The following is a 60,948-nucleotide window of genomic DNA, read 5'->3' on the forward strand; positions in this document are numbered from 1 at the left end:
TACACACAGGAGTAGGGTATTACGCTCAGTGCGGCCCGAACCTGTCTAAAACCCCCAGTGCATTTACTACATTCTGCATCCGATCCTTCCATTCCACCTGCCATCGCATTTACGCCCATTTATTTCTCCCGCAAAACAGATTCAGAATTATCCCCCCGACCGAATCTCAAAGGGGGTCCCTCCGGATCCCTGCTTTAGGAGTTCACCCTCCGACAGTCGCCGTGCGCAGAGGTGGTGGCAGAGGAGTGGCGACCTGTGGTGTGAACCGGTGACTGTGGTGGCGGTACGGGGCGGCGTCGGAACGGTTGGTGGGTAGCGGTTGGGAGGATGGCGGAGTCCGGCGGTGGGTTCGGTGGGCGGTGACTCGTGCACGCACGATCGCGAGAGGAAGAAGAAGGAGGAGGCGGGGGCTGGGCTGGGGAAGGTGAGCTAGGCCGCCAAAGGAAGAAAGAGTGAGGGGGGGGGGGGGAAGAGGTGGGTCAGGCTCGGAAGAGGAAAAGAGAAAGAGGGTTTCCTTGTAACATCTACATGATAAATGTATTTATACTCATGAAAAAGTTCCATATTTTCTATGAGAAAATATATTTTCTAAACCTAGTTAAATGGATAGTTAATTCTTTGCTAATCCAAAAATCATGAAACCAATTTTGTTAGTCTTCTTACATGATCCTATGTATTTTAAAAATATATTAACTCATAAAATAGTTATGATGTTGAAACTAGATTAATTCATAACTAACCGATTCACACCTCCACAATTAGTAAAACTACTTTTATTAGTTTACTTATATTATTCTTTATGTAGGAAAAAATAATTGTAGACATGTAAAAGTTAATTACAGTGTTGTTTGTTAACATATTCGCTTTATGCTTGTGAACTTTGCAATAATTATAGAGAAATTAAATAAACTCTAAATGAAGTGAAACAAATTTTAAAGATCCACTTAAGATGCACCCTACATAATAAAATATATCTTTGCATGTTAAGTTTTTTCTTAACATGATGGGCCAAATCATCCTGTTCATACGGCCCATTTCAGTATTTTTCTTTTTTTCAAACTTTCTCCATATAAAATATGATGCAAATGGTATTAATTTTCAAAATAATTCACCGAAGGTATTAGAATTGTCTTTAGCATTTTTAGAATTTTTTATTTTATTTTTTTTGAATTTTTGAATTCAAATTTCAAAATTCGATCGGTTTATGAATGCGATGCAGCTCGCATAGGTCAATATTCGTGAATTTTAGTGGATATTCATCGAATTTGTGCCCTGGGGATTAGTCAAGTTCCATTTGTCAGGAGTCTAAACAAAGTGGTCTTCCACGGCTACATCGCTCTCCATGGACACATTCCATTTACCAATCTCCCATTTCCTTTTCTTTCTTTTTTTTGAAACAAACAGCATCAGACAATACTTGTTTCTATTGATATAGAAGGAAAAAAAAATACAAGAGTATAGTCCTGGCGGACTATAATCAGGAAAAAGAAAGGAAAAACAACAACAGTCGCAACAGCTAATCCACAACAAGAAATCGTAACTACTATCTACTCGACCAGATGGACAAAAAATCCGCAACACGCACGACAACTAAAGAGAACCACCATGCCACCACCCACCACACTACCGAGCACAGACGCCTTGCACCGAAGTCGACTGCCGCTCTACGTGACCGCCCGCCGCCGAGCCCGACTAGCTCCAAAGCATAAAAACCAACTGCACCGTTGGCCTCCCCGCCACCACCACCGCCAACACATGAGCGGGAGTTGTGCTGCACCGCACATACCGCCACCATGCAGAGTAAGCCCCCGCAGCCCAGTTCCCACCACAGTGTGTTTCCGCACGTCGCCGACCTGGTACTTGCCGCCCCGGACTGGTCGTTGCTACGCAAGACTAGCTGCCGTCGCCGCCCAGGCCCTACGCCGATCCGGACGCCTCGACGAGACACTACACTAGCCGCTGCTGTCAGGACCCCGAACTCGGGTTCCCCTGTGCCTCATGTATCAGTCCCTGGATCAAGTAGCTGATACGCACAGAATTCAACAGAATAATATCAAATACATACTTCGAATACAAATAAGTAAAATAAATACCTGAAAAGAGAAAAGATGGTCTGGTGGACAAGAATCCACAGTAGACCAGTTAGGCAGAAGAGCTTATAGCACAACGGAGTGAAACGACGATGCAACCCATTGCCACAGGCATCATGGGTGCGGACGCGACCTTAGACTTCTTCTCTTTGACTTCATCTGGGTTGAGATTGATCTCCAACTCAACAATCTGAAAGCAACAACACTGAGTACGGAAGGTACTCAACAAGTCCTATACTACTTCAAGGGGTTGATAGATGCATAATGGATATTTCAAGGATAAGGCTTTACGGCATAGTTTTAAGCGTAAAGCAGGTTTTATGCAGGTATCCAGTTATATTCTCCATTGTTAACCTTTTGAAATAAATGTAACAAAACTTTTGAAAACAACTGCAGGCATCTTCTGTTGGTACTGAGTATCACCTCAAGTCCCCAACGTATTAGAAGGTGACCTGGTAACAAAGCTTTAGAAACGGTTTTAAAAGTAACAATTGCAGGCATCTTCTGTTGGTACCGAGTATCACCTCAAGTCCCCAACGTATGAGAAGGTGACCTGGTAACAAAGTTGTCAAAACAGTTTTAAAACCAAAACACGGGTAACAAGTTGTATCTGGGGGTTTTCGGTCCTGGGAGGGGCTATACCTCACTCCGCAGTCCCTTTTATCACATCTGGTGTACCTCTAGTACCACACAGCTTCTGGCGGATTGAGCCAGGAACCTTATCACACGGACATCTAGTCTACACACTCACTCATCAAGACACACGCACCCGGAGTTTATTCAAGCGTGACCATGCCTTCGCATGTCCATGATCGTGGACACGGCAATTTGAATAGATTTACACTTTGCAGAGGTTGTACAACTTTACCCACACGATATGCTTAGTCTCCAACCGTAGCTAGCGGAGGAGCGAATCATATCGAGACTCTCCAAACTTTCCTGCCGGGCTTTTTCACGAGACATGCCAAGTCCCATAGCTGCATGTTTCGAAGGCCAGCATCCCTTTTTACGCCTAAGCTGGTCCCTGAAACCTCCAAACAGCAGGACAGATGGACTCTTGGCTGCTCGTTGCTCTCAGCCTCCTGTTATGATGCCCAACTCAGTCCAGTGAAAGAAAAGTCAAGTCCTGCCCATACAGGACGCATGGTTGCACAGGGGTGGCTAAGCATGACGGCGCAAGACTCGGTCCTTAAGCGGCCGGGCTAGGCATCTTCATGGGCAATGAATACCATCATGTAACTCAAGCCCCCAAGAGCACCCTCCCCGGAGGACCACTCTACCTGCCCGCGCCAAAACAGTTTTCGCCCATTTTTACACATCACCTTCCATATCCCACATGACATCAAGGATTTCACAACCATCACAGAATTCACAACCATCAATGATTCATGGTATATGAGTTGTCATTGATAACAATAAATCTTATCTCCTTGGAGAAGTGTTTTAAAAGCGACATCTTTGAGGAGACGTATTCAATCCTAAGCATGCTAGATATCATGGCGTCGTCCGACGTTAATATAGATAACGACAGGTAATCCTAGGGTGATATGTATTCTGGATGATAATATTCAAGACACGGCATGTGTTTGATAGGATTAACTATTACAAGTAGTTTTGTAAAAGCGTAATACATAGAATATGTGATAATAAGTTCGGTTTTAGTTGATCATGTATATTATTTGAAAACATAGGTTCAATATGATCAAGGAAATATGACTTGCCTTCATGAAGGGTCAATTCACGATTGGTCTTGTCGTTCAAATCTCCTGAGGTTTTCTTCATCCTCGGGCCTCGCCTTCAGTTCCTTCCTCGTGTTTTCGCTTAGAACCTTGACTTCGAGTCTACGCATATTAATGACAAAAAGCGCACAATGACTAAGAAAATGAATACCAGAATAAAACCAAGAAATACCATAGCGGAAGAAGAACGAATGAGGGAAAACGACGAAAGCTAAACCTAGCGGAAGACGATCGGCAACTCTAAGCAATGCGAAGCTAATACATAGTGAATAACGGGATCATCTAGCGAAGCTAGATTAAGCTATTAACCTAGTTGTTTTATCAACTTAAGAGAAAGCCTAAACAAATCACGATTAACTAGGTGAACATTTATTAGATTAACTGCCGGAAGGCGACAGCTAGAGATTCTACGTGTAGGTGAGTGCACGTGTACTAACATAAACTCATGTGCGATACTTACATTTATATGTATGTGAGTATGTATACATATATACATAAGTATAACTCTAGGCAATTATACATGCTTAAGTATGGAGATTAATTATTCTAATCTATAGCACTAAATACAGTTACTTAGTGATTAATCTTAATTACTTAGTGTTGTTTAACTTCCAAACCTATTTAGCTGTATACTATAGCTATGCTAAAAGCATGCATGTAGTTAATTAATCAGGTTAATCTATTCTTTGAATCTAATTAATTAATTATCAAAAGGTTATTCAATTAATTAATTATTAACGTTTAAATTATTCTATCATATTCTAATGACTAGTACTTATTTATTTAACCGCTACATTGGTTAATCTTATTACCTTAATTAAACTAAGATTAATTTATAACCCATCGCATGAAATAACAATATATTGCAACCTTTAATTAAAAGATTAATCTAAAACTATCCTTTAATTCACATGACCATTAATCTAAGATTAAGTTAGGTTATCACATGCGACTATACTATGATTATAACCTGAACATAATTATCGAATTATCTAACTCGACTTTATTTACTAAAGACAACATCTAATTCTAAGTTAAACACGATGACACAAATAATTATTAAACGAGAAAATTAAATAAGCTCAAAAAATTACAATATTTGGCATGGAGATAGATTATGATTTTAGAGGAATATTGGCGAAAGAATCACCGAAATCGGAGTTGAAACGGAGGAGATATGATGCTCGGAAGATATGCCGGAATGGAATTTCAGGAAATTGGAAATGCCTACTATTTCGCGGACTTGGTCTAAGGAATTTGTGGATCCGGGAAATTTGTGAGGGCGGTTCACCGTGGACCGGATTTAGTGGGCCGGTGGGGTGACTGTGCTGTGGATCCGGTGTGTAGGCCGGTAGACCGAAGGGGGAGCTCGGTGTATGGTCCACCATGGACCACGGCCGGTGGACCGGCCCGGGGACCACCTGGCGGAGAGAGGGGGGGCAGATGGATAAGGGAAGGAGGCTAGTGATATTTTCACCGGTGGCTCACGGAGGGAGAGAGGGAGAGGCGACCGAGAGAGAGGAGGGAGCAGGAGAGGGAGGCGCGCCCGGAGGTGGGAGAGATTAGCCGGTGTGGCGGCGAGGGGCGCATGGCGGTAGTTTCGGGCGACGCGAGCCGATGGTGCAGAGCCAGCAGTGCGGGCTAGCGACGGCGCACAGGGACGGCTTGGCGTGCGTGGGAGGCGGGGGAACGGCAACGGTGCAGCAAGAGGTGGCACGGCGAGCATGGGCCATGTAGGGAGATGGCCGGAGGGAGGAGGCTGGCCAGGGCGAGTCGTAGCCAGGCACAACTCAATGGTGGAGGCAGGCGGCACACGCGCTGCACGCCCATGACTGGGTGCGGTCGAGCGGTGATACGGCGTGAGTGGAGAAGGGTGCGGCACGTCGGTGCGGCGTGACATGGCGCGCGGCCAAGAGGCTAGCGGCACAACCCGGCTGCGGTAGCGTGGATGGCTGTGGCCGGACGACGGTGCAGGTCGAGCAAGGGGAGGCCGACTCGGCGTGCTGGCCGGAACGGTGTGCGTGGAAACGGCGCCGTGGACCGGGATGACACACGTGCGGGTGAGACAGCGGCCTCGGTCAAGCATGGCAGTGCGGAGGAGCGCGCCAGTGGGGAGGACGGGCGCAACTACGCGTAGTGGGGGAGAGGGACAAGGAGTGGCAGGGGGAGATGGGCTCACTTAGGATGATCGATGCTCACGGCAGCGGTTAAGCTCTAGTGGATGACACTTCGGCAACGGTGCGGTGCGACGGTAGCACGCACATCGACGCAGTGGGGACGATGGCACAACGGTAGTATGCACGGAGGCAGCGCGAATGTCAGAGAATGCTCGGTGTCGTGGTCGTCTCTACGCACGGCGCGGCGCGGCTGAGCGACGACGGCGGTGCGACACGGCGAGGTGTGCGGGCACGACAACAACAGAGGAGCGCGCGGGCTCGGGACGGCGATAGCAGCACGACGCGGAGGAGCTGAGCGCGGCGGCGAGCGGTGATGTTGCTGTTGCTGTGCCATTGTTGCGATGCCTGTGTGTGCGCTCTGGTGTGTATGTATGCATGTATGTGTGTGGAGGAGGGTGCTTGTTTTGTGTGGAAGAGAGGAGCAGAGAGGGGAGCCGTTGTGTTGTGCTTTGTGTGCTCCGTATGCATGTATGGGGGAAGCTTACAGGTGAAGGAAGAGAGGAGAAGAAGATGGAGTTTTCCATCCAGTGGAAAGACCAAAGGCAGGGCATGGGTTGCGGTGGCCGGTTCTGCTGACCAGAGAGAGAGCAGGGCAAATTGGTCTTTGCCACTCTAGTGAAAGATCAGAGAGGGAGGTGATGGCCAGTATGAACGCGGGAGGAGAGTGGCCTCGGTGATTTTGGCCGGCGTAGTGCATGCTTGTGTTTGTGCGCAGGGGCGGCATGGCTGGTGGTGTGAACGCTGCTGGCAAGCTGCGGCAGATCAGAGTTGTGAGAGGACTTTTGGGCTGCCCATATGGAAAGACCAGAGAGATGAGTGAGAGAGAGATCTGAGAAGAGATGTGTGAGAGAGAAAGCATTTAAATGCTAAATTCAACTGAATGTAATTGAATTTGAAATGAATTTGTAATAATTCAAATTGAATAATTTGAATTGGATCGGATTTGGATGATTCAATTGTGATTGAACTGAAATGGACATTGTGTTGGTATAATGATTTGAATACGAGATTCAAACTTAGAACTTGATTCGAATCGAATTGAGTTGAAATTGCGAATGATTGAACTTGGAATGAATTGGATTTGGATAAATCAATGAATGAATTGAGAACTTGAAGTGGACTATAACTCGAATGATTCGAATTGCATGTGAATACGAATTCGATGATGATTTGAATGAGACTAGTTTTGAGATATTTGGGATTAAATTCAAATAGAAGTATTTAAATTTAAGATTTGGATTTGAGATTGATTCAAAAAGAATATTTGAGTTGGATTGGAAGATCGATTTCCTCGGATTGATTTGGATTAGGAAATTGCCGAAAGTAACTAGAACAGATTCAAATTGAGAAGCATTCAATTCGAATCGCCACACAAAGAACCATAAAAGCAAACAAATCAAAAATGTATATGCTCAATTCAATGCAACGATTTATTTAGAAATTAATTTAGTGATCTTTGGAATACTTAGCCAAAATAATATATTTGAATACACACATACAAGTATATACACATTCAAATATATATTTCCTTGATTTTATACTGTTTTAATAATTACAAAAAGTTTTAATTTAGAGGACCGAACCAACCCCTTCCCCTCCTCTTTTCCCCTGTATGGATGCCATTTGTGAGCCTTAATCGATCCCCCAGTCCGGCCAAAGCCCTCGCTACGCGGCCACGACCGTCACCGTCGAAGACAGCCGCGCGACCGCCGAATGGCATCTGCGTTCCCCGGCCGATCAGAGGTCGGATCGCCATGCCATTTGACCAACACGTGCCCCTGGATGTCCCACACACCCTCACCAACCCGTTTGGCCATTAGAGCCCCGACACCGCTGGGATCATGATCGCCATGCCCGCTGCCTAGTCTGAAGTTCTGCGCATGCAGCGCGAGTTCAGATCGTGTTCCCTAGCGAACTAGCACTCCAATTCATGAGTCCTTTGGCCGAGACGTTCCCCTGCTAGTCCTCTACATCCTCCAAAAATTGGTTTATCCAAAGCTGCAACAGAGCCCTGTTCTCGATGTCGTAATCCCTGCTGCCCAGTCCTGTACCTAGAATGCCAGCCGTGTTCCTCGGTGAACCGGAGCTCCAATCATTGATCCCTTTGATAGAGACGTGCCCTTGGTTATCCTCAACAATTCCTAAAAGTAGTTCGGCCAGAAGAGCACCGACGCCGACGATTTTGTGGTTGCTACGCCGTTGCCCCCATGTCTCTGAGTGTTCTGCGCGTGCACCCGGAATGCATCCGCGTTCCCCATCAATCCAGGAGCCGTTTGGATTCACCGACCGCGTCACAGTGTGTCCCATCACATCTTCTGTGCAGCCACATGAAGGTTCCCTCGCATCTACAGCGACGCCACCAGGAACACGATCCTAACATCCAACGTCGTTGCACAATCTCGCCAAAGTTCCAACCAATCGAACTCCTTCTCAGGTGAAGCCCTATCCAAACCATCACCACATAATCATGTTCCAGAAAATATGAATATTTCTTTTCAAACCGTTTCTTGAATATCACAGCCAATCTCCGAGAACGTGCACGTCTTCTTCGCTGTGTCTGTGCGCGGTCACCTCCGAACCTGGGATCGTTCGTCTCTCTTTTGCCGCTACCTTGGATCTTCTCTAACAAGACCAACCATAAAACCGAGCTTGTCTTCTCGCATTCTACGCCCGTGCTCTCCTTGATTTGTTGAAACACCATTGTTGCCCAATGTCAACAACAGTGATCGCCGTTGCTATCGCCATTTAATCGTGCACTTCGCGCCTTCAGCTCGCAGGTGTGCGTGTCCTTCTGTACCTCAGGTCAAACTGAGCCCTTCATGAGTTCATGGCTGCGATGCGACCCCGTTTGCACCATCTCCGTCAACCCCAGGCCTTTTCCCTCACTGGCAACGCCGAGAGCCCACTGTCGGCCGACTCCTCCATGCCAAACTCCCCTACTCTGCTCTCTGATCTCGCTCTCTTTGTGAGAATCCCAAATAACCCTTCTGGAGATCCTTTATTTTTATCTTTACTTTCCTTTTTAGGATGTTTTAGCCCCTGCCTTCTATAGTTAATTCTGTTTCAGCCCTTATTATTCAAATAAAATCATCTATTCAAATCTTGTTCAGCAAATTTCATTCAAATCCAAGCAACACTCTATGAATTCGCCTAAATCTCGTATCCTATCCAACCACAGAGTTTTTTTATGATGTGATGCCTCTGTTTGATGTACTGTTCTTAGTTATTTGTGTTTTCTCTTTTGTCGGTTGTTCCTACGAATAGACGACTACGTTCCAAAGCAATACGAGGATCTCCAAGAGCAACAGTTCGGAAATTGATGATCCGCAAAGTCAAGACTTCGAGATATGCCAGAACTGAGTTTATGAATATCACTGAGCAGCAGCCAGGCAAGTGTCCTTGAACATCTTACACCTATTTTAGGAGTTTTATATTAATTGTTTATCCTTCTTGCATGCTTGTCTAATTTGGAATCCCATGATTAGGGTTTACTAGATTTTGTATGATTATCCTTGTCGCTATTGATGAGTTATGGAAAATGAAGGGTAGATATGCTAGTTGCTGTCATGGTTGGGGTAAATGTTAATCTTGACTAATGTTTATGCAACAAGAATTGGGTATGGTAATCTTGTAGTAACATGGTATATGGATCCTAATTAGATGGTTGGTTGAGGTGATGTTGCACAGCAGGTTTGTGATTGTTCCTATGTGGGATCTTAATGACCGGTTCTTGGAGCATGTAACCAAGCTAAACCGCAATCATCCACGGGGCCTATATGCGTACGGCCTGGCCAATTAATTTCTCACCCCTCCGGTTCTGCGAGCATCATTGGACGGTTGAGTGGCACAAGAGGGGGCTTCTGCAACGATGAAATCACGACATGTGGAAAAAGATGGGCAAACTCTGCAGAGTATAAAACTGATCCATCAGCCGTGCTCACGGTCAAAAGCGGCTTGGACTTCTTCTTGACTAGTTGGGATCAGGGTTCTGGTATGGATGGTCGGGTAGCCAGGTAATGGGATTACCTGGTGAGTTATGGTAGTCGGATATGGAATATCTGGTAAGTTTGGTAGTCGGGTGGAATCCGATGAGCTGTTCGTCTTGTTTAAGTTGTGTCTTCACACTTAGTAAATAAGATGCCTGATTCTGGGAGTTATAGGTTAAGGTTGCTTAGTGCAGTAAACCGGTGTCTAACCCTTTCTTGACTTAAGCCTCATGTCATACTTTCCTACACTTGCGGAGTACGATATATACTCACACTTGCTATTTTCAATAATAAAATGTTGCTCAGTTAAAGAAGATCTCATCAAGATCAAGGAAACTGAAGGCAATATGAAGACGGAGCATTCCGGGTTGAGTTGCCCCCAGTCGATTGCCTGTGGTGTGCCCAGAAGATCTTTAGGAGTCCTCTTGTGTTCTTCCACTGTTGTCTTTTAAACTCTTGTATTTATTTCAATAAAGTTGTTTTTGTTCGATATAGAACTGTATATCACTGGTGATATCACCGCATGTATGATAAAACTGATCATGACATACATGTGAAATACACTTAGTTATTCTTTTGAAAAAACGGGTGTGACACAGACGAAAAGGCATTAGCGACATTGAAAATACTTGCTTGGGAATGTACACGACCCTAAGGCCTCTTCAAATACTTTAACATAGCTAATTTCTTACACATTAATTAGGTGTTCACATAAGTAAAAATCTGACATAGCAAGCTATTTAAAAAGAGAAATGTAGATTGTTTGTTATAGAAGAAACTAACATTTTGAACAATACTAGAAAACTGTAAGATAATAAATTGGTTTGAGGGATCTTAGAAATAAGCAAAACACGTATATACATTAGAAACTTATTTTATAGCACCAATTTTTTATTCTCTTCTCTAAGATTTCATCAAGAAATAAATATTGAGTGTCGTGAGACTAGCAAAGACGAGGTACGCGAGGCTGAACAAAGAAGAATAAACAACTGCACACAGCAAAACGCGCGCACGTACTGGAACATCTTAAGGAGCAAGAATACTAGCAATTAGTTTTCCAGCGCCAGTTTCAGATCCTAAAATGGACGGCAAAAATTCAAAAATAGAAAACATATTTGATTGTATTTACCGAAATAGATAACATGTTATCGTATTTATAAATTTAACATACGTATTCGGTACCTTATTTACCAAAAATAGTGAATAGTGACATATTCGACACATCAAAAATCAAATATGATACTATTCATCATTTTTAGCACCGAGATATCAAATATCAACTGTATTCAACATCTCAGTACCGAATATGATAAACAATATCATATTCTACACCTGACATTCACCTGACCTTACTAATACAAGCAGCCCGTCAACTCCTATGAACAGTACCGCTTCTCGTCGACTTGATGGTTGGGACTCGGGCTTCCTGTGCCGCAACCGGCTAGGGCAACTCCGGCTTTGGCAACGGCCGATGTGCCCTCAAAGTTTGCCTAGGATCTGTGTCTCGAGCGTTGAATCTTGCATCTTTTCCAAGGTCTGGGGTTGCTTCACGGTTTCGGTACGAGGATTGTCTCCGGCTTCGGCGTTCTATATATGCTGTTTCGTTCAACCGTGCTGGCGTGACGAGCGGTGCAGACTACCGAAGGCGAAGAAGATAGAAGGACCAGGATGTGCTTTCTTTGTAACTCCTTTGCTTTCTAGGGTTCTGTTTGTAAAATAGGGAAGTAATGTGCTCCAATTTTAATATAATCCCTCTCTTCGAGAAAAAAAAAAAAAGTCATCACGACGTGTTAGTAAGCTTGCACCAATTAGTTGAACTAGTCGCCAACTCGTGCAATGCTAGTTTACAATATATTATTTTATTTTAACCGTACTTCTTTTCTCTGGGCTCAGTTACGTTTGGACATAAGATCATCTCCAACAGCTACCTCAAATTTTCATCCTCAAAATACTATTACAGCATCCCCTATCACTATTACAGTCTCTCCTATCCATAATACTGTAGCAGTGCTGTATCACTGGATACAGATCCCGATGGAGACGAATTTCTAGTGCTACAGTACCCCGTAAAGTACTGTAGCACTAGAATCCTCAAATTTGCAGATTCTGTTGGAGAGGGCCTAAGAATTGGTAAATGTAGGGACAAAATCAAATTAAGGGTTCTCCCTTGAGAATTTGCTCAGTGCCTAACATCGTCAGCACATTTGCAACATTGTAAGCACATAGGCCAAAAAGGAAAGGTCTTACTGATTAGCAATCTTATCAATATGGCTGTAAATCAAATTAGGCACCAAAAAACGAAGTTTTTTTTCACGTAATGTGCAAAAATATAATGTACACTTTACAAATGTAAAATCCTCAAGAAAATCCATTCCAGACAGTTGGTCTTCAGGTTGCAAACAGCACTGGCGACAGAAGTCATCCTCAAGAATGTTCTTGTAGGCGACTAGCCGAGGCTTGCTCCAGTGTTCAACCGATCATTGAAGAAAATCCATTCCAGACGAACACCTTGATCTTGTTGGGTACGTACTTGGGTTCCCCAAATGAAGCCGGAGTTGGGGTCAATAACTCAATATGGTCTGTGGCAGAGAGCAACCTGTAGGCTTCTCCGGTAGATTAACTCTTTGAGGTACCTGTGATCAGTCGGACGTCAGAAAGAAATTTACTTGTACCTTTTTCATGTCGCCAAGAAAGAAATTAACAGCCAAAGTTTGTGCAGGATGACTCAGAAAATTTTCCAACATTAAAAGTACTACTGAACTTTGTATGTGGAGGTATATCTACTATAATAAATTCTAGCAAAAAAATGCTCATACTTCTGCATCTCTTCATCTGTCATGTACTCATGTGGCCTCCGCTGCAATCTCACAGCACCACCATCTTTTGATTCGATGTACACCGTCCCGCGGCAATCCTAATCATCAATCTCCACGTGCCATCGCAGTGTGGCCGTTCTTGACCACATCTCCTTAGCTCGTTGTCTCTATGTGAGATTGATATTATTTTTGAAAATAAATTTCACAAAAGGTCTTACATAAATGAGTTATACGTTTTTTTCAAACTTACTCTCTATGAAATATGATGCAAAGGATATTATTTTTGAAAATAAATTTCACAAAAGGTCTCAGAATTGTCTCTAGTATTTTTTAGATTTTTTTGTGATTTTTTTTATTTTTTTTTTTGAATTTTTGAGGTGTTTTTGCAACAAAACCAAACCTTTGGGGTTTTTTTTGCAACAAAACAATTTTTGAGGGGGAAATCAAAATCTAAGTGACTTTTGGGGGTTGCATTTTTCCCTTAAAATAAGCATTCGAAGACCTGTAAAATTTACCGTACCTGTAACACCCTCTATTTTGACATGTGCCAAAATTCACTAAAAATTTAAAGTTTTTAATTTACAACAAACCATGACAAAACAAAGCAAATAAGGGCAAAGCATCACAATTTTTTTTCCCAAATTTAGATTTTGAATTTTGAAATATGCACAACCCAAATCATAATTTATTTTGGAGTTTTCTGGATTTTAAGTTGCTTGTTGGCGTTGGGCTACATTTATTTCTGTTGTTGCGTCTCTTTTCAACAAGGCACATCAGCCATGATTTATATTTGAATACTTGTTGTAGGACGTATGAAGATTCTATTTATGGTATTGCAATAAACCAATATATGATTGTGATGTGAGTTGTTAGAAATGTGTATATCGGCTACTGATCTAAAGACTGATACAAGATGCATAATAAAACTCAAAATTAAAGTCTAACAGTACCGATTCAAGGAACCACCGTCCACTTGGACTCTAGAGTTGGAGAAACAAATATGTTAGTAATGTCACTCAAAACAAAATAATCAGCTAGCGCTCGATCAAGCTATGAACACCATCTCTTGCCATGGTAACTCTAGCGAGACTGGTCGTCGAGCTGTTGATTCGGTGTAGCACTGTGTATGACACTGACACTACATAGCTAGGTATATATATGGATTCTAATACCGCATTATCAATGGCAACTCTGCCGATTGCGACCTTATATCTGTTGACCACAACTCTTCTTTACGTAGATAATTGGGAGGTAATTGTGTTTGTTACTTGGACTCTTATGTTTTGGCTCTCCAAATTGGACATTACATGGGCTAATTTGATCGGTGGGAGTATGGTTCCCAAACAATTGAGATTGATGACGTGGAGTAAACAATTGTCAACAACGTGGACAATAAAACAAGCCGTATAACTCGGTCCTACAGTAGATAGATGGTTAGATATTTTTTCTTGGATTAATGTGAGATTTTTCTCGGAATCCATGATTTCTTTTTAGATAAAGAGAGTAAAACTTCTAGCTACTATACCAACAGGATGCCAAGGATATTTTTTAGATAATGGAAAGTTATTCCGGCCTCTATATCCTCAGGATGCACATAGCCCTGTCCTTATTACAATAAATCAGCATAAAGCTGAATTTAATGTAGCATTTTTATAAATATGAGCACATATATCCATTATGGGACTCTAACCTGGTGGGCAGGTTCCACCTAAGGACCATTCACTCGGAGTCCATTATTAGTATAAATATAGATAGACAACCATCAGAGTTGGTGTAACAGCCTAATTTCCACTCTCTTTCTCCCTTCCCCTCTCTCTCTCCAAGTGGCTGCCGAGCCAGGCCCACTAGTCAGAATCGTCCCTCACCTCTCGATCCTTTTCCGAAGTTAGCCAGTGACCGATTCAATTCTCGTCAAAACCGTCACCATTTAAGGCAATTAACCGGCCAATTGAATGCGCATAAGGAAATCGATAGGCACCAATTGAAGGAGGAGAACAATTGTGCGACGAATGTGGTACCAAGACATGGAAACCGACGCGAAATCAAAGGAGCCACTACTTGAACCCAGATCCGCCCTCCCTCGCCCTATTTAGACCCCAAGAACCCTTCCTCAAGAGCCTCTTACCTCCCCCCGTCCGTGCTCTAACTCCTCATCGCAAAATCGCTGTAGGAGAGCCTTCTCTTCAAGCTCCCATCGCCACCGAACTCCGCTGATGTCGCCGAGCCTCCTCGAGATGTCCCAAAGTCCGTAACACCCCTGCTTTGTCTTCCGCCGCTTGTCGTCGACGTCCAAGCCGCGCGGCTGCATCTCCGCTCTGTCTAGCTCGTTACCGTCATCCCTCTCATCAGGGTCCATGTCAGTAAGTGACCAGCTGTCCGATCCTCCCTTCACGGCTAGGATTAGATGTGACATGTACCCCTTCACATAGTTGATCCGAGCCGTTAGATCCAAAATAGATGCTTTAGAATTAAATAACCTTCGCCGTGTCAGCGCCACCACCTCCGCATAGCACGTCAGCAGCCACATGTGCTATTCCTCTGACGCGGTTGCCTAGTCAGCGCAACTGAGCCCAGTCAGCATAGTGACATCACCGTGCGCAATAATTAGTGTTTTTCCTTTAGAAAATAATATGCAAAATTCTGAAAATTGTAAATAGGATTTTCTTGTTAGAAAATTTTGGTAACATTCCTAAATAAATTGTAAAATATGTTTTAATGTGTTTTTATTTTCGTTTTAGGTTTTTATTTCGGTATAATAATGTTTAATATTCTTTTTAGTGTTAAAAATGTAAATAGATTTAAATAAATGTTTAAAATTTAGGAAATCTAGAATAATTATGTTAATGCTCGAAATAGGTTTTCTTTAGTAAAATAAATGTTTATAATATGTTTTAATGCAAATAAAATTTGTTTTAATTCCTAAAAATGTAAATAAATTCTATAAAAATTTAGTTAATTTTTTAATTAGTTTTATGTTATAAAATAATTCTATAAAATTAGAAATAAATGTTTTGACCTTTTATAAATTTTAATAAATTAGATTCAATTCCAGAAAAATAGTATTTATCTTCCCTTTTAAAATTCAATTCTTCTAAAAACAGTTTTTGTGTTTTAACTCTGATTTGGACGATTCGTGCGTCCAAATCAAGGCTAACACAAAACTAATTTAAAAAACAAAAAACGCTACGAAAGGCTAGGACACAATTTTAGAAGAATTTGGATGCAAGAATCGTCTGCGTGTAGACAATCCTGTCTCGAAGCCGTTCGAGAATATTCAAGACCAGGACTTCGAGGATTTCGACCAACTTAATGGGGAGGGCAAGTGTCCTCGAACATTTTGCACCCATTTTTATATATTTTTTTGTTTTTTAAATTACATGCTAGTCAAATATGTGTAGTTGACCTAATTGTTAGGGTTTACTAGTATTTCCTTAATATTTCTTGTAGCCTTAGTGCTTGTTTCATGTTTTGGTAGAAAATGCTTAGTAGTGCTTACTCATGGGTGGTATAGGCAATGATAAACTTGATTAACGATATATGGAATATAAAGATAACTTTGGTAAAAGTGCTTAGACACATAAAAAGTAGGGTCTGAGTAAGTGTTGGTATGATTGTTGGCATGTGGATGTGTTTCAGGCAAATTGTGGGCTGTTGATGAATTTTGGTGATTACCCTGTTGTTGGATGGTGACGGTGGTCTTACCCAAACTATGTTGAGGACCGGTTCGTGGAGCGGTCACTCATGAAAATAGTACAACTAAAATTCTACATATGGGATGGGTGTAGCAGAGTAATTCACTATCCTCTCCTCATGGTGTAGATCATTTGGTGGTACGGGGATGAAAGTGTGTATTTTCTAGATCCATAAGGTTGAAGAGGGGGCTTCTGAAGTGGAGGGTGTACTCACACAGTGGTGAAATCTCAGCGGGTAGACACGTGCTGAGAGAGACGTTGTAAAGGCTAGTGGTTTCCTGGTCACACACCTCGGAATTGTTTAAGTGTGTAGCTAACAAAGGCAGAATGTAAATCATGACTTGTGGGTAAAGTGTACAACCTCTACTGAGTAAAAACTGATATATCAGCTGTGCTCATCGTCATAAGTGGTATGAATCCTCACATGATTAGTCAGATGGTTTCGGGTTGGTTTTTGGTTGGTTCTGGTGGATAACAGCGGTATGAGCTGTGATCGTTTTGTTTGGTTAAGAGGTGGATGAATCCTCAGATGTGGAGCAAGATGGTTAGAACCTTGTTCAAGTTTTGGATAATCTTTCACATAGTAAATATATTGCTTTTATAACTGTTTTACTATTAAAATAGTATTTATACAAATAAACTCTAGAGTTCAGCTATTCTTGATACTAGTCCGTATGTCATACTTTTCACACTTACTATACCAAAAAATGTTACTTAGTCAGAAAAGATTTTGAGGACTTCGCAAAGGATGGCGCATTCTAAGTGTGTTCTCCGTCGATTGTTAGTGGAGTCGTCCAGTTAAAGATGAAGGCTACACTTAATTCCGTTGTAGTGTGTCTTTCTTTTAAACCATTGGATCTTTTGAGGTAATAAAGTTAAATGCTGTAATAAAAAATATTATTCTATTATTTCACTTATGACGTTACTATATGTATGTAATTTAATTTTATCATATATATATATATATATATATATATATATATATAGAAAGTTATATTTGATTTAGTCTTAAAACCGGTGTGACAGTTGGCAAAGATCAACATTCGTCAGTACCTTCTAGACAAGCAAATCATTCATCGGTGGCGGTGCGCAAAGCAAGCACGCTTAGACAACGATGTCCAATCTTTGGCATGACATCAACATTCGTCAGCTCCTGGACAAGCAAGGCATGATATCCATCAGACATGGCCACTAGTGTAGCACAAACACATCATGAGAAAATATTTGACGCCTTATAGCATAATAGATGAGTAACCAATTTTTCTAATCTTAACTCTTGTTACGATACTTAGAAATCGAGAAGATAACACGTAGGTCTGCTTTAGATCGCAATACTGGCACTACGAAAATACAAATAAAGACGTGCATAGCAAATCAGCTGGGTACTCACAATTCTAGGCTCTAGCATCCTGAAATGAACAAGTAATATTGTCAAGAATATTTTGCCCGAAAGCATGCAGTTGACCCCACACACAGTCGAATGTCACGCCTGCTTATACTCCTGCATCCAAGCAGACATCAATATAATTCGGTTGTTGCAAGAGCAAACAAGACGAACGTATTCTGAACAAGGAAGAAACCACCAGATGTGATATCCATGCATCAATTCATTACATTCAGTCATCCGCCAAGTAATGTTGCAAAAACAATGCACAAGCATTAAGCTAATCGACGAAATAAATAAACTAGAATTTGAGCTCTTATTACAAATACACTGAAATAAATAAACTCATATAAATTTACTGCACACCCTGCTACAGAAAGGGTTATCTGTGCCTCTTCTTTACTACCGGTTCGGAAGTTTAGGCGCACATAAAGAACCATGGCAGCAAAAACTAGGAGTGATAGTGATTAACACTGTCGGTTAGTAACACGAACCGACAATAATATTAGTTTATCAAAAGACGTGTCTTTAATAACCGACGGTGATATGGTTATCACTGCTGGTTGTGTTTACGAACCAGCGGTAATATAAAAAAACCCGACCTTCACACGCGAGCCTACTCGGCTTCACGCATCTGACTGCTCCTAGTAACTTTAAATGTTGCTCCTAGTAACTTTAAATGTTGCTCCTCTCACACTCGACCAACTCACTCTCACTCGCTAGCTCTCTCGCTCTCACCCACCGCCGCCTTCCACCGGCATTTTATGAAGAGTAATCAACACTAAATAAGAAAGATGAAAAATTCAAGGATTAGTTACCAGCTAATATTAAAAGGGTTATTACCTGGAACAGTAGTGTAGTACATACCAGTAGATTAGTGAGGAGATCTAATCCTTGCAGGGGCGGGCGAAATCGGGTACCATTCTAAATCGTGTTGATGCTTTACTAAGCACGGCGGACAGATTCCTGTTGATGTTTAATTTCAGCGTGGGCTTGTTGGGATTCATGTCCACGGCTTCCCGAATTGCATCCTCGGCAGCCTCGAACTCCTTGGGCGTAGCACGGTCCTGATTCATATTAACAGAGACACGCTCAAGCGACAAGAGGTGTTCCAGACCCAAGTTCACATCACCAAACTGATGCATTGTCAGTTGCACCCCAAATCTTAAAAGAAGGTTTTTGAGATTTTGCATAGCTCCTGGTGCAAACATCACCTCCATGGAGACAAGACACCAGATTCTTAACCGTGTTAGACACTGGAATAGATAATTGTTGCCAATGACCAACCTTTCATCTCTCTCCTGTGTGGGTTTCATCACCGTTATTTGGAGATCAGTAAGAGATGGTATGCTCCCAAGGACTTGAAGGTCCTGCTCTCCCAGAGTTAATAATCTGATTGCTAGGAACGAGAGGGAGCAGAGTGAAGACATCCATCTTGGTACTGCAGGAATACCTGTACGGTATATATAAACGGAACAGAGTTGTTGAGGCCCAGGAGATAAATTGTCACATCCGGAATCCAGGCTGCCTATGTGGCCTTCTGTTCTTAGGGATTTGAGACTGACCATGTTAGATAGACATTCTATGAAAGGTTTTTCATAGCTCTCATTCCATTCACAAAATTTGATGCCCAAGGCCCTCAGCTCGGTCAATCTGCCCAGATCATGCAGCATGCTTGGAGACTCCACAGTGATGAACCCTTCAACTTCTTGTAGAGACTTTAGATTTCCAAATCCATCTGGCAGTCTTATGTACGCAACACGAAGGTGCAGCAGCTGTGTCAAGTGAATAAAGGTTGAAGGCATCTTTTCTGAGGAAGTCCCACTTATGTCTAGTACTTGCAAAAACTGTAGATTCTGTATCTCTTTGGGGACCTCAGTGATAGATGTTTGACGGAGACTCAAATATCTCAGGTGGAATAAATTGCAAAAGTCCTTGAAATGATGATTCTTCACTTGCTCACAACCACTTAAATCCAAAACACGCAAGACTGTAAAGGTTGAAAGGGCAGGCACCAAATTGAAAGATTCCTTGAACACACCAAGTGACCTCACATGGGACAAGCTCATGGTTGTCAGCTGCCTGAGATCCTCTTCCTTGCTGGATTGGAGGGATAATCGGCGGATCTTATTTGGCAGAGACACGGTCTGTTGACCACCTATTGTTGTTAGAAAATTCTCCTCATTTGACAAGAAATTGATGAGATCAAGCACCACATCATGTACACGAAAAGAAACTGTCTTACTATCATGACCAATAGTTTCTGGTTGTATCATACTTCTGTTAATTAACTCATCGACATAACCCTCACCTACTTCATACAAGCTCTTCCCTTGTTCTTTGCTGACAAAGCCTTCGCCAATCCATTTCCTTATCAAATGTTTTGTCTCAATCTCATGGTCCTCTGGAAACAAACTTAGATATAACAAGCAACTCTTCAGATGTGGATGTAGGTCGTAGTAACTAACTGCTAATATCCTTCTCATGTTCTTCACATTAGGACTGTCTTCAAGACCAGAACCCATAGATTGATACACCTTGGACCAATAGTTATATGCATTTTCCTTTCCATTTTTATTGGCTAATAGACTAGCTATAGTAATGATAGCTAATGGTACACCACCGCATTTTTTTAAAATCTTTTCAGATACTTCAGCCAAGTGATGATGACATTTGTCTTCAGTGCCAAATATTCTTTGGTAGAATAACTTTCTTGAGTCAATATCAGAAAGAGGTTCTACTCGATAAATACCACCAACTTGATTGGCAACATCAAAACTGCGAGTTGTTGCGATTATTCTACTTCCACATTCATTGTCAGTCAAAGCATACTGGATTGTTTCCCACTCTGAAGTATTCCATATGTCATCAATAACAATGAAGTACCTATAAAAAGATCTCAAATGACCATATATTAGTAAAGATCTACCCAAGAGTTTGTTGCTTTGGCTGCTCAAGTTAGAAAGTAACTATACGAAGTTTAAAATTGGCTCTTGGACATCACATGTTTGGATGGCATTTGTTAGAACACGCTGCAAAAATCTTGATTCGGTGATAGAAATGGCAAATTTGTGGACATTTCACCGGACACACTGCACTTAATACAGTAATAGGATTAAGAAAATCTAAGAAAAATAGCAAAATCCTAGAAATTCTCAAAAAAGCAAAATATCTAACCATCGAAAAGAATGCATCACCCCTGTGTGACCGGCGGCAGGGCATGCACCTACAGACATTTGCTTCAGGGATGTCCACTGCTGTGCAGCCATGGCATAGCAGCAGGCCGATCTTACACTTTATAATCTTCTTAGACTGTATACAATAAATTAAGTAGCTATATTTTGTATTATAGTTGGTCTCTTTACCGTATTTGTATTAATTTAAATCTAGTTAGGTCAACCAGATAACTAGCTTTAAATTAATCAAGTTCAAACAGGGACATGCTGAACTTAGATAAGGTTTTACAACTTAAATAGCACAAATATTGACACAAAATTCAAGGATGTCTACCACTGCAATTCACTCATTAAAATTCCATATACATATGTAAAATAGACTTGATGCTAATGTACTCCTAGGGTGTATTTATACCCACACTATGTTAACTGAACCGAATTACTGAAATTTTCATGCATGCAGGAAAAAGCAATTTGTGAAACAGCGGAGGGAACCCGCGGCACCTCTCCCATGAGGCGGCTCGGGGAAACCAACACCCACCACCAAGAAACCCACCACAGAGCTTCGGCGGTGGCCCACAGCGGCAGCAGCCAGCAACGGTGCGGCCAAATGGTGTCCATCTGTGCCTCCTTCCCCGCCCTCCCCCCTCCTCCTCCCCCGCATGCGTTGTATGGTGGCGAACCTCGGCTGTCCTACTGCTGGGATGGCTAGATCCATGCAGTTCCTCGCGCAGATCTGTGGCCTTATCGTTGGCTCCACACTCCTGGCCAGTTGCCCAGCCCGGATCTGGTGGGGATGGGTCGTTGCAGGCCGCCCTCTCCCCGGTGGTGGTTCGGCGTGGCTGGCCGTGTCTCCCTTGCCCCAGCATTGCCCCCGGCGATGGTCTGGCATGGCTGGTGGATGCGCCTCCTCTCCCCACCGGTCGTTAGGTGTGGCAGGTGGCCACTCACCCCTCCCGTGCTGCTCTCCGTCTGGGCTCGCCTCGGCCTCACCCCCTGTTCCCGACGGTCGGTTCCGGTCGGGTTGGGCTCTCAGGTGGGCCTTCCACCCGGGGATGGGCTATGGCCGTGATCCTTGCGGCCCTCGGCGTTCAGCAGTGCAGCATGACAGCACGTGGTGACTCGGTTTCACGATGGTGCGGTGACTCAGTTTCGCGGTGGCACGGCGGCTCTCTTCACTGCCGGTGTTGGAGCACTGCCGCCCTTCCGCCTGTGCTCGCTGTCGTTGTTTCCCTGAGATCTGTGTGACGCTCGAGCAATGACGTTAGTGCTTCAAGACGCACGATGCGATGGGCATGGCACGGTTGCCCTCAGTCCCCTTGTGCCATGGCAGTTCCTCCCGTTATCGGATTTGTCTTCATTCTCTCTGATCAGGCCCGTGGGGAGCCTCGTGGCGTGGGGCGGCTCTGGGTGACGCGTGCTTGTGCTGGCTGTGCCTCGGGCAAAAGCTTTGCCCGGCGTTTGGCTTGGGCCAACAATGGCGACGCCCTCGAGCAAAGCTTTCTCCTTGGAGGCATTTGTCGAAGGTGCCCCCTTTGTCGCTGTGGGATCTTTCGAGTGAAAACCATGTCCGTGCCTAGATGGGCGACAGTGGCGCTTGGGGCGTCATTTCCTCCCTCGAGGCATTGCTTTAGAGGATCCCACGGCGTGTTCCGGTTGCCGCTGTCTTTGTCGTGGCGGGTCCCTTCTTCGTCAATGGTTGTGAACACTCCAGGCCTCGAATGGGGCATGTTGTCAGCAAGGCCTCTGCTCTTTTGGTGCTGCGTCGTTTTGTCTATGAGTGGGTTATGGTGTAGTCGAAGCTGCTGCGTTAGAGCGTCCGACGAGCTTGGCAATGATGACACATGGTGGCTATGGATGGGGACGAGAGGACATCTAGACAGATGCTAAGGTCTGTTTCGGGACGTCGGAGCTGCTTTGTCGCAGCGTGTGATGAGCTTGGCAACTATGATCCGTTGGTGGACTTTGCGTGTGTAGTTTCCGAAGTGTTGTGTTGCTTGCCTTTTGTTTTTTGGGACACTCAGGTTGTCGGGTCATTTTCCGGTTGGCCTTGATTCAACCGGCCAGTTGTTGAGATTTTTAGGCCCCGATTCCTTCATAAACAGGACAACTCTATTCTTTTATAATAACATCGTCCTTTTGAAAAAAATTACTAAAATTTGACGAAAAATTACTGACAACATTTTCCAAGAACGTGATTCAGTTATATTGACCTTTCCGTTCAGTAAAATCACAACGTTTTACTGAATGTTGTTTAGTAAAACAGCTTGTGGTGTAGAAGACTATTCTACCCCGGGGTGTAGATTAGAGCTAGCATACGTATGTAAAGTGATGGACACATACCTCTTGTACCGAAGGAAATTTCTCAGTTCGTTGATTAGTTGTGCTTCACCCCATGTAGCTTCATTGATTTTTCTGTACTTGTCGCCGTCGAGTTGATGGAGCATATTGTTGAAAATGTTGACCATGTTAGGATTAAGAGACACAGAAACAAGGGCCCCGCAATCAAATTGTTCTTTAAGCTTCTCATACACCACATTAGCAAGAGTGGTTTTGCCTAATCCCCCGGAACCAACAAGTGAGACTATTTTTAATTGTTTCTTTGATGCCTCATCCCCTTCCATTAGCCTTTTTATTATACCATTACTCTTCTCTTCGATGCCAACGAGCTCGGTAGCCTTCTTGTACAGAGCCGACAGGCGAAGGCTATCAACAGTTGGGCCAGTAGGCTTGGCAGGAACATCCAATTTGTACCTGTGACGCCTCTCACTCACCTCCGAGATACGGGCCTTGATGCGTCTGATATCAGCGCCGATGTTGTGGCGGATCTTGGCCGTCGTCAGCAGGTTGAGGCATCTATCAATGAAACCCATGAAGCTCTGTGTCTTCCCTGGCACACGTGACTCGATACGGACCATGAAAGCGTCGATCCTGTCCTCGACGTCGTAGGACAGTTCCCTGACCTCCCTCGCCCAAAGCTTCACTTGGATGTCGGGTGGCTGGTCGATGGGTGCCTCGGATACCTTGAGAAGGGCAGCCTCCATGCTCTCGAGCTCGGCCTTGAGGAACATGATCTCGCCCCTGACGCTCTTCTGCAGCTTGTACTCGTCCTTGATCAGGTCGGCCAGCTTGGGCAGGAGGGTGCTCATGGCCCCTGTGGCGATCTCCATGCTCGCTAGCTCGCGTTGTCCCCTCTGTGCAAGCCGAGCCGGGAACCTGCCAAACCCAGAGTCCCAGACCCCAACCAACATCAAAACACATGCATGGGAGAGCAAAAACACACAAAATGAAGAGGCAATCCAAGGCGCCGAACCTTAGCCGTGCAACACGGGCAGCAAGTGAAACGATCTACAACGAGCAGAACGGCCGGCTCCTAGACAGTTGTCGAACCAGCCAAGAGCAGACGTGCAGCAAGAGGAAGAAGGCAACCAGCTGTTTCGTCAGCAAAAGCGGGTGCTGCACGGTGCAGATGAAGACGGCGGGCGGAGCACCCAAACCACGATGCAGTAGCGGCACGGCAGAAAGACACCTGCCAAGCGCGAGGACGCCTGCAAAATCCAAGATCCAGCATGAGTCCACGGGAGAACAGTGCACGGACACGGTGAGCACCGCACAGGAGTCCAATCCGAGGCAGGTAACGAACCTCTGCCGCACGAGACAGAGTCCTCGGCGAGAGCGAGACACGAGCAGCGCGAAGGAAAGCCGAGTGGGTACTGGGTAGCAAAGTGTGGAGGGAGGCAGGCGACCAGCTTAAAGCTGAGGAGGAGAGTAGGTGGAGGCAACAATGGAGGCAGGAAAGCAAGGTGCGCCGTCGACGTGTTGGTGTGGAGGCCGGGTCCGCGCGCGGCCGCGGAGTCAAGCTGCATGGGCCCCAGGTGCCGACGAGCAAATCCCAGGCCACCCTGCGCGAATCGAATAATCAAATGAAAGTGGAACGCGATGATGTGTACCGCACTTATTTGACATCTCGGGGAAGTTCTTGCAAGCTTGCTGTTCCCAGGCAGGTGTTATATATCTACCTTTTCCGGCAGCGTGCATGCATGTATAGTCCATTATCCCATGGTGCTCCCTGCATTTCAAAACCCTCTGCGTTTTTGTGTAAGCCACACAGAATGAGTAAGTGATCCATTATAAATCCTCAGTGTTTTGTATCTCTCCTCATATTGTGAAGATGTAATTCAAATCATATATATAGTGAAGATCACCTGTGTGGTTTCTTCGCACAATAGTTTCCCATGTTAAATATGTCTCCTAGTTCTTGATAATCTTTGTTATTTGCATGCCATTTTCTAAAAAAAATTACATCAAGTTTGAACAAATTATATGCCAAAGAAAAGGAAAGAGCAACTGCGCCGCTGCATAAGAAACATTGATACAGTCATAAGAAAAATTGATTACAAGTTTCTATCATTATATATTTATAGATATAGCAGAATTATCATTTTACGAAACCACTTTTCGAAAGAAATGAAATGTTCAACCTCAAACTTAGTATTTAAAAATTATCCATGACCAAACTTCGAATAGTTTGACTACAAAGCTCATTTGGTATACACTTTAACTTACGAAAGAAATAACATTGGATACACTCAGTTGGAGCAATAAAAATCCACGGGATATGTTTTAAAATTAATATGATATAAGTTTTTTTGGAGAACGAGACATCATTGGGACAAGCTTTTCTAGAGAGCAACGGTATCAGGATTTGCCACGTTACTTTGGGCTAGTCTCGAAGCATTTCTAAGTTCTAACGTGTATGCTTCTAAGTCAAGTCGGATGTATTTGTACTTGTTTAATCTAAACGATTAAACAATTAGGGCGGCCGTAAGTAATTCCGGATACAGCTATTAGGCTTAGTTGTTTTGGTGTTCTTGCATGTGAGGTGAAGAAATGAGAGGGAAGCCTAGCTTAATTTGTCAATAGAGAAAAATAAGTGTAGTTACAACTATTTTCACTATCAATTCATACTTTAACATCGTATGACAGGTTAAGTGTTTGTAACATGCTATTCAATAAAATGAATGTGTGGTCATTCTTCGTTAGCTTCCTTCTTGAAAATTATCGCTCTCTACATCACTAATGATGCACTTGAAAAAATATTGAGAAACAACTCCAAACATAACTAGCTATATATCATATAGAGATTAGTATTGGATCACAATATACAACAGTCTCCAGCTTGATCTGAATTCTCTTCAATAGCCAAATCATTAATCTCCATCTTGATCCGAATTCTCTTCACGCGATGAATCTGTGGAGTGCATGTATCTTCAATTATTGTTTTCACATTGATATGATGCCCTAACAAAAAGTATTTATGGTTCTACATCCTAACTTGAGTGTTCACCTATCTCACCGTTAAACAATGGCAAGCCTATCTGAGCGCACACAAGTGATCGAGACTTAGATAAGGTGATAAATTATTGAAGATTATTCAATCAACACAAGAAAAAAAATATTATCCATGGGGTGATAAAAAATTCATATTGGATAAGGTTTAGCCACAATGCTCCATTATTTTAGGCCAATGTTGATTCAATCTAGCGTGCATGAACCTCGAGTCAAAGTCACCATTGTTTGTTTAATTATGACGAAATTAATTATCCTAATTCATGTTTTCAAAATTATTTACTACTATATACTTACTATCTACAACAGACCACTCTATGAGCAACAGCTGAGCTCGTGAAGGTTCTGAAAATGAGGGTAACATGACCTTTTTGTGTCTGGGACTTTAATTTGGTTGTTTAGAAAAAATCCTAAAATTGTCATCGATGGAGGAAGTGATAATACATCTAACAAAGCTAAATTAGCCAGTTACTGCAACAGTAATCCGAGCCCGGCCTCGAGTTTTTCTCATCCTATGCCCGAATCTGAAAATTTCAAATTTTAATATGCAAGCCGAGCATAGCTCGGTTGGTACCGTCTCCCGGCGAGGAGCGAATCCGCATGGGCTCGAACCTGGACATGCGTACGCTGGTGCACTACCGGAGACGGCTTCTTTGCCGAGTGTCCCAGACTTTGCCGCGTGCTTTTTATCGGGCACTCGGCAAAGAGGCTATTTGCCGAGTGCCAGAGAGAAAGAACTCGGCAAACATCTGGTACTCGGCAAAGAGGCTCCTTTCCCGAGTGTCATTTTTTGACACTCGGCAAACCCTATTTTTTTTCACTTTTGACCTCCAAACTTTTTCTGCTCCAAGTTCGTGGAGGCTATTTGCCGAGTGCCAGAGAGAAAGAACTCGGCAAACATCTGGCACTCGGCAAAGAGGCTCCTTTCCCGAGTGTCATTTTTTGACACTCGGCAAACCCTATTTTTTTTTTCACTTTTAACCTCCAAACTTTTTCTGCAGTTCTCATACAATACCTAGTACTTCATGTTCCAATGTGGCACATTTCTCGGACTTTTTCTATATTTCTTTAATTTATTTCAATTAATTGAATTTTCTTGGATAATTCAAATTATAACTGCTAGTCATTCGAATAATGAAAAAAAATGAATGGAAAAATGATATTCATGTTATTTAGTATAATGTGAGGCCGTATCCAGGAACAGACCATAAATTTCGAACATCTTGTTCACGAAACATGACCACGAACTTGCGGTAAACTTCTTTGGAGATTCTTCGGTTTGCAAGCATCGTACGTGACAACTTGCGCAAAACCTTCTCAAATTTTTATCACAGCCTCCACATATGATATCATGACATCTTGACAAGTTTCATGATTTTCGTACTTCGTTTGCTTTTTATACAATTTAAAAACAACTCGACCGCAAGTTCGTGGTTATGTTTCGTGAACAAGATGTTCGAAATTGGTGGTCTGTTCCTGGATACGGCCTCACATTATACTAAATAACATGAATATCATTTTTCCATTCATTTTTTTTCATTATTCGAATGACTAGCAGTTATAATTTGAATTATCCAAGAAAATTCAATTAATTAAAATAAATTAAAGAAATATAGAAAAAGTCCGAGAAATGTGCCACATTGGAACATGGAGTACCAGGTATTGTATGAGGACTGCAGAAAAAGTTTGGAGGTCAAAAATGAAAAAAAAAAATAGGGTTTGCCGAGTGTCAAAAAATGACACTCGGGAAAGGAGCCTCTTTGCCGAGTGCCAGGACGTCTGGCACTCGGCAAAGAATTTTAATTTTTTTTTTAAAAACCCCTCTTTGCCGAGTGCCAGATTGGGGGCACTCGGCAAAGGGGGGATTTAACCCCCGGCCCTGCCGGCCCACACACACCGCACACACGCACCCGCCCCCGCCCGCGCCAGCGCCAGTGCCGCAGCCGCCGCCGCCGCCCGCGCCCGTGCCAGTGCCAGCGCCGCCGCCGCCGCCGCCCGCGCCCGCGCCCGCGCCCGCACCGTCGCCGCCCCCGCGCCAGCGCCGCCCGCGCCCGCGGCGCCCGCGCCAGCGCCGCCCGCGCCCGCGGCGCCCGCGCCAGCGCCGCCGCCGCCCACTCCTGCGCGCGCGCCGCCCCCGCGCCAGCGCCGCCCGCGCCAGCGCCGCTCGCGCCAGCGCCGCCCGCGCCTGCGCCGCCCCCAGCGCCGCGCCGCCGGAGGAGGAGGAGAAAGAGAGGAGGAGGAGGAGAGGAGGAAGAAGGAGGAGGAGGAAGAAGGAGGAAGGAGGAAGAAGAAGGAGGAGGAGGAGGAGGCGCCCCGGCCGCCGTTGCCACGTCCCCGATGCTTCCCCAGCCGTCGCCTTGTCCACCGGCGCCCTGGCCCCTTCACCACCGCCGCCCTACGACGTCCACTAGGTATGCCATACCGTCGTCGTCGTCGTAGTATTACTAGTAGTTGCGGTAGTAGTAGTGGTAGAGTAGCAGTGGTGGTAGTCTAAGTAGTCGTAGGAGTGGTTGTGACATTGTTATATATATGTGGTTGGATATAATCTTGTGCATGTCGGCCATCGTGCCGTTCATATATATGTGCATGTCGGCCATCGTGCCGTTGGTTTTCTTGCAGGTTTTGGAAACCTCACCGTGCAGGGGAGGTGCTGCCGAAATTTTTAATTGCAGGTGATTGAACAAAGATGGTGGGCGGTGGGATGAGGAAGCTAACGTCCTTGTACCGAAGGACAATGACCGCTGCACCGGGGGAGAGTAGGAGGAGGAGCAGCCGCAGGAGGGAGTCGTCGCCTGCCGCCCCGTCGCGTGAGGAGGAGGAGGAGGAGCAGGTGCCCCAGGGGGACGCCGAGGAGGCGCAGGAGGACGCGCAAGAGGACGACGAGGAGGCGCAGGAGGACACGCAGGAGGACGACGAGGAGGAGGCGACAGCAGGGGGTTCCGCTTCCTCTAGTTCGTCGAGCGTCTACTTGCGAGGTCCCGCGAGCCTCCCTCAGCGACCGATACCTCGTGAGAGACGCCCGCTGATTCGACCCGAGGGGGAAAAGTAAGTAACTTTAGATGTTATCACTACTTTATATGATATGTTGAAAATCAAAATAGAAATTAATAATTTTTCTTAATCACTTGGGCAGGAACTGGACGATTGTGGCGAGTGGAGGTGCTCACACACGCCAAGTCAATGGCATCCTCGGTCTTCTGTGCAAGGAGCACTTCCCTGGCCTGGTTGAGTACGCCGGAGTGACGGGGCCGGCCTACTCGTTTGACCACTACGCCGCCGCCCCCGATGCTGCAGATCGGGCCCGCAGGGTATTCAACAACAAGGCGGAGCGGGTGAAGCAAGAGCTGTGGGTAAGTCTTCCTCGCACTACATTGCTCAATACATCGTATTTATTGGACATTCTTGAAATAATGAATGGATACATCGTGTTTGTATGCAGGATTTGTTTAGATGCTAGGACGGACATGAGGCCAGGGCGGATGCGGTGGCTACCAAATGCTGCAAAAAACTCGTCGTGGACATGCATTACGAGGCGCGCATCCAGGCCGTCGTAACTTACCACGGGACCGTCGTTGGAACGAAGGTCACCAAAAGGGACGCAAGAACCATGACGCTGACCCGGGACCAGTACCTGCAGGTAAATATAGAACATTAATACTGATTCCTTTTGAGATTAAGTAGGCTTAATTTCATCTTCTGATATGTCATGTACTTGATGGCCTGTAGATGATTCCTTATTGGTGCGCCGCACATCCCCAGTGCTGGGAACAGATGGTGGACAAGTGGTGCTCACGCGAGTGGGAGGAGACGCACAACTTGTGCCGGGAGCGGCGTTTGATGATGCCAGGTGTAGCACACCATCAAGGCAGCCGCAACCTCAGCGGATACGCACAAACATGGGTACGCGAATTCATTTATTTATTCTAACGCTCAATTCTGCATGATTTCTAATCATCTTGCTGTTTTTCTCGCAGTCGGCGTCACATGGTGGCCAGCCTTGCTCCATCTTCAAGGCATTTGCTATGGCCCACAAGGGCAAGGCGACGTCCGACGTCGACTACAACCCGGAGGACGGGCCCGAGGCGTACAACAATGCGACCGTCCACAACCGCCTTAGTGAGTACACATCGATGGTAAGGGAGGTCCATCGGCCAGAGTACGATCCGAGCACCGAGTACCTTGATGGAGAAGTCGTCATGAGGGTGGGAGGAGGCAAGAAGCATGGGCGATACTGGATTGGCGACGGCGCAATCGACTCGGCCGCTACTCCCAGTCTCTCCCAGATTCGAGCAAGCAGCACGAGCACGAGCCCGGCCATACGACCTCGGAAGGACACTTCACACCACCGGGTGGAGGCACTCGAGGTTATTCCTGGTTTATTCGTCGTTCATTGGTTTTTTCATACCTTTCCTTTGCATTATTGTAACATTAGGGTGAATATATTGTAGGCCCAGCTGGAACAAGAGAGGAGGATACGGGAGCAAATGCAGGCGACGATGGAGAGGGTGGAGGCCGAGCGGGAGGCCGAGCAGCGGAGGATGGTGGAGATTCTTCAGTACATGCAAAGTCTTGGCGCCGCTACGGGTGTAGCTCCGCCACCTTCGCTATTCGCTCCACCTCCACCTCCACCTCCTCACTATTCTACTCCTGTGAGTATAAATGTTTTAGTTTGTATGTTCATGCTTACGGTCAAACCTAGTGGAGTATGAAAGTTTTATTCATGTATGGTATATATTTATCTTGTCTCACACATGCAATCTCTTCTCCTTTGTGCAGAATCAATCGGCGGCATCGAACGATCCTCATGCTTCAGCGAATCCTTCACCAAATCAGTTTCATTGACCATCTTGGTGATGATACTTGTGGTTGTTAATGGTACTTCTATTTGCAATTATGGTTGTAGATGATGGAGCACTTGGATTACTTGTGAACTTATTTGTGATATATTGTGAGACATGTGACGTTTGTGATATATATGTGGTGTTGGTGATATATATGTGCTGTTGATGATATATATGTGATGTTGGTGATGTTTGTTATATATATATATATCTTCTGTTTGTTTGGATGGGATGTAAAAAACAAATAAAAAAGGCTGTTTTCAGTCACTTTGCCGAGTGCAATGGCCATGGCACTCGGCAAAGTGACAACATGCTTTGCCGAGTGCAAAGGCCATTGCAGTCGGCAAACATCACAGATTTGCCTAGAGCCACGGTCCAGGCACTCGGCAAAGATGGCCTGTTTGCCGATTGTCCTCCCGGTGGCACTCGGCACAGATGCCACCTTTGCCGAGTGTTTGATTCACTGGCGCTCGGCAAAGCGGAGACCTTTGCCGAGTGTCAGATTAGCACTCGGCAAAGACTTTACCGAGTGCCCGATAAAGTGCACTCGGCAAAGAGGTCTTTGCCGACAAACTGTTTACCGAGCGCCCTTTGCCGAGCGTAGCACTCGGCAAAGCCTTTGCCGAGTGTATATCGTCCTTTGCCGAGTGCCTGAGGCACTCGGCAAAGAAGCTGTCTCCGGTTGTGGTGGCTCACCCCTTTGCGGCCACATCCCAACCCCCTGACAACCGTCGGATTGCCTTCCGAGGCATTCTCAGACCTCTGTGCTGAAAAAAAAAAAATATGCAAAAACCTGTAATTTAGGTCCCAATTAGTTTTCAATTGAAAGAATTGACCTAGTTGTATCTGCTATTTTCCATCTTTCATCCACTTAGAATATTTGAGAGTTTATTTTCTGGAGGATTTGTGTGTGAATGTCTACCGCAGTCACACACAGGAGAATGTTTGGTGATCCTTTTGTAGCTGCTTCAGCGACGTCGCTTACAAGCCAAATTTTTTAGGGAGCTTACAGGTCAATTGATGACTGAAGACAGTAGCAGGTAGTAGTATTCTTTTCTTTTCATTATAATTTCTTAAGGCGGCAGGTAGGACTGATTTGGATGGGTGCTGTGCTCCATCATAGAACCGTGGGTCACCGAACACGGACTTTGCTTGTGATTGATTGTGTTCGTGAATTTGCATTTGAAATGGAAAAGGAGTGCAAAACACCACTCCAAATCCGCTTTTAGCTTAGCCCACCCTTGGTGTGAGCTCAGGTACGCATAGCGTCTCTCTTACATTTTTTTTTTCTTACACCGTGTAAAAGAATTGATTGGGATGTACCAGATACTACAAGAAGAACCGAAGAAATGTGAAAGAATCATATATCATATGCTTAGCTCCACGCAGTTCTGTCGCACATGGGAATCAACTTCAGTTTCTTGAGTTAATTCAATGCCACAGCTTCAGTTTACCGCCGGCGTGAAACTTTAGACTGGTCTAGATCAAAACTTGGGGAGATATATATGTGCTTGATTTGATATAATTAACTTGGAAAAAGGCAGGCAGAAACTCAAAAGACATGCTTTCTGGTGGAAACGATAACAGGACAGTTCACCATGTAACGTGGCAAATATAATGCACAAACATTAAGCAAACTAGTATATCCCAATCTCAGCAGTGAAGATAAGTTCAGGCGTCAACACTTACTGCAAACACAATGAAATAAACAAGCCAGAAATTTATTACTGGAAGAACAGTTTCTGGAGTGAACTGAAACTTCAAACAGTTGGTTAGCAGTAAGCTTCAGATTGCCTATGCCAATTGTTGGAAGGAAACGAGGTTGGAACATTTGCTGTTGGTTCACTGAAAAGCACTATTGCATATAGCTAGCTGCCAAAAAGAACTGGACTAGATCCTCCTTCATCATGAAGTGAGCCACGCACCTCCATCGACAGATTGTTCCAATTTCCATGAAGGTATAAAAGCTGTCCTAAACTCCAAAGTCCAACCAGATTCTGAGAGATCGAGCAGACAATTGTTGCTTAACCACTTTTGCAGCAAAATTTATAAAGGTGAGGACACTACTGATGCATTCCTTACCGTTATACTTGTTAGAATTATAGGGACCTTATAATTTTAATAATTTTTAATAAATCTTAAAGACCTATATTGTGGAGATGTGATTCATAATAAGGTTCAACTTCTATTAGTACCATATTATTAATAGAGGTGGATGTGAAGGTTTTCTCCCTATATATATCTAAAGACCCCCACCTCGTTGGAGGGAGAATATAGACTACTAATGAGAATAGCTCTCGATTTTGGAACACTCTTATTACATGAGTCTATATAAGAATTAAGGTTTTTTTCATCTTCCTCTCGCTGTTGCGTTGCCACTGTAGTCTACTCCATCTTGTCATCAGCGTGCACCGGCAACCGGGAGAGCAGGTCTCTGAAACCCTCGTTCTTAAGATCTTGCACCGGGAGAGGACGAATAAGGTTTTTGGAAAGCGGTCCGTGCGACTGCTCAAGTTCTTCACCATAGCTTGTCTTCCTGGTCGCTTGGGCGCCGCCCGCTGTCATCGTCAATAAATCCGGCGCGTCATCAGTAGGATCGATCGTGCCGTCAACACAGTGCAACCTACATCCTCAACAATCTTCACAGCGTAGGATCAATACGTAAAAACTATATCACTCGTAGTTTATTTCCTATGATCCCTAATTTCGAGTATAGTAGATATAGGCATATATAATGCTATCATACACATGACTAGATTATGCTCTCATGATATGAACATATTAGTTTATCAGTTTACACTCATGAATTATTTATGGATTAAATTAAACCTAAAAGTGTATTATTTTCTAACAATCCAAAATCCTTATTGTAGGCACTTGGTTTATCAATAGCTGGATTTGTCGATGCACCGAGGCCAGACAAGTTTTCTGGTGTGCACTTTAAGAGATGGCAAGTCAAGGTCACTATGTGGCTGACGGCCATGAATATCTACTGGGCGGCTAATGATAAGCCAGAAGGAACCCTTACTGCTGAGCAGAAAAAGGCGTTGACGGATGCCAATACACTCTTTGTAGGATGCATTCTTAACGTTCTTGGTGACCGTCTTTGTGATGTGTACATGCACATACAAAGCACGAAGGAGCTGTGGGATACACTCAATGCTAAATTCAGTGCATTAGATGTAGGAAGTAGACTGTATATCATGGAGCAGTATCATAACTACAAGATGGTTAAAAACTGCTCTGTTGTCGAGCAGACTCATGAGGTTCAATGCATCGTGAAGGAACTCGAACTCCTCAAGATCAATGTACTCGATAAGTTTGTGGTCGGAGGCATCATTGCCAAGTTACCTCCTTCATGGAGAAACTTTGCCACTGCTCTAAAGCATAAGAGACAAGAGATTACTGTTGAGAGTTTGATCGCATCTCTTGATGTTGAGGAGAAAGCTTAGGCTAAGAATGCAAAAAGGAGGCGAGGGACAGACTAGCGCCAATATGGTGCAAAAGCCCTTCCACAACAAGAACAAAGGGAAAGATAATAAGCCAAATAAAACTACCACCTTCAAGAAGAAGAAGAAGAACACAGCAAAACTACCTTGCTATGTGTGCGGTGAGATTAGGCACTTCGCTAAGGATTGTCCAGACCGCAAGGGAAGAAATGTTCCACAAAAGCAGAACTCAAAGACTGCTAATGTGGTGACCATTGACGAAGCTGGAAACGGAGCTGCAGGTTATGGTAATTTACCTTCCATGTTTTAAGTGTTTCAGTCTACTAATTGGTGGATTGATACAGGGGCCAATATTCATGTGTGTGCTGATATCTTAATGTTCTCTTCTTATCAGGTCGTCTGGGATTTTTCTGTCCTAATGGGGAATGGGTCACATGCTTCTGTTGTGTTGGCACGGTAGATCTGAAGTTTACTTCGGGAAAGATTGTGCAGTTGAAGAACGTGCAACATGTCCATACAATAAATAAGAATCTAGTAAGCGGCTCCCTTCTCTATAGAGACGGGTTTAAGGTGGTGTTCGAGTCCAATAAAGTTGCAATGTCAAAGAATGGACAACTTATTGGTAAAGGCTATGAGTGCGGAGGCTTGTTCCGTTTTTCCCTTTCTGATTTCAGCAATAAGTCTGTGAACCATATTTATGGCAATATTAATAATGATGCTAGTGTTTGGCATTTGCAGTTATGTCATTTAAATTTTGGTTCTATGTCTCGACTTTTCAGAATGAGTTTAATTTCGAATTTTTCCATGGTCAAAGGTTCTAAGTGTCATAATTGTGTGCAATCAAAACAATCCCGTAAGCCTCACAAGGCAGTCGAGGAAAGAAATTTAGCACCTCACAAAGCAGAAGTTGAGAATCAACTAGAGATAAAGATATATGATTCACAAGACATCACAAAGCAGAAGTTGAGAATCAACTAGAGAGAAAGATCAAAAGAATTAGTTCAGATCATGGTGGAGAGTATTTCTCTAGTGACTTCGATTTATTCTGTGAGAAATATGGGATTATTCATGAGATGACGCCTCCCTATTCACTTCAATCAAACAGGGTTGCTAAAAGAAAGAACTGCACACTGACTGACTTGGTTAATGCCATGTTAGACACTGCGGGATTATCTAAGGTATGGTGGGGGAGGCTCTATTGATTTCGTGTCATGTCCTGGATAGAGTTCCTCTCAAGGATAAGGAGAAAACCCCATATGAAGAATGGGAAAGGAGAATGTCATCACTTTCTTATTTGTGCACTTAGGGATGCTTGGCGAAAGTCAATGTACTAATAACTAAAAAGCGCAAGCTCGGACCTAAAATAATGGATTGAATCTTTCTGGGTTATGCACATACGAGCATTGCTTATAGATTTTTAGTGGTTAAATATGAGGTATCTGGCGTGCGTGTCGATACAATGATGGAGTCTCGTGATGCAACATTTTTTGAGCATATATTTCCTATGAAAGATTTACACAGCATGTCTAGACTATCTTATGAGATAATTCCTGAACCCACTCCACCTCTTAAGACTATTGAACAAACACATGAGCAAGATCCTGAGGAGGATGATAGTGATGCTCCTAGGAGGAGTAAGAGACAAAGGACTGCAAAGTCATTTGGTGATGATTTCACTGTGTACCTTGTGGATGACACTCCCAAGTCTATTGCAAAAGCGTTTACATCTCCTGATGTAGACTACTGGAAGGAGGTAGTCCGTAGCAAAATGGATTCCATCCTCTCAAATGGGACTTGGGAGGTCACAGAATGACCCTATGGCTGCAAACCTGTGGGTTGCAAGTGGGTGTTCAAGAAGAAGCTTATGCCTGACGGTACTACTGAAAAGCACAAGACTCGATTTGTGGCCAAGGGTTATACCCAAAAGGAAGACGAAGATTTCTTTAACACTTATTCACCTGTTGCGAGATTGACTACTATTCGAGTGCTACTTTCCTTGGCTGCCTCACATGGTCTTATCATTCATCAGATGGACGTTAAGACATATTTCCTTAATAGAGAGTTAGACGAGGAAATTTATATGAAACAGCCTGATGAGTTTGTAGTAAAAGTTCAAGAAGGCATGGTGTGTAAGTTATTGAAGTCCTTGTACGGTCTTAAAAAAGCTCCTAATCAATGGTATGAGAAGTACGACAAAACTTTAATATCTGCAGGTTTTTCATTCAATGAGGCAGATAAATGTGTGTACTATCGTCATGGTGGAGGTGAGGGAGTTATATTGTGTTTGTATGTTGATGACATATTGATATTTGGGACAAATATTGACGTGGTTAATGAGGTCAAGTCTTTCTTGTCTCAAAGCTTTGATATGAAAGATCTGGGTAAGACTGATGTAATCTTAAACATCAAGCTAATCAAAGGAGAGAATGAGATTACTCTTACACAATCTCATTATGTTGAGAAAGTCTTAAGGCGCTTTGGCTACCAGGACAACAAGCCTTCTCCAACACCTTATGATTCCAATGTGATACTTCAAAAGAATAAGAAAAGTGGCAGGGACCAACTGAGATACTCTTAGATTATTGGACCACTCATATACTTAGCTGGTGCTACAAGGCTTGATATCTCATTTCCTATGAGCAAATTGAGCTGGTTTACTTCTAACCCGGGCGATGAACATTGGCATGCTCTTAAGCGAGTCATGCGTTATTTGCTTGGTACTATGAGTTATGGTCTTTATTATTCTAGGTACCCATCGGTACTAGAGGGTTATAGTGATTCAAACTGGATATCTGATGCTGATAAGATTTACACCACACGTGGATATGTATTCACTTCAGGTGGTGGTGCTGTCTCACGGAGGTCTTGCAAATAGACCATCTTGACGATGTCAACTATAGAAGCAGAACTCACTGCGTTGGACACAGCCACTGTTGAGGTATAATGACTGTGTGAGTTGTTGATGGACTGGCCTGTGGTTGAGAAACCGGTACTGGCTATCTTTATGAAATATGATAATTAGACAGTTGTTATCAAAGTAAACAGTTCTAAGGATAATGACAAGTCCACAAAGCACGCAAAGAGACGATTGAAGCCTGTCAGGAAATTGAGAAACTTCGGAGTGATAACCTTGGATTATATCCAAACAGCTAAGAACCTAGCAGATCCCTTCACAAAGGTACTATCATGGAATGTGATAGAGAATGCATCGAGAGAGATGGATATGAGGCCTATGTGAGTTATACCATAATGGTAATCCAGCCTATGTGATCGGAGATCCCGTGAATTAGGACCTGGAAAGAACAAGCTATTGGTCTAACTGAAGGAGAGTACTTTACAACCTACTCCAGTAAAGATGCAATACTCTCAGAGATTTGTAAGGCAGGTTGGCTATTGCCATAATGTGTTCTAGTTGCTTTAATAAACAAAGATGCTGTCTTGCAGAGCATTTTTGAAAGAACACACATATATGAGCGCAACTGTTGGTCGCAGTTTGTGAGACTTGGATAATCTCTATTAAGATCATGAAGAGACCAAGGAGTACGACTTATATGCTCCACCCGTGGGGTAACATACAGGCAACCAAGTACCAGTTATGACCTCTGGTGAAACTTGTTTGCACAAAACTTGTAATTCAAGGCGTAGTCTATTGTTCAAGTTGTGAATAAGTGTAGCTTGATGTTCTAGGTGGAGGTTAAACTTAACCGTCTCCACTGAAATACTGGTATATGAAACAACAGGGGAAAACAGACAAATCTCTATGAGATTTTGAGATCTGGTGAGAGATTGTTAGAATTATAGGGGCTCATATAATTTTAATAATTCTCAATAAATCTCAAAGGCCTATATTGTGGAGAGATAATCCATGATGAGGCCCACCTTCTATTAGTACTATATTGCTAATAGAGGTGGAGGTAGAGGTTTTCTCCCTATATATATCTAAGGATCCTCACCTCATTGGAGGGAGAATATAGACTACTAATGATAGTAGCCCTCAATTTGGGAACGCTCTTATTATGTGAGTCTATATAAGAATTAGGGTTTTTTTACCTCTTTCTCTCGTTGTTGCGCTGCCACTGTAGTCTACTCCATCCCGGCATCAACGTGCACCGGCAACCGGGAGAGCAAGTCTCCGAAATACTCGCTCTTGAGATCTTGCACTGGGAGAGGGCGAATAAGGTTTTTGAGAAGAGCTCTGCACGGCTGCTCAAGTTCTTTACCACAGCTCGTCTTCCTGATCGCTTGGACGCTGCCTGCTATCATCGTCAACAAATCCGGTGTGTCATCAGCAGGATCGATCGTACTGTCAATACGGTGCAATCTACATCCTCAGTAATCTTCACAGCACAGGATCAGTACGTAAAAACTATATCACTCGTATTTTATTTTCCTGCGATCGCTAATTTTAAGTATAGTAGATCTAGGCATATGTAATGCTATTATACACATGTCTAGATTATGCTCTGATGATATAAACATGTTAGTTTATTAATTTACGCTCATGAATATTTATAGATTAAATTAAACCTAAAAGTGTCTTATTTTCTAACAATACTTGTGTTTCAGGTCAATGGGCGCAATTCACTCACCTTGCAGAATTGTAAAGTGTGCTGCTGCTCTTACTGCTCCAGTGTCTGTAAAACATTGCTGAATGCACCGGTCGACTGAGAAATATTTTGTTGAATGCATGATAGACATCCAGCCTCAGCTACCCGATGCATCACCACCACTTCAAATTGCAAGGTAAGTAAACGGGGTAAGAAATACTAAGGTGCCCAAATACTAATGCACAGCCAGGTAAAGAAAGACGAAATGAGGAACAAATAATTTTACTGTACTAAATTCAGTACTCAGTTACCTGAAGCAACTCAAATGTTGGCTTGTTGGGATACCTGTCCAGTAATTCCCGGAATTCAGCCTTCACATCATCCAATTGCTCAGGCTTACATCAGACTAAAAGAGAGATGCTCAAGCGAAGGAGATTCCCCGGGCACCAGCCCGAAATGAGTTCGTCGATTGGCATTTGGATCAGGAATTGAAAGGGTTTTGAGGTTTTGCATGGCTCCTGCTGCAAACCTCAACATATCAGCACAATCGATCTCAAGTCACATATTAACACAAGTTCTTTCTAATTTGACTCAAAATCAGTCAATATAACACCACTCTCATGAGTGTATTACATATATCATAACCACGACTACACTATCAAAAGCTCATAAATCAACAATACTATCCTACTATAAGCATATCAAAGCATGCTGTTGCAAGCGTATCCAAACAAAATATTATCCTATGCCATTATTATAAAATCACTTTGCTATGCTAATTTTACTATTCAATCAATTTTTCATCACACATAATCTCACACGAACATTAACTTCTCCACAGCCTAGCTAGCCTGGTGTTATATATCTACATTTTCCGGCAGCGTGCATGCATGTATCTCTGCGTTTTTTTGTAAGCCACAAAGGATGAGTTAGTGATTCATTATAAATCCTCAGCGTTCTGTATCTCTCCTCATGGAGTGAAGATGTAATTCAAATCATATACATAATGAAGATCACTGGTTGTGCGCCCGTGTGGTTTCTTCGCGCAAGAGTTTCCCACGTTAAATGTATGCCACCTAGTTGTTGATAATCTTTGTTGTTTGCATGTCATTTTCTAACTATATTTTACATCAAGGGTGGACAAATTATATGCCAACGAAAAGGAAGGAGCTACTGTTCCACTGCATACTGGCAACAGAGCATCTATGCAAATTAAACTAGGACAACAACTACCAAAATAATCACTACATGAAAAACAGATAAAGGAGACACGGAATTAGTGATGAGTCATAATACGTCACTTATGATAATAGTGACAGATCGTAACATGACTCATCACTTATATCAGGTCATAAGTGACGGCACTTATTAGTGGTGCAAGGTGACCCGTCACTGATGACAAGTAATAAGTGATAGGTCATAATTTGACCTGTCACTTATGACTGGCATAAGGTGACCCGTCACTTATGACAAGTAATAAGTGACGGGTTAACTTGTGCACTCATAAGTGACAGGTCAAATTGTGACCCGTCACTTATGATCTGACATAAGTGACGCCACTAATGATAATAGTCATAGATAGTTAATTCACTAATATTTTTTATTTTTTTCTTATTTTTTATCACCTCAGCAGTATTAGAATAGAAAATATATATAATTTCTGCTCAAGTTTGATGTAAGGGGTGGCGGCTATGGACACAAACGCGCGTTCTGAAAACGGTGTAGAAACTTTCAAGGCGAGAACTCAATCTTCCAAGCCATTTTTGGCCTCAAAAAATTCACCAAACCCGACAAAGTCAGGGAGAAACAGATGTAACTTTTTCTGTAGATGTCCGTAGAGTAAAAAAAATTTGAAATCGAAGTTCGTATGCAAAAGTTATGCATGTTTTATCGGAGGCACTCCGAGGCATCTATTAAATTACGATCGTTTGCATGAGATATTCAGAAATTTATAAAATATTAATACAATTTTATAGGTAAATTATAACCAGTCACCTATCAAATTTTATAAGTAAATATTAATACATATTTTATATGTAAATATTAATATAAATTTTATATGTAAAATAAAAAAACAGTTATTAGTGACGGGTCAAGATTACGACCCGTCACCTATAACCTTTATAAGTGACGGGTCACGGTTATGACCCATCACTTATGACCTTCGGCAAAGAAGGTAAAAGGATAAAATACCCGATGTCCATCACAAACACACGATAGCTGAGGTGGTAACGCGCGTGCGCGAGGGGAGGTGGCGGGTTCGATTTCTGCTTGACGCAAAGACTGAAAATAGTGCTGAAAAAATAGAAGTGATCTGTGACCAGTGGTGATAGGCATGCGTTGGGATGGCTCGGGTGAATTTTTTTTTTTTTTGACTTTTTTCTATCAAAAAACGCGAAAAACGTAAATAAGTCATAAGTGACGAGTCATAACCGTGAACCGTCACTTATGACTTTAATAAGTGACGTATCAAGTTATGACCCATCACCAATGACCTTATTGGTAACGGGTTCTTATTCGTCACTTATGACTAGTCATCAGTAATGCGTTCGGGGCGTCACTGTCGGTGACATGGGAACCAGGGGTCCCCGAGTCCCGAGGCCAGGACAGCAAGCTGCCACGTGGCGCTCTCCCTCGGGGACCATCTCCCTGAGGGCCAAGAGGAGACAGTTCCGGGAGGTGTGCTCGGGGCCATGAACAGTGGTCCCCGAGTACCAAGAGTTCCCCGAGGACCCGAGAAGAGTCAGTTCCGGGAGAGGGCGCTCGGGGCCATGAACAGTGGTCCCCGAGTACCCAGAGTTCCCCGAGGACCCGAGAAGAGACAAAGTCGGGAGGGGTGCTCGGGGCCATGAACAGTGGTCCCCGAGCACCCATAGTTCCCCGAGAACCTGAGAAGCCCCTTGCCGGTGGACCCCACAAGGGCTCAATGGTGAGGTGTCAATCGGTGGGAGGCCCGATGCTGCATTTAAGAGGGAGCGTGGCTTATCATTTCCAACCACTCCCCCCACGCCTGTCGTACTGAGTACGTCAGTCCTTGCCACCTCCTAGCAGGAAGGCATGGGGACAGTTAATGCGACGGGTCCCATCGCACGTCACCCTGCGGGACTTGGAGATATCGTCGCTGGGCTCGAGGCATATCACCTGCCCCCCTACTGTGTCAGATCTGCTCTGACTGAGCGGGCATGCAGGGTAGTTCGGCTGCTACCCGGTGGGCCCCCCCTGCACCTGCTAAAGTTAGGCGACGGGACCGACCGGGGACGCATTTTCAACCCCTGTAACATCAAACTGTAGCCCCATAACGGTTGCTTTCCATTTATGACTCATGGGGACTCGTGCCTCCGTTTCTGGGCACGTCGAGCCTCCCCCGACAGGATAAAATGGGAGGTGCACTCCGTAGAAAAAAGGCGAAGGTTTCCAACAAGTCTGAGAAGACTCAAGAAGCTCTAGTACATAGCTGAAGGTCGGAGAAGTCCAAGCCGAATAGAAGCTCAGAGAGATCGGCACTTGAAGACCGAAGCTCTAGACTTAGACAAAAAACCTTGTAACTCAGAGATCCAGAGAAAGGTATTCCAAGAGCATTAATAGCATATCACACACACAGAAGTAGGTTATTACGCTCCGTACGGCCCGAACCTGTCTAAAATCCCTTGAGCATTTACTCTCACTAGCCGACGATCATCCGTCCCACCTAGATCTCACATATTCACATTAAATCCACGTACGAGGTAGATCCAGAATCAGCCCCCTGACCGAATCTCAAAGGGGTCCCTCAGGATCCTCGCTTGTGGTGTTCATCCACCGACAGTCACATATGACGATTATGACCCATCACTTTTAAGCTTTTTTTCACGTAGTCAATATGGAGTAGCAAGTTTTATTTGAGTCTTTTGTACTCCCTGCGGTCGAAATAGGTGCTATTCTATACATCGATACAGTCATAAAAAAAATTGATTACAAGTTTCTGTCATTATATATTTATAGATATAGAAGAATTATCATTTTATGAAACCACTTTTCAAAAGAAGTGAAATGTTTAACCTCAAATTTAGTATTTAAAACATTACCGATGACCAAACTTCGAATAGTTTTGACTACAAAGCTCAGTTGGTATACACTTGGACCCGCCCAGTTGGCGGAATAAAAATCCATGGGATATGTCTTAAAAATTAATGAGATATAAGTTTTTTTAGAGAACGAGACATCAATGGCACAAGGTTTTGTAGAGAGCAACGGTATCAGGATTTCCCACGTTACTTTGGGCTAGTCTCGAAGCATTTCTAAGTTCTAACGTGGATGCTCCTAAGTCAAGTCATTTAATCTAATCGATTAAGCAATTAGGGGTTGTAACGCCCCAGGTATCCCTATACCTGAAGTGCTACCCCAACCAAACCAAAATCCTACCAAGTCTGGAACTTCAAGGAAATTTCGGCAAAGTTTTCCTTCTAAATACGGCTTCCTGGACTAATGAATCACAACAATATTCTCAAGCACATCATATAAAAGATAATAATCATCACAGCCCAACCCCAAGAACTAGTAAAAGCTAACTCCCAACCACGGTGCCGTCTTAACCTTACAAAAGTTTAAGTGAACGAACTAGTAATAAAATTCTACTTATTTAATATGAGAGCTCTTTTATGATGGTCCATACTACCTAGAGGTAGGAGGTAGTATTAATCTAATCCGATGATCCACGTAATTGGATATTTTGGTAATTATGGCAATTTTGTTAAAATTACCCATCATATTTTTGCTAATAGAAAGATCCATGCTGCAAACGTCGCAAACGTCGGATCGCTAACCCTAACCGATGGGTAGCAAATGAACTCTCGTACCGAATGCAAATTAAAATGTTAAAACATCAATAAAATATTACTCTATTTAGAGACATATAACTGCAGTTAATTACTTTCATGTCACATATTTTTCTCCTCAAAATAACCCTAATACTACCGTACTACTTGCATATACTACCGGTGAGAAATGAGTAGTATCCTGACTAATCTGAACCGTTGGACTCTAAAAATAGATAGCTCATATTAATTTTAGACCACCATAAAATTTCTCTAATATGAATGTCTAAACTGGGGTATGAGTGGGTGTGTACTCAATTCAAAGATGCTACTTCCATCCTATGCATACCGCGATCACTTGGTACCTAAAAACCAAATAAACACAAAGTGTGAGTAAAAGTAATCAACAAGTACAATATGGAACTTGAAACAACATGCACAACATCAAAGTCAATGAAGAACGAGAATTAGCGGAGTTTTTCTTTTTCTTGGAAACAACAATAAAATAGTAGTTTCCGTTTAAAATTGATAACACTTGAATACATCCTTAGTATTTACCCGTAAACTCGAACAAGTGGGGCCATCACTTACTAACAGGAACATGAATATAAGAACCAATCAACACATCAATAGATTGAAATAATCCATGGAACATGAACTATTTGAAAGGATCAACATGGAAATAGAAATCAAGAACATGAATAACATCATCTTCATAACTTGAACTAGAATATCTCGTGAATGAATAAAGCATGTAAGACTATCTCCAACCATATTCCCTTCATTTCATTCCCTTCCCGATTCCCTTCCCTGTTCCCATTCCCTTTATTTCCTCTCATCTCCAACAGCTTCCCTTCGAGGGGAATCGCGAAGGGAACGGAGAGAGAATCCCGTCCTGAAGGGAATGACCCTGGGAATCCCGTCGTGAAGGGAACCATGAAGGGAAACCGTTGGGAGCGCTGAAGGGAACGGGAATCCCTTCACGACGGGAATCTGAGCGTGAAGGGAATCCGTTGGCTTTGGTCTAAGAATTGAAAACGGAACAGATAGGAAAATCGGCGTCACGCCCACTATACTAGAACTTCTCAAACCAGTGGATTAAAACTACACTCAGTAACTATTCTATAATATCTACATGTCTATAACCATGATACAACAACGATAATAACAGCAACACGCTTAAACTCGTCTCCTCCGTGTTGTTCGAAATACTGATTTAAATATCTAGTCACTCGATATTATGTATGTATTTTTAATCTCCTCGACCAAATGCAGCAATTTGTAGACTAGCACTAGAAAGAAAAGTGCTTCATAAATTGAAATAAGAAGGCTCGTAGGTCACTAAGGCACCTCAATCTCCGCCTGATGCGTCGCGGCAGCGACGCGGGCCCCGGCTATGCTCTCCTTCGCCAGATGCGGCTTTGGGAGGTCTGCCGCCGAGTGGTGCATCGACGTTGTCGCCCCGTAGGGAGATCCTTGGGCTCCTTAGCCATCACGGTTACTAGAGGCCAGATCTCACCCCTTGGCCGGTGTGGAGGTCAGGCTGGCGTGGAGGTGGTGGGCACGCCGCGGCTTGGCTATGGATCGCCCCGCCAGCCAACGACGCCATGGTCACCGGCGGCCTGATCCACCTCCCTCGTGGCGGATTTATATGGTTCCCAACGTCGCCACGGTTGCTGGTGGCCAGATCCAGCCCCTATCATGGCAGATTTGTGGGGTCGAGTTGCCGGAGACCATATTATTTGCGGCGATCTGGCTATGGTGTGGGATGGTGGTGTGCTGGCATGGCTTGTTGTGACCGCTCTTGGGTGGATTTGCACATGAAGTAGATCGATCCACCGCCGGCTCGCCGAATCCGGCCATCACCGGCCTTGCCGTGGCTATGGTGGGCGCCGAAGCGGCCTGCGCGGGTGACCGATTTGGCACAAAAGCCCCACAATCAAATTGCACTTTAAGCTTGTCATATACCATCTTAGCAAGAGTTTATCTTGCCTAATCATCCAAAGCCAACAATGATGATTATCTTTAGTTGCTGGTTTGACGCCTCATCCCCCTCCATTAGCCTCTTGACTAGGTCATTGCTCTTCTCTTCGGTGCCAACGAGCTTTGTCATCTCTATGAATAGAGCTCTTAGGCGAAGGCTATCAACAGTTGTGCCAATAGGCTTGGCAACAACATTGTCAACCTTGTACTTATCACAGCGCTGGCTCACCTTCACGATGGTGCTTTTGATGTCCTTGATATCAATGTCGATCTTTCGATGAATGACACCCTTCTTCATCAGATTGATGCTTCTGTTAATGAACCCCTTGATGCTATGCAAATTTTTTGGTGCACAGGCGTCAACCCAGACCATAAAAGTATCAACATCATCCTCGATGTCATAGGACAGCTCCCTAACATCCCTCGCCCAGAGCTTGACTTGGAAGTCTGGTGGCTGGTCGATCGGCACCTCGGAGACCTTGAGGAGGGCTGTCTCCATGTGCTCCAGCTCAGTCTCGAGGAACATGATCTCTCCCTGGATGCTCTTTTGTAGCTTGTACTCTTTGAGTAGGTCGGCCAGCTTGGGCAGGAGGTTGCTCATCGCCCCCGTCAGGGCCTGCATTTTCGGTTGCTCCAACACTCCCTGGTCACTAGCTGGTGCGTGTGCCTTGGTTGTAGTGCTTGCGCAGTTGCAAGACAAAGCAGGCATATGCAAGAATGGCGAGATGGGGCCGCAGCCGCCGCCTCAAAAGACAGAGCCTGCCAAGCCTGCGTGCATGCCGGGACCTGCGAAATACAAGAATCATGTACGGCATCAAAACTGAAAGCGTAGGATTTGGGCTTAATCACGCAATGAATTAGATGTAGTACAAGGGTACATATATATAGGCCAAGCACACGCGTATCCTTCCAATCCTGTTTATAGAAACAATGCCAGGATGATGGAAAGCGTGATATGCGGACTAAACATAGGCGCATGCTATATTTGTCTAACACCCCCCCCCCGGTAGTTTGATCGTCGGTGCCCTTCGAGACGTTCAAACTGGAATGGAACTCGGTGAAGATAGTGGTAGGAAGGCCCTTAGTGAAGATGTCCGCACACTGGGAGCTCGTCGGAACATGAAGAACCCGAACCTCGCGAAGAGCAACTCGTTCCCGGACGAAATGCAAGTCGATCTCAACATGTTTGGTGCGTTGATGCTGCACCGGGTTTGTCGAGAGGTAGACTGCACTCACGTTGTCACAGTAAACGAGAGTGGCTCAGCGGAGGGGACTATAGAGCTCTTGTAGCAGCTGTTGGAGCCAGGAGACTTCGGCCACGGCATTGGCCACCGCCCGGTATTCGGCCTCCGCACTCGAATGCGATACCGTGTGTTGGCGCTTGGAGGACCAGGAGACGAGGTTGTCGCCCAGAAACACAGCATAGCCCGAGGTGGACTTGCGCGTATCGGGACAACCCGCCCAGTCGGCGTCAGAGTAGACCACCAAGTTGGACACAGGGGCGCAGTGAAGACGAAGGTCGTAGTCGACGATGCCGCGCAAGTAGCGCAGAATGCGCTTAACAGCAGCAAGGTGCGGCTCCCTGGGATCGTGCATGTAGAGGCAGACCTACTGCACGGCATAAGCAATGTCAGGTCTCGTGAACGTGAGGTACTGGAGAGTGCTAGTCAAACTCCGGTAGAAAGTCGCGTCCTCAACAGGAGCGCCAGCAGACGAGACCTTGGACTGAGTGTCAACTGGAGTGCTACATGGCTTGCAGGCAGTCATGCTCGCACGCTCCAAGATCTCAAGAGTGTACTGCCGCTGAGAGAGAAACATGCTACCCGAACTGCGAGTGACAGAGATGCCGAGAAAATGCTCCAAAGGGCCAAGGTCCGTCATCGGGAACTCACGCTGCAGTGTGTCAATGGTGCGGCGGAGAACTCTGGTGGAGGAGGCAGTAAGCACAATGTCATCAACATAGAGAAGCAAGTAGACCGTCTCACCCTCATGGTGGTAGATGAACAGTGAGGTATCGGACTTGGCTTCAACAAAACCAAGCTGCAACAGGTAGGAGGCGAAGCGGCTATACCATGCACGATGCGCCTGTTTCAGACCATAGAGAGACTTGTTGAGGCGGTAGACAAACTCTGGTTTGGAAGAATCAACAAAACCAGATGGCTGTGAGTAGTAGTAATGCATAGGTCATCGATAGAAGTCGAGCAGTGGAATGTCCATCCTTCGCGAGCTATAGAGCTTAAATATTTTTTGCAATGAAAATAATGTTGGGATAAAGAGTTGGTAAGAATGAGACGAGATGTGAGCGGTGCTAGGGGTAGGTCGGGAGAGGAACCCGAATACCATATATCGCTTGCATCGATTAAGCACCAACTGTTATTTGCCGTTGGCTTAAGCACTTTTCGTACTTTCACATATTCAGTAAATGTACGAATGAGCCAATTATCATACGCCATGCTAAAACTTGACTTGCGGCCCTATGACGCGTAAGAGAAAAATGATGAGAAGCAAGGTGACGGGATATGTGCAAGTGGGTAGTTCCGGGTATGAGAAAGGTTGTCTCGAGGGCCAAGAGGATGGACCCAAGTCGTGTGGGTAAAGATGTACCCCTGTAGGGTATAAGATCAATTCGAATTGCCGCGCTCTCGGTTATGAGCATGCTTATGTTCATCCGCATCAATCGTAGAGTTTCCGATGTTGGGTTAAATGTGGTTGTTATAGTATGTTGGGAAGTGGTCAGTGATGTTTGATGATGAGTCAAGTTTGTTCAAGTGACAGTTATAGTTAAGTTGATGATCTCATGATAGAAGGGTACGAGTTGTTGAGTCAGTACATGCTCACACTCTTGAGTCGGTAAATGCTTTTGCGTATAAATTCACTTAACCTTGTGGTCAATTCCTTGCTACGTATCCCCAAATGCATGATCCTTGAAGTCAGGTTATTATATGTACCAACTATGGAGTAAATCTTGCGAATACCTTCGTACTTACCTTGCTTTTGTTGAGTTTTGTAGGTGATGAAGAAGTAGTGTACGGTTACTTCATGCCCATCGATGTTGGCGATGGATAAGAGTAGTGGTGGGCTACTCGTGGTGATTCTGTGGTGCCTTAGGACGAATGGTGCCACCTCTCTTTTGTTGTTTATAAACGTTAATTCCGCTATGTAGGAACTCTAACCAGCTAAGAGATGGAATTGTTGTATTTTGTTCTCCTAGCGTTCATTGATGTTTAAATTGTTGAACTTGTAATAACCTTAAGGCTTGTAATATATTTGCATTACTCGCTCTTTATTATTCCTTGATGTGATGAAGCTTGATACGAAGGCATGTGTTTCAATCTTGGACATAAAACACATGTCGGGACTACCAAAATTGGATTATGGGTAATCATGGTGGTTGTGATTGATTGTGATGAGATGTGGGTTAGCACGTAGCATGTTGAGAGACGATCGTGTGCTAGCTCTCATCTTATTAAATTCGCCCAAATGATTAATTTGAATACAATTTGGATGGTTCCTCATAGTTCACCATATGGATGTTAAGTCGACATCCTTGAATGGTGATCTTCGAGAGGAGGTGTATGTCACGTAGCTGCCCGATTTCATCGATAACAAGCACAGGAACAAGATGTTGCGTCTCCACAAGGCACTCTACGGTCTCTGCCAAGCATCGTGCGCCATGGAATGAGAAGCTGAAAACCACTCTGCTCACACTCGGGTTTCATCATAGCAGCTCCGAACACTGAGTGTACACACGAGGTGAAGGCGGGAGTCGGATTATCGTGGGTGTCTACATCGATGACTTAATCATCACTAGCGACAACATTAGCAGCATCCATGAGTTCAAGGAGAAGATGAAGAACATATTCCGGATGAGCGATTTGGGAGCACTCAAGTACTACCTCGACATCAAGCTTGGGCAATCCGCCTACACGCTGAAGATTCTGGAGAAGGCTGGGCTGGTAGACTGCAACCCCTACCAAACTCCAATGGAGATACGCCTCAAGCTCAGCAAGTTAAGCTCATCCCCGTCGGTCGATGCTACTCTCTACCAGAGTTTGGTCGGGAGGCTCCGGTACCTCGTCCACACCTGACCGGACCTGACCTACTCAGTAGGCTACGTCAACCGCTTCATGGAGGCACCACGTGAAGAGCACCTTGTCGCTGTTAAGGGCATACTACACTATGTTGCAGGGACAAGAACATGGGGTGTTCTCTACACGGCCGGAAAGAAGAAGAGCGTGTGGCTGTATTTGCTGGGCTATAGCGATAGTGGCATGGCTAGCAACATCGATGATAGGAAGAGCACCTCCAGGATGATCTTCTTCCTCGACGGTAACCCCATCACCTGGCTATCATCCAAGCAAAAGATGGTGGCCCTGTCGTCCTACGAGGTTGAATATATCGCCGCGGTCTCCGCAGCACGCCAGGGCGTTTGGCTAGCGTGGCTTCTGGGTGACATGCTCGGCTCAGAGCCCAATGCGCTGGTCCTAATGGTGGATAACAAGTCAACAATCTCTTTGGTAAAAAATACAGTGCATCACAACTGGAGCAAGCAAATCGACACGCGTTATCATTATACAGTGCATCATGGCTGGCAACATCGATGATAGGAAGAGCACCTCCAGGATGATCTTCTTCCTCGACGGCAACCCCATCACCTGGCTATCATCCAAGCAAAAGATGGTGGTCTTGTCGTCCTACGACGTCGAGTTCATCCACACAGAGGAGCAACTCAGGGACATCTTCACCAAGCCGCTCGGCCGCATCAAGTTCCATGAACTTCATTCTAAGATCAGTCTTCATCAAGCTCAATAAGGTGTAGCAAGATTTATTGTCAGAATAAATCCTGCTGTAACAGCCACCATTAGTGGTGTTTTTACTCCTTGTTAAGGCCATTAGGATCATTAGGATCATCAATGCCATTAGGGCCATTAAAGCCACTTTTAGGCCATGTTTTAGGCAACAAAAAAGCTGCTGTGTTGCAGCACAAAATTCCTAGGCTGATTTCAACAAAACAAAAAAGATTATTTTAAGCCATCAGGTTATCTACAGAATTCACACAATTATGTTCCTAGAAGAGCACAACCAACCCCTCTTGATCAAGATGGCACTTATTAGCCTCTCAAAAAAGAGACGGCACTTGTTAGGATCACATTCCAGGGTCACAAACTCCTGACTCCTGAGAATTGTCCAGTCAGGCTGCTTGTTCCTGAAAATTCTACCCCACTGAATACTGATCCACACTCATCAAAAGATTAACTGAGCATGCTATCTAGAATCAAACTTACGAGCAACGTATGGGAATTCTAGAGCGCCATAGGCAGCACGGCGTGGGGCTGAATCGGAATCGACTAGCTGAATTGAGTTGCTCACAGCAAGCAACCAAGAAAATCACCAAGCAATGCACTGAACTGGAAGCAGAGATTCTAGATTAATTAATACAAACGAGGGGAGCAATTGATAATCTCAAATGAAACCATGTATGCGGAGTTCAAGGAAACTAAACACAAGGAACATGTCTTGTCACCGCCTCAGTCTGCGGCGGCGGGGGCGGCGGCCGCGGCCACCTCGAGGACGGGGGTCGCCGCGGCGGCGACGGGTGGCGGCGCCTCCTCCTCCGCGTCGACCGTGGCGCTGGCGGCGACGAGCGTCCAGTCCGGGGGCAGCGGCGGCAGCGGCGGGTACTGCGTGGGGCGGCGCTTGATGTCCCACCGCTGCGTCTTCTTGGGCCGCGTCTTCATGTGGTGCTTGGTGCCCTTCTTCTGCGGCCGCGACGAGCACTCCACCGCAAGCGCCGCGCGCCCCCCGCCGGCGAGGGAGAAGCCGACGGACGGGCGGGAGAGTCTCGGGGGCGCCGTGGAAGAGGCCGGCGGCACGGCGGTGCCCGCCAGGAGCGCTGTGACCGGCGACATGTTCGTCGAAATGCTTGGAGTGGAGGGAGAATGGAGTGTTCTGTTTGGGATAAGACGAGAGGTGGTTTTGGATTGGGTTTTCTGTAGTTGGGTTGCTGCGCCAGGTAAAATCTGGCCGTTCATCCAAAACATGTGAGATCTGACCGTCCGTTCATGGTCATGGAGTGAGGTTCATTGTTTTTCTTTTCACAAAAAGGTCTCGCTAATTTTTAAAAATAAGCAACGTTTCAGTCACCTCTCCTTACCGTGGAATCCCCTCCCAATTCGCAATCCGGACGCATCTTCCTCATCTCCGGGGATAAACAGCTCGTCAGTATTGATGTTAATGTGCATGATTGTATGTACCCAAGTGAGGGTTCAGGTTCACCCAAGCTTCGCCATTAGAGGAATGGATGATGTGAGAAGCACGATGCAAGAAAATGACAACAATTACTGGCGAAGCTTGGAGGAAAAAGATTAAGGGCCCAAACTATATAATATATATATACTAGTATCCATTTGGTAAAAATCAGTGATTTCTCAAGGATTTTGTAGAAAAAAAAACAATGGGGTTGTGTGGGATCTAATAGCATCAATGCCAAAGAAGACAAGTAGGAGCTCGGCGCCACACCAGGGAGTTTTTTTCCATCCCCGCAACTGAGAGGATCAAATTCTATTTAACTCCATTGTTATCCAAAGATTGTAAAATTTTCTCATACTAAACCTTTTGCGAGTTTTTGACGTATTGAACTTGCGATAATCTATTAAAGTGGTATGGTCCTAGCCGAACCCATTATAAGTTTTTTGCGAGTTTTTTTCTCTTCACAAAGCATCACATTATAATACTCATGAAAGCAAACAAGGAGCAACAGCCGATACTACTAGTACTATTACCCAGCATAACATCCTCAAATAATTATCATGTAAAATATTTTTAGAAATAGGAGAAATACATGATCCATAGGACCGGATAACCCAGTTGAACATCCTCAAGGCAAAAACTAACGCATTCCGATTACCTGACAAAGATCAAGAATAGCTACAGAAAAGAAACAGAGTATCCATCAGAGCAACAATCTCTACAATGACAACAGAAAAGAAGCCCCAAGCACTCCATCCACTTCAACACAGCAAGCCTGTTGCATTGCCCAATCCTGAGTCCGAAGCACTCCATCCACTTCAGCATAGTGCATAGCACATGGCATTGCGGTTGTCCTGTTTCTGAAGCAGATACCATGTAGTTTGATGTAAAACTAGAGTACTAGGCCATCTGAACCAGTCAATAACACAAGATTACACTGTCTCCGCTAAGTTTTAGTCTGTGAGTGCTATCGAGATTATGAAAATTACATGCTCATCGCCCATCAGAGTAGTCTTCGGATTTACAAAGCTCAATGTACAAGCGGTATACCAAATCCTAGCCAAAGATCAAAAACTACCATCATCATCGCTCGGAAACTGATCATGAGGCTGTGAGAAGAAGAATTTGGTGTTCTTTGCAACGTTCATTCCAAGCACATCATCACTCCTTAGGCAACTGATCATGAGGCTGCGAGACGAACAGTCTGGTATTCTCTGCAACGTCCGCTTCAATCACAGCCTCTAGGACTAGGTCTGAACCTCTTGGTCCATCTGTGTGGAGCTTAAAAGAACAAAGAAAGAAAAAGAAGATGATGATATTGGTATGCATTGATATAAAAGTGGTTGCAGTGTCTTAATAACTTGAACAAAAAATATCAGATGAGATATAAAATTAAAGAGAAACTAAGGAAACTCCATGTGAGTTCCTGCAGAACTTGGGTTACATATGTTTATTTTTGCCCTTTTGGTAGTCAAAATTTACGATCAACCAACCGCATACTAAAAAAAATAATGAGGCACTATGTCTGTAATTTTGTATAAAATGTTCGCATTCACAATCTTAGATACAATTTTCATGGACTATTATTTTGTTATACATTGGCAGAAAATGTAAATAGAAACACACAAAGGGATGCTACTACAGCTAATCTGAAAAGATAAATGGAAAAAGATTAACAACCAACATTCTACCAAACAGGTTTTATGGAAATTTTATATGCACCAAGCAAGTTTTTTTTTTCAGGGAATGCAATGAGCAAGGGACATACAAGGGGATATCCCTTGGTGTATGCTCTTTGCTAACGATGTGGTGCTAGATTACAAGAGTATGATAGATGTTAATAGGAAATTGGAGTTATGGAGATATATTTTAGAATCGAAAGGTTTTAGACTTAGTAGGACCAAAACCGAATATATAAGGTGCGATTTCAGTGCTACTAGGCATGAGAAGGAAGATGTTAGTCTCGTTGGAGAAGTGGTTCCACAAATGATGCATTTCAATACTTGGGATCGATGCTACAAAGGGATGGTGATATCAATGAAGATGTTAGTCTAGAATCATAGTGGGATGGATGAAACGACGTCAAGCTTCTGGCATCTTCTGTGACAAGAGGGTGCCACAAAAGCTAATAGGTAAGTTTTATAGGACGACGAATCGACCCGTGATGTTATATAACGCCGAATGTTGGCCAACTAAATGGCGACATGTCCAGTAGTTAAGTAGAGCAGAGATCTGTATGTTGCAATGGATTTGTGACCATACAAGAAATGATAGTATCCGAAATGATGATATACGTGATAGGGTAGGGGTAACACCAATTGAAGAAAAATTTGTCCAACATCGATTGAGATGGTTTGGGCATATCCAACGGAGGCCTCTAGAGTCACTTGTGCATAGAGGGATACTAAGGTACGCTGATAATGTGAAGAGAGGCAAGGATCGACCAAATCTGACATAGGAGGAGTCTGTAAAGAGGGACTTAAAGGAATAGAATATCCCCAAAAAAACTATCCATGGATAGAAGCGCATAAAAGTTAGCAATCTACGTGCCAGAACCATAACTTATGCATCAGCCTCCTTGTACCGTTATTACTTTTACTATATTTTACTATTACTAGTACCTTTATAATAATAATAATTATTATTATTTCATCATCTTTTTAGTTGGATCATGTGGGTTTTATCTCTAACCTATCCAAGTTGCTTGGGTCAAAGGCTTTGTTATTGTAATGCAATGAGCAAGTTTAACATTTATTGAAGCAACTCACAGAAGATTAACATGTATAGTATGAGCAGCATTAGCAAAAAGAAAAATTCAGGACTTCGGAGTTAAGAATATGTTTGTATTATATATCCACAGCAAGCAAATGATCACCCTGTCCACCTCCCCATGTCACAACATTCCAGTTTTTCTAATAGAATCTGAACTGGTCAAATTTAGACATAAATGATTGGCTATATACCTGAATGGCTTGGAAGTAATCCAGCACTTTCAGCTGATATTGGCAGTACATTTAGCAAACCATTGCTCTCTTGATCTTGATAATTCCCTCTCAAGGAAGAACTCATCTTAATTCCTGGGGCTTCAGACAGCCTTACATACGCCATAGCTTGGCTGTGTAGATTTGTAGAGCCTGTATTAGCCATTTTCATGTCCTACAGGAGCAAACAAGCAGTGACTACTAAAAAAGCACTTGCATCGAAATCGAGGAGATGATATGATCACACCTTGGATTTCACTGTCGTAGGGTCATCAACCACATCAAACTTTCTAGCTTCAGTTGAGCTTGCTGATGTGTTGGTAAGGATCTCATTAGTCAAGTATTGGGAATTGGGAAACAGTCTGAAAAGTGATATAAAGGTAAAGAAAGTGACATTATAGTTACCAAAGTTTTGAGTGGAATCAGATCGTGTTTTAGAAAATCTTTCAATTTTATCACGAATTACACTCCGGATTTCATGACGAAATTCTTCTTGCTGCGTAGTCATTATAAATTCTATTAAGTATATTTCTCAACACAGAAGGAAACAGAAATAACAAGTAGAAGGAATCAGCGTTCTAAACTGTGAGGTGGAAGCATGGCATTGCGATGAAAAGTTCTTACAGCACGCATGTAGGATGTAGCGGCCACAGCATGCGTCACCTCTATTTACAAAAGCATGAAGCAAACTCATAACTTTAAAGAAAAAAATAATGTATCCTTCTCATAATTGTTTCATGCCATGCATGTCTTAAAGCCTTGGAGTAGGGATTCAAAATGGAAAAGGGCTAGAATACGCAAAAAATGGATCATATCAACCTAAATGCATTTGTACTGAAGCAACAGGACAGATTGTCTGTCATAGTAGACAAAGCAGGCTGCTATCTCCTATCTGCTATAGCAGTATAGCATACTGTTTAAAACATATGGACTTTTAGCAGGTTCACATTTATTCTTTTAAATCTATTAATATCCAAAGCATTAGTAGACAACTCAAGTAGTCATACTAAATTTTAAGGACAATGATGTGGCATCATACCTTAGTTGCAGAGCCATCAGTGGCAGCAGATGTCCCAGCTTCAGCCATGCCTGCTCATATGTATAAATACTCAGCAATGGTTCTCAGAGTCAAATAATTTAAATAATGCACTGGGAAATACTAATCAGAGAAAAAGATGACCTTATTGCAAAGTAAGGTTAAAATTACCAGTGTTATACTGCCTCGTGGTAAACTGGCCAGGAGTTAATCTAGATAAGCTCTGGAGTTCATAACAAATCGAGTCTAAGCGTGCGTTTGGTTCGCTGGACGGAGCCGTCCGGGAGATGGCGGTCCATTTTTCCTAGCGTTTGGTTGCCCGGACGGGGTGGAGAGGGTGGCCAGGACGAGCGCATATTCGCTGAGATGCTGGACGACTCCATCCGGTGAAATCGGTCGGACCGGGCCATCCCAGTTAGCCTCGTCGGTGATCTTGCGTGCCCGTGGCGTATGCATTAGTGATTTTTTATTTAACTCTTGATTTTATTTGAGAGTATAAGAGTTGTCTAAAAATTCTAAATGTTTTTATGTGCACATTAGAGCTCACTAGAAACCTATTTTAATTGGTTTGATCAAAAAATATGAGCCTATATTTAATTAAAATTCTCTAAAGAAGCTTATTTTTATAGCTTCTAGCAATTTTTAATACTCAAATAAATTCCTAAAAATCTAAAAAAAATTAACTAATATTCTTCTCATGTGATGTACTAATTTAAAAAATAAGTTCATTTGTAATGCTCTATTTATATACATTTTTACAATTTCATTTGATATTCTATTTTTAATTCAATTTAGATTTAAACAAATTCAAACATGCACAAGTTCCTTGAAATGCTTATGAAATACATATAAATATGAATAGATCATCCCATCTACTCTAATCCCACCAATCAATTAAAAAACTGGCTCATCGCATCCACTCTAACCCCACCAACCAAACAGAAAACTAGCTCATCCTATTCATCCTAATCAAACAGAAAATTAGATCATCCCATCCAGAAAAAAACGGATGGTCATATTTTATCTAACCTCGTCCTCCAACCAAACGCACCCTAACTGTGTCATAGCATCTTTAAGCTCCTTATGAACCTAAATAAAAGAGAAGAAATATTAATCGTGCATAACGACAAATTCTACCATGTGGGTTTCACACATATATTGGACATCACGAACTGTTAGCAAGTAAGGCTGTAAGCATCCACAAATCATCCTATCTGTTAAAATTTTAATTTTAATTACAGAGGAGCAAGCGGTTTACTAACAACAAGGGCAACACCAATAGTATTATTCGTCAAAATAAAGAGCAACTATTTTGTGATTGGTTAGCCTCGGTTGTGTTAACGGCTAATCTGAGTTTCCTTAGCTTACGGAACTATTGAGATTTCTGTACAAATAAAATTATGTGAACATCAATGTAGATGATTCAAGGTTATAAAAATTGGTAACTGGTGTTCAATGATTCACCCACCTATAGTGATTGTACGTCCTAATTGGCCCAAGTATGCGACCTAACTGGTGACAGTAAGGTATCAGATAGGAGCACCCAATCCTTGTATACAGCCTTGTGACCCATTTTGTGACATTGGGTGATTACAGGACAATAAGCATAATGCAAAATTCTACCAAGGTATTGTCCAATGGCTGTCAAACCATCGAACAAGCTATGCATCAATCAACTTGTTTCAAGAAAGCAGAGTGATTTTATATAAAGGGAGCTCATCCAGGACAATTTTCTATGCACCCAGAACCTCAGTACATCATTGCACAAGACAAAGGAATCAACCCTTGACCAAGCTGGAAATTGCTAGAGTTTTTAGCTCTGTGGCTTGAGAAAGTACCCAGTCCTTTCCCGGACAACACAAGTTTTTTGTCTAAGGGTACCTTCCATTACAACTTGCTCAGAAAACTTCCAGAAATGGATACAAAAATATTAATTTCCAATTTCAGCTTAAAATTCAGCAGCTTGCTGACTGGAAAAGGGTCATCATTATCCTCAAGAAGCCAATTAACCATGGTGAATTCGCCATCTCCTCAAGACAAACTCACCGAAGAAACGATTGCAGGTGCTCAAAAGGGTATAGTCAAAAGGTACTCTCTCCGGTCAAAAATACATGACGTTTTTTATTTTTTATGGTTTTCTATATACAACTTTAACCATTGTTTTCTATTATAATATAGTTATAATATCTAATAAAAATATAATATTATGTAAAAAAATTCAAGACAAATCTACGAGTATGATTTTTATGTTTTTAAACTAAATATTTTAGAAGCTATTGATAGTCAAAGTTTTAAAAGTTTAACTGATCTTGGTCAAGTATTTAAGACCGGAGGGAATACCTTGGTGGTGCAGACTGTCCAAGTATTTCGTCGAGCTGCCGGTGCGCCACTATGAGCCGCCGGACTGCTCTCCCGGACATCCCGGTCGTCCTCGCAATCTTCACCACGTCGCTGGGCTCTGAACAATAACAAGGAAACCAGATCAAACGACAAGACCGTTTCCTAGCACGCGCGATCCCGCCCCAAAAATCCGTTCTTTTTCTCATCAATTAGCTAGGGATTGGACATTGCAGTCGAGGTTGACGACGGAGAGAGAGAATGGAGATGCATGCGGCAGAGGGTGGTCGAGGCTTACTCATCGACGGAGCAGGCCCCAGGGATGACCAGCAACTGACCGGTCGAGAACCCCAGTATCTTGGCGCGGATAAGTGACCGCCGCGAGGGAGGAAGCCACCGCCGCCTTTGTGCGAGATGGCGGTTAGGACCGGTGGGCCGGATAACCGACAGGCGAGCCTGCACGCAGGCGAGCGGGGCGCCTGGCGTGACGGAGGCGCACGGACGAGGTCGCCAGCGTGACGGAGGTGTAACTTGAAATGTATTTAAAATGTTGACTTATTTAAAAATTCAAATATTAGATCTCATTTCTTGTATTAATGTTAAACAACATGATGGTTCAAACTAATTTAAAAATAGATATATTATTTAAGATAAATATTCATTTCAAGTTTGAGATTCAAAATACATTTTGGGCCCGTATAATCGCATCCGTCCAAGGCCCTTGTGCACGAATCTCAAAGCGCCCAAGCCGAAGCTAATTTTAGGCACCCGATGGATAGGAATTCTGGTATGCTGTTGGGTTGCAGTGCTGCGAGCCAGGCGAAGGAGTAGAAGGGTTGTTGGTGGTAGTTGTGTTGTCTGGCCCGTGAGGAGGAAGGAAATGGTGAGAGAATTGTGCTCGACTAGGATGCAAATTAATTAACCTTAGAGTATCCATCAATCATATTTAATTCGATCAATAACATTAGTTTTATAAAAAAATATACTCAATTTGAGAAAAGTAGTGTTACTGGATGAATTAAAAAGGGTCATGAATACCTTTAAGTTAATTAATTTGCATCTCTATGCTCGACTGCTCGACGAGTACGGTTTGAGAGCTTTAATGGAGGAATTTTTTATTTGTTCTTTGTAATCATAAATGAGAATTTTGAACGAGAAATGAACTCAAATAAATCCAAATTTGCTCCCCAAAACTTTGAATAGATAAACAGAAAACAGTGTATATTCTAAAAATGTTATAAGTAACTTTTTCGGAAGATCCTTAATACTGCAAAAAAAAGTTTTCTAAATTTTGAAGAAAGAAAAGGAGAGGCTATTAGAGGCAGGCATTAGAGGAAGGAAAGGATCAGAACAAGGTGACAGAAGCAAAGGCGATAACTGAGGTGCAGAGTGCGCATTCAACTGGCATCCTGCATCTCCGTCACGGCCTATTGAATCGAAGTAGCCACTGGCTCGTGGTTTGTTTTCGCAAAGTCCCACCAAAATCAAAACTCAAACAAATTTTGGAAAAAAAATTGGCCAAAATCTATCGAATCTAATTCAAAATTCAAAAAATTAGCATAAAGAATCCTTATATTATCAATGTGTTTCGGCTGCGCAGTGCCCCATGTGTTTTGCTGTTTACCGCGCAATCCTGGGTTCAAATCCCATCTGCTATCAGATGGTATAAGGAGCATGGCATCCCTAGGAGCCATACTAGGTTTCGACATCTGTCGCAGTTCAACAGGTGCAGTGCAAGAACGTGGTTATCTGAGAAGTTTGAGGAAGAGCTTGCAATCAACTGGACATATTTCGTTAAAAAAAAACTGGACATATTTCACTTCTAGCTATGCTGAGAACTCTAGGCAAACTGGGGCACAAGTAGGGATTAAAATTTCGGCGAAATGAATTTCAGAGGAGAACAAAATATCTAATTTTGGGGAAAAAATCACTAACATGTAGGACCCAAAGAGCAGATGATGAAACATAACTGAAATTTCGGCAAAATTTCGCAAATTATTAAACGAAATTGAAATCCTTGGGCACAAGCAACCTCCAATTCTTCGCAGTGTTTGGTTAAAGAGTAAGATAGGATAGGATGATTTCATTCATGTATTTAGGGATGTGATGTGATGGTTCGGAATCAAATGCTTGTTTAGTAGGTGGGATGGAACGAGTTTATTTTAGTACTCGGGTTCACCATCAGCGTCACAATCGAAATGGGATGGTTACGTTCGGCTTTTTTTTTGAAACGACTCCGTCCTGAATCTTTGAAGAATATTCTCTGGTTTAGAATCATTTCATCCTACTAAATTCCAATCAAACAGCTTAAAAACGGAATAGA

At 43.6% G+C, this 60,948-nt stretch overlaps 4 protein-coding genes and 1 pseudogene across 5 annotated transcripts; 1 reads left to right on the top strand and 4 right to left on the bottom strand.

The window, feature by feature from the left end:
- Positions 1-18,526: 18,526 nt before the first annotated feature.
- On the bottom strand, positions 18,527-24,907 carry LOC133887033 (disease resistance protein RGA5-like). Of its 2 annotated transcripts, XM_062326943.1 has the most exons (5): positions 24,704-24,907; positions 24,374-24,608; positions 23,404-24,276; positions 18,752-20,770; positions 18,528-18,665 (listed from the first exon to the last, which is right to left on the bottom strand). In XM_062326943.1, exons 3-4 carry the CDS (start codon positions 24,228-24,230, stop codon positions 18,772-18,774), a joined length of 2,826 nt encoding a protein of 941 aa, XP_062182927.1. In that variant the 5' UTR covers positions 24,231-24,276; positions 24,374-24,608; positions 24,704-24,907; the 3' UTR covers positions 18,528-18,665; positions 18,752-18,771. The 2 variants fall into 2 exon arrangements, with proteins under 2 accessions (XP_062182926.1, XP_062182927.1); XM_062326942.1 differs by lacking the exons at positions 24,374-24,608; positions 24,704-24,907 and having other exon boundaries at positions 18,527-18,665; positions 23,404-24,360.
- A 5,685-nt stretch (positions 24,908-30,592) lies between these two features.
- On the top strand, positions 30,593-31,401 carry LOC133887123 (uncharacterized). The gene is made up of 3 exons (XM_062327046.1): positions 30,593-30,773; positions 30,858-31,058; positions 31,186-31,401. The coding sequence occupies exons 1-3, from the start codon at positions 30,606-30,608 to the stop codon at positions 31,249-31,251; spliced, it is 435 nt and encodes a 144-aa protein (XP_062183030.1). The 5' UTR covers positions 30,593-30,605; the 3' UTR covers positions 31,252-31,401.
- A 12,778-nt stretch (positions 31,402-44,179) lies between these two features.
- On the bottom strand, positions 44,180-46,623 carry LOC133887423 (disease resistance protein Pik-2-like; annotated as a pseudogene).
- Positions 46,624-51,426: 4,803 nt separating this feature from the next.
- Positions 51,427-51,992, bottom strand: LOC133887559 (large ribosomal subunit protein cL38-like). Its single transcript, XM_062327547.1, has one exon. It carries the CDS (start codon positions 51,929-51,931, stop codon positions 51,551-51,553), a length of 381 nt encoding a protein of 126 aa, XP_062183531.1. The 5' UTR covers positions 51,932-51,992; the 3' UTR covers positions 51,427-51,550.
- A 905-nt stretch (positions 51,993-52,897) lies between these two features.
- Positions 52,898-58,704, bottom strand: LOC133886993 (uncharacterized). The gene is made up of 5 exons (XM_062326904.1): positions 58,629-58,704; positions 56,292-56,341; positions 55,500-55,614; positions 55,235-55,427; positions 52,898-53,542 (listed from the first exon to the last, which is right to left on the bottom strand). The coding sequence occupies exons 2-5, from the start codon at positions 56,306-56,308 to the stop codon at positions 53,433-53,435; spliced, it is 435 nt and encodes a 144-aa protein (XP_062182888.1). The 5' UTR covers positions 56,309-56,341; positions 58,629-58,704; the 3' UTR covers positions 52,898-53,432.
- Between the last annotated feature and the right edge of the window lie 2,244 nt (positions 58,705-60,948).

This window comes from Phragmites australis, chromosome 12 (assembly GCF_958298935.1).
Source record: "Phragmites australis chromosome 12, lpPhrAust1.1, whole genome shotgun sequence".
NCBI classification, from domain to species: Eukaryota; Viridiplantae; Streptophyta; class Magnoliopsida; order Poales; family Poaceae; genus Phragmites; species Phragmites australis.

Bases quoted from the DNA above. Each gene is read 5' to 3' on its own strand.
- LOC133887033 (XM_062326942.1), bottom strand. From the start codon at position 24,311: ATGTTGGTTGGGGTCTGGGACTCTGGGTTTGGCAGGTTCCCGGCTCGG. The intron at 20,771-23,403 runs GTATGTGTCCAT...ATCTTTTTATAG, and splicing joins AATTTCCTTCGGTACAAGAG to GTACTTCATTGTTATTGATG.
- LOC133887123 (XM_062327046.1), top strand. From the start codon at position 30,606: ATGAGGGTGGGAGGAGGCAAGAAGCATGGGCGATACTGGATTGGCGAC. The intron at 30,774-30,857 runs GTTATTCCTGGT...AATATATTGTAG, and splicing joins ACCGGGTGGAGGCACTCGAG to GCCCAGCTGGAACAAGAGAG. The intron at 31,059-31,185 runs GTGAGTATAAAT...TCCTTTGTGCAG, and splicing joins CTCCTCACTATTCTACTCCT to AATCAATCGGCGGCATCGAA.
- LOC133887559 (XM_062327547.1), bottom strand. From the start codon at position 51,931: ATGTCGCCGGTCACAGCGCTCCTGGCGGGCACCGCCGTGCCGCCGGCC.
- LOC133886993 (XM_062326904.1), bottom strand. The intron at 55,428-55,499 runs GTGTGATCATAT...TTGCTCCTGTAG, and splicing joins CTACGACAGTGAAATCCAAG to GACATGAAAATGGCTAATAC. The intron at 53,543-55,234 runs GTATATAGCCAA...AGCTCCACACAG, and splicing joins ATTACTTCCAAGCCATTCAG to ATGGACCAAGAGGTTCAGAC.